General features: G+C 41.0%; 1 protein-coding gene across 1 annotated transcript; it reads left to right on the forward strand.

The window, feature by feature from the left end:
* The first annotated feature begins 14673 nt into the window (after window positions 1–14673).
* On the forward strand, window positions 14674–58581 carry LOC117810091 (protocadherin-1-like). Its single transcript, XM_034679696.1, has 2 exons — window positions 14674–15806; window positions 58278–58581. The coding sequence occupies exons 1-2, from the start codon at window positions 14738–14740 to the stop codon at window positions 58391–58393; spliced, it is 1185 nt and encodes a 394-aa protein (XP_034535587.1). The 5' UTR covers window positions 14674–14737; the 3' UTR covers window positions 58394–58581.
* Window positions 58582–72089: the final 13508 nt, after the last annotated feature.

The following is a 72089-nucleotide window of genomic DNA, read 5'->3' on the forward strand; positions in this document are numbered from 1 at the left end:
TACCAGAGCGACCGTCCATGACGCCATCTTGGATTGGTCATGTGACTTCAGTGTCAAACACTTGATTCTGATAGGTCAAAACCCCATAAGCAAGAGTGATGCCAGGGACAACCTGATCCAACATGCCAAATCAATCAGAAAGGAGTTGTAGCAGATTCCACCAAAGCCTGTTGAGAGTGTGGCTTTAAAGTGACAGAAGACCCCCCCCCCACATTTTATGTCAGAGTAATGCTCACCCTGTCAGGATTCTAATTCACATAACCACCTGTTTACTGTTCACTTTATTTGATAAAAATGAGGCAGAGATTTTGATTTGAATATTCATAATGCGCAGAGATATGCGCATTGTAAACAAATCATAATTATGTTAAGCCAGGTGCTGTTTATCTCTGTGTTTACCAAGTCAGTTTATTGTTGTTTAACATTTTTAACAAGCCCCCTGCATGAAAAATATTCATTTAGACAACATACTTATTGGATGTTAACTGTCAAATTAAGCTTCATCTGCACAAATAACAAGTATTTGAATCTGAAACTGTGTATACGTGTTTGTTTGGATAGCAGGCTCAAAGCTCCAGGCTACAGTTCCCAAACGTCCCTATCTCCTATCTGACACTCCCACACACCAATATACACGAGCACACACACCAGCATCACACCCAGCCAATTTACAGCCCTGTGGATCTCCAGATTGTGTTTGCTGCGAAGTCCAATTGGCGCCTCTCCAAAGCACTATTGAACATATTCCCTGTCTCTGTTTTCTTTATCGTCCTATCAAGATATTTCCCCTGATGGCGAGCCTGTTGCAGGTGGGAGAGAGAGGAATTGTATGTCTGGATAATGAACTCACACCTTCCCCCTTTTTCTCTGCCAAGCACTCTATAAACCCAAGCCATGCTATATCTGTTCTCCGTCCCTGTGTGTGCTCATCTACAAGCTGCTGAAGAAAAAGCCTGATTCAGGGGGACAATGCTGCTCCACCGCTGATAATCCACTAATTGAAATTTGGTTTTGCAATGAGAGAGACAGTGCAAGAGGAGGACAAACACAGACAGAAAGAGAATTAAGACTGGGTGGGTTGTTAAAATGGGCAGGCGGAATAATCAATAGCAGTTAGGGGAGTGTGTGTTGTGTCAATCTAACAGCTTGTTCTTGTTCTAGGGGGACAAACCCCAGACGTGAAAACTGCTCGGCAGAGCCGCAGCCAGATTGACGTTCTACTTTATTGAGATTTAGTGGGTCTGCATGGATTTGAATGATCCTCAGCGCAGTCTGTCACTTGTCATGATAATGAATGGAAGATGACAGGTTCACTGCTCACTGTCTCAGGCGCCAAAACTTTATGACAAGGGCAGCCAAGAGATCTAAATATGACAATATTCGCGGGCCCTGAATCATGATCAGTAGGAAAATAAGAAGGATGGTGTCTCTGTAGATGTGATGTTACCGAGCATCTGGATTGACTTTGGATTATCTTTCAATTTAGTACAAAGTTGTTGCCGAGGTATGAAGGAAGTTGGGCAGGGTGTACCAAAATGTGGTTCATTTTTTACTTGTAACTGAACACTTTCTTACTGTTTGTGTCAAATTTGACCCGCTTTGACATTTCACAGCATTATAACTCCTTATATGTCATTGTGTTAGACCAAAATTCAATGACTTTTCTCAAAGTGAGCCAAAATACACACTGAAAAAAAAAGAAATCATATACATTATTATATTTTTGTACAGGTGACAGAAATTGTGTGAGTCTGCTCGGGGTTGACTTTAACTTGCATCTATTAATATTGATTTTAGATCCTCCCATGAGTCAAATCAAGGAAAACTGTGTTTTTAAGGAATCTAGAAACAGTGAAACCATACATGCCATGTCTGTATGTATTTTATTGGACTGTCTCCTGACAGAGATCACTGCCGACCTTGACACTGTCAGCAGACAGTTCGCAACACATGTGCCCAGGTTCCCATAGAGACAGGCACCTATTGGCCCATGAAGAGACATCAGGGAGTATCGAGACTGTGGAAGAGTGAAATTGCAGAGGAAAGATCACACATAGAGCACAGAAGGGTGTGATCTGCACCTGAAGGCACAAGCACCTACAATGTGAGCTTGTTGTAATGGTTATACATGGTTATATAGTAAGCCCCAACAGTTTTAGAGTAATCTTGACATTTTTAGTTTAAGAAAAATATATTGATGGTTGTGGCATATATTGATGTTTTCCTGTCTTTGGTAAAGTAGGACATGATATTGTGTGACAGGGGATGTTTTTCCCCAGAAACAAGTGGTGTAAAATCTCCCAGAGTATACCTTACCCACTCTCTTATACACAGGAGTTATGGACTTCCCTGAGTAGAGGTATGAATGCAAACTAAAAGCCCTAACATGAAAAGTGATATTAAACAAGAACGAAAGGGATGACTGGTTCTTGGTAGGGGAAACTAAAAAAGGATAAACTCACCTGCGCGCCGGTCCGCCGGGATATACTGGTTGGCGTGGGATGTGTGGGGCAAGCCCGAACCTCTTCGTAGAGTTCAATAGTTATTTTTGGTGGCTTTGGCAAGTTTAAAAGCGTTGTTGGTTCTTCAAGGGTTTTTGGACGTCTCTCTGGTTGAATCTCGTGTTGATCTGTTAGCGTTCTCTTCGCTTCTCAGCTGCAGCTCATCACCTCAATCAGGTGATGTCATACAAACAAGACCAAGCCCCTTTCATGGGTGGCACCTCAGGCATAGGATGCGTTTAACATTGTTGGACAAAACCTGTTAGAACCGAACCCAATCCCAATTTCCCACATGAGAATCAGTCAACACAAAATAAAGAAAAGAAAAGAATAGGTTTGAGGTACCCCTTTGTCCTAACACATGATTAAAGATAAATGTTCCATTTATCAATATCAGAAGGGCTCTGAATAGACCAGTGCTTCAAAACTTAGTAAAGAACATAGTATGGATTTAGAACTGTTTGTTGTGTCATATATAGGGCAGAAATAAAAATGTTGAGTAGAGGTTTGATGTTTGGATTAGCATAAGGGTCCAAGAGTGCAGATATAGGGGAAGTAGAGGTCTGGATGAAAGGGCGGTGAGATGCAAGGATGCAGGGATGATGAGGGGAGGGACGACACTGGTCCAAGTCAGATGGATGGAGGAGAAAGTGGAGATGTGGGAGAAAAATGCAGGGGGGGTGAAAGTAGTTAAAAGTGTGAAAACAGGACGCAACATTGTAACACTGCACTTAGTTATTCAAGTTGACTTTCATGTATTTCACATATTGAAGTATTATAAATCTGAGGTTGTGTTTTAAAGGGCCTACTGGAGATTCTATTGCAGGTGTTTCCTGCAGGTTGGCTGATAACAAACACACAGCACACAACCTGGAAAGTAGCTGCTTCACCCCATCTACAGTTCAACACCAAGCTAACACACCTTTTATTTGATGTCAATAGTCTTATATGACTCCCTCCAGGAAGTAACAATGTTGCAATTCAGAAAATCACATGATTTGAACCAATCCCAGCCTACCTTTTTTCATGACTATACAATTCTGACCAATCTGCAACTTTTGCATTACTTATCCCAAAATGTAACCTATCATCCTTAATCATGTGCACTGACATGCATGTGACCAAGTTAACTCCTGATATTAGAAATGTTGAATTCCATGGATGTGCAAGGTTGTCTAACATCAGAGGGTATCATTGTATTGTGTCTTTGATGTCTTTTGAAGACTGCATGGTGGAGACTTTCTTTCTTGCTGTGAAGCAGACAGGTAAGCCGTTTTAACAAGACCTCAGGAGTCGGGCTGGGCAATAGAACTTTTTGGCCTAAGTCTTTGTGGTTTAGCACGATTTTTAAGAAAGAGAATCTAGATTTTCTCCTTTACATCCTCTGCCTGCTATACCTGGGCTCTCGTAGTTTTTATCCTCCCTCCTTGTTCACTATGTACAGTGTTATAGCCACAGTCACTGCATAACAGTATAGTTATGGTGCCCATATATACAATGGAAAAACCACATACCTCAAACTATCGACCCCAGATATGTGCTACCCAGCTGCAGTCTGTCACTTATACTAATGAATGGAAGATGACAAGTTCACTGCTCATTGTCTCAGGCCAACCTTTGCTGCAGTTACCCTACCTTGTGTGGAAAACAGTACATGGGAAAAGAAACAGTGTTGTTAGAGAGCTGGAGAGGGTGTTATTTCATTCCAGCACAACAGACATGGCCCAGTCAAGCCATGCAGTCTAACATCTGAGATTTCAGTTTTAGGCCATGTTGCCAAGACCTACTCAGGGGTGATTGTTACTCTTTAAGAGCTTTATCATCAAGTCTCAAACAACAGTGTCTTTTTGGGGACTTATACAGTTAACCCATATTAGATACAATATTCTATGTCTTCTTGTGGTGATTTATTCATGTTGAAAACATCAATCCATCCATACATCCATTATCTTGACCGCTAATCCCATTAGGGATCACGGTGGGCTGGAGCCTATCCCAGCTGGCTTCTGGGGGAAGGCAGGGTACACCCTCGACAGGTCCCCAACCTATCACAGGGCTAACACAGAGAGACAGACAACCATTCACACACACTCAGACCTATGGGCAATTTTAGAGTGACCAATTAACCTGGTAAGCATGTTTTTGGACTGTGGGAGGAAGCCGGAGTACCCGGAGAGAACCCACAGGGAGTACATGCAAACTCCACACAGAAAGGCAGCCGCCCGGCCAGGGATTCAAACCAGGAACCTTCTAGCTGTGAGGCAACAGGGCTACCCACTGCACCACCATGCAGCCCTGTTGAAAACATAGACTGTATAAATAATGGACGTAGTATCCGTGACGTCACCCATCTGTTCCTGAGCGCTGTTTTGCCAATCGTCGGCGGCAGCCATATTGGAAATGCGGGACTCAACCAGGCAGAGTGTGACGTAAGGGGCGGAGTTTGATCCTCTTAGCCAACAGCTATGTGTTCCCGTCCAGAAGTCAAGTCAGTCATGTCCTTATTTGGGCAAAAACTCGTAATCTTAATATCTTCTGAACTGTTACGTTAGAAAAAAATCCACCCCCCGTACAGTGTGTGCCGATAGAGCAATTAGCTACATAGAGCCAAGCTGTTTTTTGAACCAGGCTGTAAACATGTTTATTTCTGCTGCAAATATCGTGTTTTTTGAATTGGTGTGTATGTGGTTTCCGGTGTTTCTGCAGCCAGCCTCAAGTGGATTCTCGATGAATTGCAGTTTAAAACACTTCCGCATGAGCTTCATAGTTTGAGACCGGAGGTTGCTGCTTTGTTGAAAAGTGTTAGTTGACCACTTTGCCACTTAATGATCCTTGTGCTGATTATCTTGATCAATCTGTGGCTGTGTTACAAACTTTCCACCAACCAGGGTTTTTCTGCTGATCTCAAAGAGTGATTGTACCATAGACTGTGAAAATATAAAATCATAAATGCTACAACAGCTCCCCTGGGGTGAAGCCACACCTGTTCGAGCCCTCCTTGGTAACTGGCTGCAGTGTAGGTTTTAAACCAGCCTCCTTCATTAAAACAGATGAAACATGGTCAAACTGGCAAACTTGTCATTATTTTTTTCTGGAAAAAAAAAGGTAAATGCCTCTCTGCTTACTGTCATGATATTTAGTCCTAATTACACTGATTTATGTTCATACACTTTGTCTGAAAAGTTTGAACATCATGACTGACGGCTCTGTTGACAGACTCAGGCCTCTGAAGTGTTCTATACCACAAAAACAGAGAAAAGAAGGAACTGTGAAAGAACACTAAACACCACAGTTGTGAGTGTCTGCTTCAAATCAACAAATAAATCATTTCTTCTGCTGCAGAGTTTACCGACCTGAGGGTACAGTCCACAGAAAGTTAAATGTGTGTGTGTTTGTTAGCATTAGGGATGTGATGTCTGTCAGTTGTCTCTGCTGACCCAAGAGACGAGGTTGATGTCATGCAGCGCCTCAACGGTTTCAGTAACAAATGTCAGTAAATTCGAGTAAATCACAGATTTAACTGACTGAATGTCAGCCTGACTCTTTGTTTTTGCCATGCAGTGCACAGAGGGCACGAGAGCTGATCACAGTCAAATCAGCTGCTCTCAGTCGTCCTGATGAACTTCTGGCATGTCAGAAGCTCTAGACGGCTGACCACACCTTCTCCTTGCAAGGTGAAAGCAGGGCAGGAATTCCCACCTGCAGGGCTTCTTTTACTGACTGCGCCATCATAAAACGGCATGGCAACGTGCTGAGTGATGGGGGCTACTGAAATACACATATATACTCTCTCATCAGCCTTAACAGTATGACCACCTGTGCAATGTAATGCAACCAACATAACAGCTCTACCACAAATCATACTTTAAGGAAACCTCTACATTCACATTTTCAGTTTTTGTTGACACATCAGAAGTCTTTATTGTACTTTATGATTTTTGTTGAAGTCATATCCTGACATCAACTTCGGCCAGTGGGGGTTTTCAAGTGAAACTTTATAGACAGTTGTCAGTGAGCTGATTTGACATGTCCTCAGGTCTTGGTTGTCAGTCGAAGCGTGCAGTGTGAAGACATAAGTCATAAGCTGCAGTTATGTGTCGTAAACGATTCACTTGTACAGTGTCACCATGGCAAAAACTGAGGAGGACCCATGTGCAGAAAAATTAAGGTTTTAATAATAAAGAATAGAAGATATAAACAAAACTATTAAAATGTTTAAGAAACTTAATCCAAAAGACAAACACAGGGAAACAATGGGATAAGGCAACACTACACTGTAAACCAGAACAGTCATTCCAACTCATATTCATTAAGGGTACAGCCCTCAAAACCAGCTATTTATTTGAACCAACAATTAATGATTGAGTTATCCAAACGTATAATGTTGTTTTAATTATATGTGGATACATTTTCTTGAGTTAATATCCATGTCTAAATAACAACTTTTAAGTGTACAGAGGGACGCTGTGTATGACGTCATCAACGTCTCCACGTAAGTCTTCAAACACTTGAAAAACCACAATGGCTGTGCTTTGCAAAGAGGCGAAACTAAACTGGAGACACAAGGATTCAGAACTACAAAATAAAACAGGAAACACAATACTAGACTAAAAAACACAGTAAGAGACATGGATCACTAAACACTCAAGAGAGACGAAGGATAACTAATACAGAATAAACATGGGGAGGAACCAAGGTGGCCTGCACGGTGTTGCGGTGGGTAGAGCTGTTGCCTCGCAGTGAGAAGGTTCCTGGTTCTAGTCCCCGGTCTGTGTGGTCTGTGTGGAGTTTGTATGTTCTCTCTTCTGTGCATGTGTGGGTTCTCTCCGGTGGGGGGAAGCAGTTCCTCCCACAGTCCAAAAACATTTTTAACAGGTTAATCGGTCACTCTAAATTGCCCGTGAGTGTGTCCGTCTGTCTGTCCATGTTTGGCGATCTGTCCAGGGTGTACCCTGCCTGCCACCCGAAGTCAGCTGGGATTGGTCCCCCGTGACCCTGAAATGGGATAAGCGGTCAAGATTATGGATGGATGAAACCGAGGCATGAAACACAAGGACAAAACTAAACTAACATGACATGTACTCAGTTTCATCTAATATGTATGAATTCAAAATATAAAAAATGTAACTAATACATTTGAGTTGGAAAACTTGAAAATAAAAAAAAGAGAGAAAACAATTGAGTAAACTGAATAGTATTTCATTATTTCAGTTATGCTCAAAAATGATATTTCAGCTACTTAAAAACTCTTAAGTGATCAGTTACCACAAACATTTAGAGTCATTTTAACTTGTTCATGTTTACAGTGTAGGATAAAGAAACAGGGTGAACACAAGCAAGAGTTACAATAATCCAACCCAGGATAGATGAAACAGAGAAACTAAATACACTAATTAACACAGGTGTGGAACACAGGACACAGGTGAAACTAATCAGGTTAATCAACAAGGAGGGAAACAAACAAGAGCAGGAAGTAAAACTAAACTAGAAAAACAGGGATCAAGAACTTCAAAATAAAACAGGAAACAGAACAGACGAGGCTATGAAACATGAGAAAACACACAACACAAAACATGAATCACTGTACACAAAGGGCCTGATCTACTAAGATCCCAAATAACAAGCGCTAATTTGCGTGTGCAAATAATAATTTTGCACGCGCTATTTCTGGGTGTGTTGCGGGTGATCTACTATGACTGCGTGCGCAAATGATAACAAGTGCAAAAGTGGTGCGGACTGCCCTTTAATGAGGATTTTGTGTGTGCTATCGGCTGTCACCATGGAGAGTTTGAGAGAGCAGAGTGGTCTTAAGCAATATATGAAGTTTGAAGTCATGGAGTTGGAGATCTTTTTGGAGGAGGGAAATAAACACATCGGTGAACTCCAGTAAAAGTGAATTCTGTGAGAAAAAACAGAAGATCTGCTGATGAAATAAACGCATCTACTCTACTCCAAAACGCAATCAGTGTTTTGATGGAGTTTAGAGAGCGATTTGATGAGGCTTGTCCCTGCTTTTATTTTTTACTCTTCCTGTCAACATTACACCTTCTGAGCGCTCATTCTCTAAGTAAAGACTAACTAAGAACCCCTTGATGAGCACGGTGGGACAGGAGAGACTGAGTGGACATGTCATGTTATCTAGTGAGAATGACAGATCAAAGAAAATGGACATACAGCGCATTGTGGGCAAGTCTGCGGAGCTTAAGGCTCCTTCAAACAGTGGTGAGTAGGCCGAGTACTTCATATTGATTTTTTGTTTGTATGTGAACATGTGGGCCGCTGTGCCAATTTTACTAAACTGTATAGCTGTTGATACAGTGACCTACTGTGCTCTCATTAGTTGAAACATTTTAAGTGGGTGTCAGAATGATGCGGTCGCTATCCGTGGTGCTGAACTGCTTTGACTTTGTGTTGTTTTATTTATTTATTTGTGTTGTTCTCTTGGTTTGTTAGACTTCATGTCCGTTTGATTGACTTCAAAATGACATAACTGTGTGTAGAAACTGTAGTAATGCTTGTAAGCCCCGCTGTTGCAGGCATGTTGTAAAGTTATGATGAGCTTTGTAGTGACCGCAGTCATGTGTGCATAACGCTGTGCCAGTTTGCACCTGCCTTTCAAACGTGCTAAATATAGATGCAAAACAGGTTTGATAAATCACATTGCGTGTGCTAAATGATTACATTTGCATCTCCTCCTCCCAGTATTTTGCGCGTCCTGATCATCTACATGTATTCTGCATATTCATGAAGGCAAACGCGCTAAATGGATAGCAAGTGGTCATTTGACACTGGCACTGCTTTGCGTGCGCTATCAAGTTTGCACGTGTTTTTATACACGCAAACCTTTAGTAGATCGGGCCCAAAGAGGATATAGGGTAACTTATACACAGACAGGGAGGAAACAAGGCATGAAACACGAGGTAAAACACAAAACAAAACATCAACTCATGACATACAGAGTGAGTTCACTTTCCTCCCTGAGGTTCATAAAGTTGTACAGTGTGTGCCATCAAATCCTTGATGCTGTGCAAATAATTAAAAATGCGTGACTGAGCAATGAAAATGTATCTCCTGCGCTCCATATTTGTCCAAATGTGATCAATTTTTGGAAACATGAAAAATTCTCATGTTTTTTCTGTCAGCCTGGGTGACGTGTTCTTTTATTACGGTGAGCACGAGCCGTGTGTTTATCTTGACTTAATCCCACATACATCCTCCTGTTTCTCTGAAATACACAATATCAGGAAATGTGTATTAATCCCTGAAAACAGTCCACAAATAATTCCTGTATTTACTTCCATTTAAATATTATTTTCTAAGAACCACTAAGCTTTTCAGAAAAACGGTATATTTTCGACCTGTTTTATGTGTTTACAAGGAGCCGGTGCACTGAGGACTGAGTGAGTAAACGCTGGATTTGTAGAAAATCATATAAAATATGAAATAAGGCCGGCCTCATTGTTTCAGAGCTGTGGTAAAGCAAGTGAATATGCCATTTTTAATCTCAAAAAACCGGGCTGCATCAAACAAACGATCATGTTGTAGATCACAGTTAGTTTTTGGGCACACGGTAACACTGACAAAGAATCAACATAATGACATTTAATCTTTTACAAAGCTCAGGCTCTGTGCTTACCGAAAGTGTGCTCAAAATAATATGTTTTGTACTTTTGAAGTACACACTTGAAGGCTTTGGTTTTCTGTCATGGTGCTCTTATTTGTTACACAATGTCTGCCAGGTAGGTTTCCACATTAACAAGGCTCAAGTGTTTTGGCCTTTCACTCTCTCTGCCTTGACGAGCTGAACTTAAGTAGCTCAGTAAAGATACAGTTGTTGATTTTTTTGAAGAATTTTCTCTGAAGAAATGGCATTGGGCAGTTTACTCATAACTGTGTAGTGTTGTCATACGATTTAATACTAAAATATTTAAATATCAAGTGGCTTACAGGCTGGAGTATGTGACTTTTCCGGGGAAGTGATCTGCTGAAAAGCTTTATGTAACACAGACAGACTCAGGACGGCAAAATGAATAAGCAAACCGCTACGGGGGACGCTTTTTACATATTGAGTTTTATTTTAAATCCGGCAAAGATGCACACACAGACTGGATGAGATGAGAGGAAGATGATGATTCAGTCTGGTGCACGCTGAGCCATTGTCACTGCCACAGAGAGGAATATTACCCCACCGACAAGCTTAACTGCTGACCAAATCTATCTCTGTCTGTCGCCTACTTCTTCTGCCTCTGCTTATGTGTCCCTTGAAAATGTATTTATGATGATGTGATTCCAATAAAAAAAATATGATATTACCGAGAAACATCAGTTGGTATTGTTTGTTTATTAATAGATAAAATATGATTGAATGGAACCACCAACAAATCCAATGTAAATAACACAAAACAGAACAAAACAGTGCAGCACGGTACAGTCAAAAAACAACATGGGGATTAAAGAACAGCCCAAATATTACACAGAACCATAAAAACATACACAGCATGTCAAGTCTCAAATAGTAATGAACAGTCAGCTCCTGCTCTTTGATTTATAATAAATAAAGAAATTATGTTGACAGGATATGATGAATTAATGGGAAATGGAAGGAAGCATTGTTTTCAGGTGCCCAATCCACCTCAACTGACTCCTGTCCATGCAAAGGAGTCACGACTCTACTCTGAGCTTTCCTGGATGTCCGAGCTGTTATACACTAGTGACAAGAAAATGAAGCCCTGTGTATGTTAAGTGTAAACTTAACTTATTCATTCATTATCTCCCTGTATCTCTCTGCATTTCTATCTCCTCCTGCTTCTCTCATCACCTGATCCTGAGTTTTTACTCTTAAAAGTATCACACCAACCAGATTTGGCTGCAACTTAATCAACCAATCATCCTTCTGCTTTCAGCTTTCAGCTCTCCACTCTGCTCTCTCAATCTGTTTTTCAGCATGGATTGTTACAACGCTCCTCCAGCCCAGTCCCCTTCAGTCCACCTCATCAGAGTCCTGGTTAAGTTCCTCAGATGTCCGACCTTCATCACCTCCTGCATCCTTCCTTCACCTCCATAACCACCAGTGTCTAGACTCCATCAGGGGAGTCCTATCTGGCTCTCAAGCTCACCCCACTTTTGGATATATGATATATGCCATGATGGGATCTATCACCAAAGACGTCCTATAAACTCCTCCTTACTTACAAATCCCTGCATGCCCTTGCCCCCAATACCTGGCTGACCTCCTCCACCAACACACTCCATCCTGGAACCTACAGTCTTCAGACCTGGGTCTCCTCTCCATCCCGCGGACTAAGCTGCGGCCTTTTGGAGACAGAGCCTTCAGTGTGGCAGCCCCCACTCTGTGGAACTCTCTCCCTCCCGACATCCACAGTACCCCAACCCTGGACACTTTTAAAGAAGCAGTCAAAACGCACCTTTTCCTCAAGGCCTTTCCCCCTGTGAAGAGACCTTGGGTTTCTTAAAAGGTGCTATATAAATACCAGTTATTATTATTATTATTATTATTATTATCATTATTTTTTATTATTATTATTATTATTATTATTATTATTATTATTATTATTATCATTATTGTTATTGTTATTATTATTATTATTATTATTATTATTATTACATTTGAAATTCTGTTTGTTCAACTTGAGAAATGAATCAACTTGAGCAAACGTTCAGTCAACAGGACTATATTTTAAATTAACAGTTGTTATTTCTCATCCATCTCATGCACACTCACTCACATGCCCTGTTGTCATTGTCTGGGGCTGTCATTGGGAAATCAGCTGATCTTAACAAACAGCAGAATCTCATCTTCATCATAAGTCAGTGGTATTTCTGCTCTTTCTTAAAATGATGCTCTTTACTCTTTAGTTCCTTCATGCTGCTGTTTCACACGCCCATCCACCTCCCAATCACCGCCTAGTCTTCAGTCATCCATTAATCATCCACTGGTCTCAGTAAAGTCATCAGCCAGCAGCACCAGTGTCTGGACTCCATGGAGGGATTTATGCTGCTGTGGCTCAGGGCAGACATCTGTTGATCACAAATAATCAAGCCCAAGTGCTAAAGACGGTCACTATAAAAAACTATAGAGCTATAGTGGAGAGCATGCATTACAAGCAGAGGTTCTTCAAAATTGCACTTAAGTTTAGCACTCCAATTCATATACTCCATGTATTATGATTAAAAAATGGTCTTCAATGAGTCTACAAACCTCCCCTGACATAGAACCAAACAAAAAACAAATGTGTTAAGTTGTTTGTTCTTTAGTCTACACGGTGTAATGAAAATGAGGTTTGATTATTACTCTTAAGAATTAATGCTGTCAGTTATTTCTTAACAAGGGGGAAAGTCTGCCAGTGGTCTGAGATAATTAGTAATTAGCAGTGATATGATTTCAACGAGATCAGCATTTTCCGTCTTTCAAAGAAAATTCCTGTGAGCAGGTAGAGCAGTCTTAAACAGGTAAAATCATTACAGCTCTCTGGTGGTTCTTTTTGTGTGTGTTTCAAGTGGGGAAAGAAACATCAAACCCAGCCAAGCCCACAAGCTGCATTATACAACATTTACACTCATTTATACTCATTTGTTTTGTACAGAAGTATTGGATGGTTGCCTGAGGAGTTGATATATAGTATAATGATGAAGTTTTAAGTCAGGATAATGACTCAATCATCGACCACTTCATTCTCTGAGGGACATTATTGGAGAGCCTATCTATAATTTCCTAACTGTATGTATCCCTTGACATCAAACCGCAAGATTCATTGCTGGAAACCTGCAGAGTAGACTCACCTGCACCTGCTGCTTTTTAATGTTATGCTAAACACTGCTGGAAATTCACTCCCACACAAAACCAAACTTTGACTGAATATATGAACATAGTTTTGGTATAAAGCCCCAAACTTGAGTTGCCCAATGACTGCTGCTTTAAACTTCAAAAGTGAACAGGTTGCTGAGTTTTAGACACAGCACAAAAGCACACAGGAGACTTGCACTTTGGAGGTGTTGGTGTCCCTGCAGCATGCTTTGGACCCACAAACGTTTCCTGATTTAAAAGCAGGTCTACTCACTGACATTTGGGTTTTGTTGATTTGATATTGAAATCTGTGCTCATGTGGAGAAGAGGTGTAAAAGTGAGAGCTCATACATGAAGGTGAATAACTGTTATTACATTGCAGGTGTTATTTTTACTTTGCTGGGGACCCTCAATAACGTTTACAGCCCTCTGGAGACCAAGAGGTCCAAAACAAAACACAGTAGGTGATGAACATGTTCAAATAGGCCACTTCACTGTGACATCAAGACAGCTCTGGGGTTGATCTGAGTCCCTGCCTCGAGCTATAAGCCTTTATTTTCTCTTTTCCCCCGGAGGCGTTTTAAGGTGATCGATTTTTACATTATTTTAATCCAATAGCCTGACGTGTTATTGGAAAGGGGAGTGATGGATCTGGACGTGCAAGACCGGACATTGATCACTGAGAGAGGGGAGGCCGACTTGTTTCCCCGAGGATCGCTCTGACACACACGAATAGACACGCACACACATTTGCTCGCACAGTATTGTGCGCTTTTGGCTGTGACAGTGTGGGTGTGTAAGTGCGCGCACACGCACGACTTGTTTCGACACAGCCTCTTTGCTGAGAAGTTCATTTCCGATGAGAGAATCGGTTATCGCTGCATCACTCTGTAACAGATGCATTTCGCTTGATGATTTAGGAATGCATGCGTAAAACAGTCCGTTATGTGTGATATCCTCGTGATGAGTAATGTCTTCTCGGTACATTTGAGAAGCAAATAATTTTGATTTCCTTATGAAAACTGCTTTGATCCGCCTGAAAGGAAAGCCGACGGCGCACAGTTTGCAGCAACTCAAACGCAAGATGGATTAAGTGTGAGATCGCTCGAAAACAACGCACGCTGGAGAGGGCGAGGAAGAAAGCGGAGGTAAGCGCGCACTCGAGCTGCAAGAAGCATTTTTTTCAGTTACGCGCAGAGGCAGACAGCGCTGCTGGTCAGACAGCACACAGAGGAGAGCAGGAGGAGGACGCACAGCGCAAACACGGAGACAAAGTTCTCCTGCGTCGAGATGAAGTGCTGTGCCAACAAATATCTGCATTTCCTTTTCATGGAAGTTTTGGATAATAAAGGGAAGGGGGAGAAATATCCTGAAGGAGGAAGTGCAACCATGGATCTCGTTGTGGAACGAGCGCTTTAGTGCAGTGGAGTCAATGAGCTATCCAGTCATGATTTGGGTCGCGTTTTTACCCTTTATTGTTTCGTGCGCTTTTGGGAACAGGACCACGGAGCAGGTACCGTTCTTTCATGGGCATGTATTTGAGAACTCGTCCCCGGGATCCCGGGTCAACGGATTGAGCGTCCCGTTAAAACGGTTGAACTCTAACAGGCTGTGCGGTCCCGGGGACTCTGGATCAGCGGCAACACATTTTAAACTCCTGGGAGACGGGAGCGAGAGTTTCCGTGTCTTTGCGCACCACAACCGGGGGCATATTTTGTTGAAGACTTCTGGGGTCCTGGACCGGGAGGAGCGGGCTGGATACGCACTGGTTCTTGGATTGTGTTGCGGGCAATGTGCGGGACCTTCCCGGGACGGTGAAGAAGTGTCTCCGGTGGTCGCAGAGGTGGCGTCCTTCAAGGTGGATGTCCTGGACACCAACGACCATAAGCCCACCTTCCCCGGTGCCGATGTGAAACTGAGTCTAGATGATGCCACTGCGCTCCGCACGGCCATCTACACTGTCAGCGCGCGGGATGATGACAGTGGAAAGAACGCGGAGCTCATTTACTTCGCACTGCCAAAAAACGGGAGTTTCTACGCGGTGCCCAAAACTGGACAAATTCTCCTGGTGGACTCTATCCTTGGTCTGGACGAAACCATTAAGTTCGAAGTGTTTGCCCGGGACCGTGGGTGGCCACCTCGCACGAGCCAGGGCATAGTCATAGAGATCAATCCAAGGCAGTGGCCCGTGTCGAGCCCCCAAACAGCAAAAAGAAAACCTGCATCGCAAATTAAAGTGCTTGAGCGAAAGTCCAGGTCACTACTGGAACCAGACAGCCCTGTTTTCATTAACGTTTCCGAGGATGCAGGGATCGGTTCTGTGGTCATGAACCTGAACCCGGTAAGGTTTCAGACGGCAGCGTTTGAGCTCGTGGAGCCCGACGAGGAAAGCTCCCCGGTCAGCGTGAGCCGGGACAGCGGGGATATAGTTATATCACGGAGGCTGGACCGAGAGACTGAAGCGCTGGTGGAGATCACAGTCAAAGTTCAGGATAAGAGAGGTAAGCTACGGAACGAAAGCGCACGTGTGAGAGTGAGTGTGCCGGTATGATGGAGTGTGTGAGGAGGAGAGTGAAAGGCAGCAATGAGCATAAAGGTTTGCGCTTTTTTTCGCTCATGTGCGTGCTCAGTGAGTCAAGTTGTGTGATGTTTTGGTTGAATTTGCTCTGAATCAAACAAGTGGTATTCTCTCCAATGTTATTCTTTACATATTTGTGTTACTTGTAGATCAGTGCGTAAAGACGCACACGGAGAGAGATTGTCTTTGTAAAGAGTAGCCAATTTATCTTTAGTCCCTGGATAGAACACATGTTGTGAGTCATGTTGCCTCCCATATTCTCCCTGTACTCCCCTTTTCTTGGTCACAGTGTTCATTGAAACCTTGTTCTGTTTCAACTGGGCAGGATACTGTTTTCGCTAGTCGTGGAAAAAAAGGAGTGTTCGCAAGCAGTGATAATTTATTTGACGGTGTGTGTGTGTGTGTGTGTGTGTGTGTGTGTGTGTGTGTGTGTGTGTGTGTGTGTGTGTGTGTGTGTGTGTGTGTGTGTGTTGTGTTTTGCTAATTCATATCCCTATTGGAAAACAATTTTTGAAGCATTATGCCTGACTATCCAGAATAAGGCTTTGAAATGTGCGGAAGCCCACATAAGGTGGAAACTCTAACGCTGTTGTCTCTGTTGGGGCTCTTGACTCCTGTTGCTGTGGTAAGTGCCACCTCGAGCGAGTGCTAACCTCCGAGGTATCTTGTAAAACTTGCTAAATCAGTTTACACAACTTGAGCTCCAAGGCGGCCTTACATCCATAACAGACCATAGAGGCTCGCCCGGGGGAGTCTGGGTGTAAGCGGTATCAGAGTGCGTGTTGTTTACAATAGAGGTTAACCTGAGTGGCATTCATCAGTGTTGATGATGATTCATGTGCTGGGATAAATTAGGATAAAGGGATTGTGTCTGCTGCCGATGCCAGCAGCAACAGATGCTAGGATGTCAGGGGAGAAGCGCTGCGCGCGACGGCCACCGCACCAACAGGTTAATTATTACCTGCGGATAGAGCAGAGCGCGAGCAGAGACAGGGAGGGAGGTAGCGTGCAGACACATTTACATGAATTAGTGCACGTGTGAGGGATACAACACGGATCTAATGTACAGTAACACTAAGCACAGGAGACAGGACTAAAGTTACAGCCATAAATGTCTAAGATGAACTCAGAATCGTGATGTCTACAGGACGGAGGGACTGTCTCCCGAAAACAGGGGCTGTTCAGGAGGTGGCCAAGGGCAGTATAAGCCCTCCTCGAAACCTGATTGACCACTTGTGGTGCCCCTTTAAAATCCTGAACAGTGGTTAGCTTTTTCCTTTGCTTTCTTAAATTGTGAGTTTGGACACACATACTTCATATTTTTAAGTCTTTAAAAGATTAAGCTCAGAAGATGCTGTAACTTTTTTTATGTTAAAAAAAAAAAAGTACATGCTAAAATAAAACATCTGCATTTCTCTACACGGTTTGTAGTTTGATCAATCTAGTTAGTAGAAATAACACAGAAAGAGAGATGTGATACAAACATGTTTTTTTATTCAGGTTGGTATGTGGACATGTATTTAATGCCACCTTTGCACAGGTCAGTGCCCCAGTCAGGCCACCATTCAAAAACACTACACACCTCTGTCTGAAAGAAAGACCAGCTCTCTTCCTCCACTAATTAACTAACTTACTGACTACACACTTATAACATTGGAAGTGTGATGCAAACATACACCAAACTGGATTGTGTATGTATAAAAATAATCATTATTTAAGTTGTGTAAGGATATTCAGTAATGACTGTAATGATGACATTAAATTGTGTGTTGTGAGTGGTTATCACTGTGTAACCATCCATTTCTAGTTTAGCAGTTCTCCAAGTTTTAAATCAGTTAGTTCAGCAAGTGTCCTGCTTTAGGGTGTGTTAAAGTTGAGTGGCTGGTTATGGACATCTCTACTACTGTAAAAAAGAGAGACAGTGGATGATTTGAAGATTCAGAGACTGATAGTTCCACTAAGCTAACCACTTCATGAACATGAAGGGACATTATGATGATGAGATCTTTCTGAAAAAGCTGCATACTTGTAGTAAATGCCCCCAACTGGACGGCAAAAGGGACATGTTGCTCACTGGATGCCTAGAGAAATACTCTGATCCACAGGTTCAATTCATTCAATTTTATTCTACATATTCAACCATGATTATCTCTTGTTGTGCAGTGTGGTGTACTAATAAACAAAGCTAATATATCATTCTATTGTTAACTAAAATAAATGGAAAGAAGATTGAGCTGGATCACAGCCCTATACAGCAGAATAATTGGCAGCCGTTATTATCATCTTACTGGTTCCTACGCCGACTGGTTACTGTAATCCAGCTGTTGTTGTGTATATCTAACAGTACGAGATGTCTTCAGCTTCATTCACAAGATTCGTCACACATTCACATATTAACAGCGATTTTCGGGTCTCATCTATTGACGGTAGCTATAAGCTATAAGTGAGCAGCGCATCACAGTCACTGCCAAAAAAATGTTCCTTATGGAATTGGAGTTGGATTCATATCTCACCAGCATCTCACAAGTATGTGTGATTAAATTTGAGACTGAAGTAGAGAACTCATACTGTTATGTAAACACAACAACCGCTGAAATACGGAAACCAGTTAGCATAAGAACCATAAGTCCAGCAGGGCGATAACACGTGTCTTCACAAGTTTCTCTACATACCTCTGTTTTTATGAGCATCCTCGTGTTACTTTCTGTTAATATTATGGCTCTTAAATACACCTCAGAGGTAATTAGCCACCACAGTGCGTAGTAACCTAATGTCCACACAGCTACGTCTGCTGTCCACTGTAGTCACTTCTTGCTGTGACTATGATTTGGATTTTTTTTGTGTTTGGTTTTTGTTTACAGTTTGTTTGCATTTGATGTGTCCCTTCTTTAAATAAGGAGTTGATTTTGCTTGTGTTATAAGGACAGTAATATCATAGACTGTATAAAATATTGGAGTAGTATGTGTGACGTCATCCATCTGTTTCTGGAGCGCTGTTTTGAGGCCAATCGTCAGTGGGAGCCATATTGCTGATGTCGAGCGATTGTGACCTAAAGAGGCGGGCTTTGAGCCTCCTAGCCAACAGCTACTGTGTTCCCGCCTGTCAGTCAAGGCAGTTGTGCCTCTCATTGGAAGACTCATAATCTCAATATCTTCGAAACTGCCACGTTAGAAAAAAATCCACCCCCCATACAGTGTGTGCCGATCCAGAAATGAGCTATCCAGACTACACTTGTTTTTGTACCAGGCTGTAAACATGTTTATTTCTGCTGTAAAGATCGACTTTTTCAAATTGGTGTACATGTGGTTTCTGGTACTTCCGGAGCCAGCCTCAAGCGGATCCTTGATGAACTGCAGTTTTTAGTACCACCGCATTGGACTCATATTTTTAGACTGGAGGTTGCCACTCATTGCATCTCTACACCTGATAAAATTTAACCTGTTACAGTTTAGTTATAGTATTTTTCTCTGTCACCAAACAAAAAGCCTTAGTACCTGCTAAAAACAGTCATCACCATCCTTGTCACCATTCCCGAGAAATGAATCTGCCTATCTGTCTCTCTGTCCATCTGTCTGTGTAACTACCTTTGCTGGAAGCTTGCAGTTCCACAGCTTGTTCCATTAAGCCCAGTTAACAGCATTTGACTGGAACAGTGACCTAATCAATGTGACCTATTGGTCTTGGTAATGTGAACTGTCCTGATGCAGTAAAAGAAGCTGAGCATGCTGTTTGCACACAGCGCTAATTTACTCTTAAAGCAATGTTCACTATTTGTTACAGTCATTGCCTTCCGAAACACATCCATACTGATGTGTTTCAGTGTTTAATGGGACTGTTGCAGAATCCTCTGAGATGATGATCTGATTTGATGTAACTTTTGTTGAAAGCTGCTTTTTGCCTCCAAGGACGCACTCAGTCGGGGCATCTGGCATCAAAATTCACCCAAATTACGATATTGTAGGCAGGTCTCCAAACTTTTTTTAAAGTATAAAAAAAAAAAACCAGTCGATTAAATGTGTCAGCAGATGCTGTTTTCTTTCCCTGCACTCTGTCAAAAGTGAAACTACTTTAATCCTTTCTGACAGACCGCGGTGTGTTCTTTTTCTTACAAATTAACAGAAATCCAACACACAGGAGACAGCTCAAACAACGCTCCTGTCAAGAATGACTCTCCAGGATAGTGGTGGAGGAGGAACAAAACAAAACATTGTTTTGTGATAGTTTTTAGAAGATGTAAATGCTCTGAATGAGAGGCAGCGGAAAAAGAGTTGTGTGGATTTTGATGAAATGAAAGTTAAATGCATGGAATGTGAATAATGATGTGTAATCCAGCTTAATCCATCCAGATGTGATAAGGATGAGTTATACATTTAGTGTAAAAATGGCTTACTGTATTTGCAGATTAGAGACACATTACATATTGTCACTCATGTGGCCTAATCCCTTTATGACCTGTACTGGTTGTGTGATTGAATCTTCACTGTGTTTGGATGCATTTGTATCTGAATTGTGATGTGTTTTGCTTTAACAGCCTCAATGTTTATACCAATTTTCAAGAGGAGGATCAGCCAAACTGATACCTAAATGGATGGGTTTCTAAAAAAAACTCAAAAGCCTAACCTTTATGTGCTTGATAGGAGGGGGGAGGGGGGAAGTGGGTTGAAATATATTCCCATGACCTGACTGTTTACTGCGTCATGCTGAAAGATGCGAGTTTTCATTTCCTGGCTTAGCTGCGGGTGGAGGGGGTAGTGAGCAAGGCTCAGCTCACTGTCTCAGGCGTGAGGAGCGCAGCATCCGCTTGGTTGTCGGTGGCTCGGTTGAAGTCCTTTAATCCGTTTGGAGTGGAGAGTCCTGATGGAGCCCCGACCTCCCTCCATCTGCTCGCATTATCCCTGTAATCCCATCTCATTCTCTCTGTCTGTCTCTCTGTCGCGCTCTCCCTCCCTCTCTCTCTTGCTCTCTTACTCTCTCGTATTTTTACTCTCACTCCAGGGATTTAGTCTGAGTGGAGGCACAGTTTAACACAGAGAGAGAGAGAGAGAGAGAGAGAGAGAGAGAGAGAGAGAGAGAGAGAGAGAGAGAGAGTTCCTGACATGATTCTTCGAGGGACAGGCCTGTGTGTTTGTGAGTGTGAGGCTAGAAGTACTGTGTATCAGGATCTAAGGTCACTTCTTCTTGCCTGCCTTTGTATGCGCTTACTGCTGAGCTTCAGGAGTGTGGAGTCAAGTGTGTGTTTAGTTGTATTTTTCACCTCCCATTTAGAGCTACTTTAGTAAAATGTTGTTTCAGCTGAGGTCATGGTTGGAGGTGAATATGAAATGGTGATGGTAAAGATGAGGGTAAAAATGTCGTCCAGCAGTGAGTGATAAAAACAAGCTCTGTCGGGTTGAAAATTAGTCACATATAGGGTAGGGTTTCTTCTGGATGCACAGCTGCTTTTTTTCATCCAAACAGACCGGTACTTCTCCACACTTACTTTCCTTACTTCCCCACCATAAACTGTTTTTTGTCTGTTTATTCACATCCAGCCTAAAACATATGAACCCTTCATAGTTTAGTCATATGCTATCACCTTAAAGAGCTCTGGGTGACTCTTGACCTTCCCCAATGGTGCTTCTAGGTACTGCGGGGACTTGTTATTGGCACAGTGATCAATGATCTGATTAATATGATCAATGATTTAAATTATCTTTATTGATTATTATCACACCTTACTGGTACTCTGTAAAATCTAAGCACATCCTGACACAACTGTTTACATGTTATCTGATGAAACGTTTGCAGCATTTTTTTTATACCTCAAACAGTTCCTTAAGGTTAGTCTGTGAAGTGACTGTTGCAAACACTTTAACATCTGTGTCAACGCGCCCTTAGGCGGGGCTTGCACTGAATCTGCTTGAGGCAGTTTCTGAACTGATTTTGAGGTTCAGTTTCAGTTCTGCTGTTGTTCGCCTTGTAGTGCACAGTGGGGAATGAGGGCCAATCACAGCCCAGTCAGCTGCTATCGACTTGTCAGATAAATTCCTGGCGAAGACATATTTTGGTTGGCTAACTGCATCATCTCACACAGTAAAAGCAGGGCCACGAGGGTGTCCCCTAACTTTAGTTTTTTTTTCCTTGATTGTGCCTGGGGAAAATGGCAGTCCACATCTGAAGGCACCACAGTAACTTAAGCTAGTTTGTTTCCAACTCTCTGTTAAACGGACACATTTTATTTTCTTCGCCTTCCAAGCCGACTGCCAGTCCTCATGACTCCTCCCTTTTTAAAGGTTTCACAGGATGCATAGATCAACACATTTCTACCCTGTTAGCATTGTAGCAACAGCAGCTTGGAACAATTTGGACCTCCTTCTTCTTTGACTTCTACCTCTGTCATTGGGAGTGCAAGCTTTATTGACAGCTGTCAGTGCTCTGTTCAGATTTATCCCTGACAGTGTGAGGACTCGGGTTGGGTTTGGGGATTATACTTCACAGTGTGAGCACATCACAGCCTTGGTTCATGTGTTGGTCGTTTTCATTTGTATATGTGAGTTGACTTTCACCATGACATTTGTACATTTGTACAGTTTAAGTGTTAGTTTATTTCAGTCTATCTTTTAACATTATTGCCAAGGTTTGCTATTGTTGTTTATTTTAGGGTTTTCTTGAGCAGCTGGTATGTGATGCCTTCAAGCATGTTTTAAGGTAATTTTGAGCTTTTATAGTTGAAGGTGTACCTCAGTGTCTGTTACAAAATTCTTAATGTATAGTTAATAATAATAATAATAATAATAATAATAACAATACATTTTATTTATATAGCGCTTTTCACAGAACTCAAAGACACTTCACAAATAGCACACAATAAAAGACACAATAAAAGAAACAAGTTAGAAACACAGTGGAAATAAAAACATTAACAATTAAAAGCAGTTCTGAAGAGGTGTGTTTTGAGGTGGGATTTGAATGTTTGGAGGTCAGTGGAGTTGCGTATGTGTTTGGGGAGGGAGTTCCAGAGGGCAGGGGCAGCAATGGAGTAAGCCCTATCGCCCCAGGTTCGGTGCTTGGTCCTACAGGGTGGGGAGAGGAGGTTTTCATCAGAGGAGCGGAGAGCACGGGAGGGGTTGTGAGGGTGAAGCAGGTCAGTGAGATAGGAGGGGGCCAGGTGATGGAGGGCTTTGTAAGTCAGGAGGAGGAGTTTGAAGTGAATGCGTTGGGGGACAGGAAGCCAGTGGAGGTTTTGGAGGACAGGGGTGATGTGATCACGGGAACGGGAGTGAGTGAGTAGACGGGCAGCTGAGTTCTGGATGTACTGGAGTTTATTGAGGACTTTGGATGATGAACCATATAAGATGCTGTTACAGTAGTCAATTCTGGAGGTGATGAAAGCATGGATCAGGGTTTCAGCTGCAGCGAAGGAGAGAAGTGGGCGGAGTCAGGGGATGTTTTTCAGGTGAAAGAAGGCAGTTTTGGTGATGTTAGTGACATGTTTTTCAAAGGTGAGGTTGGTGTCAAAAATTATACCGAGGTTTCTAACATGGGTTGATGGAGTCAGAGTGGTGTTATCAAATGTGAGGGAGAAGTTTTGGGTGGTTGTGGTGAGGGATTTGGGTCCGATGATGATGATATCTGATTTGTCGCAGTTTAGTTGAAGGAAGTTTTTTTGCATCCAGGTTTTAATTTCGGTAAGACAGTTAAAGGTACTCCTCAGCTGTTTCTTCATTGTTTCCAGGAAGTACTTTGTTTGGGAGTGGAACCTGGTCTCTTGGGTGAAAGTCTGGTTTGTCCCATAGGTTATTTAAGAGGTAGACATTGGTCACATACTGCTCTCTGTGGACCGAGTGAGCTTCATCATTTGAGGTTATTGATCAGCTAATGACTTTAGTGTTAAGCTTTGATTAGCTCTTCCTGTTGGCCAACATCTTGTTCCTCTCCACCTCCACCCTCCCCTCCAAAGACAGTCACTTCTGTTTCCAGTAAACCCACATGAGGCCGGCCAGTTGCCAAACTCAATGCTCAATACTTGGATGCCAAAACCAATGAGTGATGTCACGACGGCTACATTCATTATTTAGACAGCCTATGACCACGATGGGACACAGACTTAAACACTGTGTAGCATCTTTAAGTTGTGGTGTAGTTGAGTTTGCAAACTATTTCCTTTTTGATGAAAATAAAACAAAGAAATCAGGATTTAACTGTAGTCGTCGAATATGTTTCAATGGTATCTGAGATGCTGAGAATCAATTAGACTGACCGTCCTCAGTGAGATCAGCAGTGGGAGAAAACTCACATCACATTAACAGAAATCTATTTTAAGTAGTGATTGATTGAATTATTCCAAATTGGACTTTGCTGCAGTAATTACGCACAGCCAACTCTCTTTTTAGCTTGAGTCAGAGATGTGTTACACATCATTTACACACGGTGACATGAGGGGTATTTGAAGTCCAGCTTGTGCTGCCAGACTGCAGCACAGTCCCTGCTTTGCCAACATCAGCGTGAGGAGATTTTTCCCCCATTTTTATTTTCAGGTTTTTTTTTTTGTTAGTTCATTTTTTAGCTTTGTTTCCTGCATGTCGAGTATAAAGACGTGTTTGTAATTTAATATTTGAGGAAGCATTCTCTGTGCGGTTAAACCAGAGTTCATTCAGACTTCCTGTTGTCATACGATTAAAATTTAAGGAATAATAATTGTGTTTAGTGTCTTTTATTAACAGTACGACTCATGTTGAAATCTTAAGCTTCTCCTAAGTATTTAGTTTACTTCCATTAATATATGCATACCGTTTCTCTGTATCTGAATTTGTGATATATTGTCAATCCCAAAGTCACTCAATTCAGCACCTTGGACAGCGCCTCAAGCTTCACAATGTGATGACAGGTATCCTGTTAGTCACAATAACTATGCATGTTCAGGTCAAACTTTTACAATAAAGCTGTAAAGTGAGTGATAATAAATAAAAGCATCCATTTATATTTATAAATAAAGCTTGCATTTAAACATTTTACATTTTGGGACTTGTGGATGAGCACCAATTGTCACATTAAATGGTACCTTGCAGAACAGTAGCAGACAGATCGTCTCTCATTAGGGCACCCAAAGGCTTGGTTATGTTAGGCTAAGAAATACAGCTTAGAAAAAAGTACTTCCTTGTAACAAAATTGAACTTCTATTACTCAGACACTTATTATATTATTAAAAGGCACTCAAACTTCACTATTTAACATGCAAATCCAACCCAGATCCCCTGAGGGAGACCTCTGTGTCTCCTACCCCCACACTGAGCAGACTTTGACTCTTTGTAACAGGTCAGCAGACTCTATTTAAACATCACAGCATTAGCTTATGGACAGGGAAGGATGGAAGCCAGAGGGGAACCTTCAGAGTTATATTGTGATGCTTTGGAGCCACTAAACATGTTTAACCATATGAGAATGATAGCAGGTTGGGGCTTGTGTCTGTCAGATCATTTATAATCAAGTGGTAAGACTGTTTTTGTTTGAAAAGAAAAAATGCAATCTTTTGTGTTTCTAGATTTATATTAAATCAGTTATTACGTTGAGGAAATACAGCAGAGTAATAACGGTTTTAATCAATGACCTCCAAGATTTTTAAATTATCTAGCGCATTTATAAAATTTGGTGATGAATGAGCAATTCACAGGCGTAAGTTCTACTGAGATGAGAAATGAATTCCAGGAAATCTGCCAGCAGATTGAGCAGTTTCTAGGAACTCGTGAACGAGTGTCTATTGTCTCTTTTCCTTTTTCAGTGACTTTAGACTGCTGCTGTGTGTGCATGCATGTGTGTGTGCAGCACATGTGTGTGTGCATGCATGTGTGTGTGCAGCACATGTGTGTGTGCATGCATGTGTGTGTGCAGAACATGTGTGTGTGTGTGTGTGCATGCATGTGTGTGTGGAGAACATGTGTGTTGTAGCTACCACTGGATTCTGATTAATGAAGAGTAACAGCTGGCTGTAATCAAATAACTGTCAGTTGATCTTACATGGAGCAACATGCACACACACACACACGCAGGCACACACACACACACACACACACACACACACATATTTGTCACAAATAAGCACATGAAGTACTTTAGTACTTTTATATTGAGTCATCTGAGGCTCAAAGACACACACACACACACACACACACACACACACACACACACACACACACACACACACACACACACACACACACACACACACTCAGGCACACACATCAACACCAACTGTATATCCATTTACAAAATGTAAAACTGTGCTTAATTGTGAGTTCCGAGTTGCCAAATTATCCTCCCGTATCCAGACAGATGGCAGCGAGGGAAGCCTGTTAGCTGCATATGTTCCTCATCTTTTGTTTATGAGGATGTAACACAGTTTGGATGTATGCATCCACCTAACAGCATAAATAGTTCCTATTTAGCACGTGTGTTCAAACAATGTGTGCACATGCATGGTTTGATGCATTAACCCTGCACATAAACCCGATGCAGAGAGACTTCAATGTTTTATGGCTGATTTATTTTCTATCCTACACAACATGCACACACTGATCGCAAAGTGCAGTTCATCAGGAGAGGGCACACTTTTTGTGATGCCCTTATGATGTATAGTCTTTCCCCCCTCACTCTCTTCCATGCATGAAATTCCTCTGGCTTCCTTTTTCATTGTTTTTGTATAAATGGTTCATTAAGAAACATCTAAATTCAAAAGTCTGGGCACTGCCATCACAGCAATTATTTAGCTTCTAGAGGCATTTCTCGTTTCTCTTTATGCACTTCTTTCTCTCCGCCTCTGTCAGTTGGTTCAGAGCCTGCGGAGAAACACAGAGTCAGTTCCAGTTTCCTTTGCTCACATTCAGATCCGTTACTTCAAATCTTTCGCCGACAGTTTTGCCAACTGTCGTTTGTAGAAATCCAAATTCTCTGCTTCAGATACAGTCGGATGAGCTGTGGTGGTGCTGGGTTTTACTGGCACATTTTAATGGCTGATAGAGAGTCACTGATTGATCGGCTGTGAGCACACAGAGGAGTGGAAAATGCTGTTACTCTCACTTTGGTTCCAGTAAATATGATAGACAAAATCTCAGTTGTAAAGAGTCATTAGAAAAATGGGCACCAAGGGAAATGTGAGGAGAACGTGAAGTTTAACCTGCACTCATTGAGAGATAAATGACTACAAAATGAGATTCCCCCCGGTCAAGGTGTTGAAAATATATTTTTGAGGACATGTTCAGCTATCTGAGCTGAACATGTCTCAAAGGGAAAGCTGAGGTTGGAGACATTAAAGGTGGGGACAGAGTGGTGGTTTGTGATCCAAGAAGGGAGTTTATTTTAAGTGTGTGTCCTAAAAGAGGCTGAGGAACCGTTTGATCTTAGACCTGAGTGAGTTGTGAACAGTGTTGTGAGTAATGCGTTATACTCAGCAATATATTACTCTAACTCCACTGCTATTTGTAGCAGCTAGTTGTGCACCTAGTTACATTTCAAATTAAATAATTCTGTTCAAATTACAAACATTTGAAAGAACTCATTATAGTAGTATAGTCTCTTATTACTGGTGTTAAAAGTCTTTAAGAAAATTCATTCAAAACGCTGCAGCCAGGATTTTAACCATCTCAGAGTCCTTTAACTCATCTACGAGTCCTTACATAATTTAGCATATTCTTACATCACTGACTGCCTGTCATTCTGAGTCCCCACTCAAACTCTCAGATCTCCCACTGCCCCCCTTTTAGAAGTTCCCAGAGTGTCGCTCAAGAAATCTGGTGAGGCAGCTTTTAGTTCTTATTGTGGAACAGTCTCCCTGTGGATCTTAGAGAAGCCAACTCTTGGAATTTTTGAAAGAAACACTTTTAAACTTGGCTTTTAGTTGAGGTTAACGTTGTTATATCAAAATGTTGTCACAGTGTGTGATTTTCATCATTTGTTTGTTTGTTTATTTGCTTTAAATGTCTCTTTTATTTATTTTGTGTGTATTTTGTTTTGTTGAGCACTTTCTGCTGCATCTTTACAGGAAATAAACAAATGATCATTAAACCTATTATAACACAAAGCAAACGCACAATGGCTGATAATCCTGTCTGACATACCAGCATTATTTGCCTGTCCTACAGGTAAACGACAAGAGTATTGTTGTGAGCTGTAGTCTATGTGCAGGAAGGAAAACTTTGTCTATTGACAAGACTAATACTTCTAACCTTGCAAAGCTCATGTCAACTCTGCTACTCTTAAATAACTAATGAGCAAAATATCTGTGAGATGAGATGCAGGGTATGTTAGTATTGGAGCTAAAGTTACTTTCCCAAGCAGCTACAAACTTCTAAAATCCCATAACTCAGTTAGAAATTCAGTTACATCTATACATAGATTCTGATTTTGCATCCTTTCAGCAATTAGTAGACAAATTCTCACTTCCTAGAGGGCACTTCTTCAGGTACCTTCAGGCCCGCAGCTTTGTCCGTAATGCATTTCCAAGCTTTCCTACTCTCCCTAATGATTCATCTCTGAATGTCTTCTTTGAGCCCCTTCCATCACTAAAGGGAGCAATCTCTTCTATTTATTCAAATATTTGCAACCTTAGCTCAGGCTCTCAGAGCACCCTTAAAGCTACCTGGGAATCAGAATTAGGTGAGATGGTCTCTGATGAAGCTTGAGGGGAGGCGCTGCGGAGGGTTCATGGATCATCTATTTGTGCCAAACACAGTTTTACTCAATGTAGGATTTTACACCGTGCTCACTACACTAAAGCTCGTCTGGCAAAGATATATGGAACCATTTCCTCTTTGTGTGATCGATGTCAACATACATCAGCACATTACACCCATATGTTCTGGAGCTGTCCCTCTCTAATGCGTTCTGGTCTTTGGTATTTGGAAAATTGTCTATTGCAACTGGAGTAAAACTGGTCCCTAATGCTTGTACTGTTTTGTTTGGTGTGTCTCCTCCTCTGTCTGCTCTTTCTCCAGCCAAAAAGGACATGTTAGCTTTCACGACTTTGCTGGCCAGAAGGCTGATATTGTTAAATTGGAAATCCTCTGCCCCACCTACCCATTCAAGCTGGATTAAGAGTGTACTCTATTTTCTTAAACTTGAAAAGATTAGGCTGACCCTGGGTGGCAGGGCTCACATCTTTAAAAAGATCTGGGACCCTTTCTTGTCTTATGTTGAGAGCTCGGCTTGCTGTGTGTCTTTAGACTGAGCATCAACATGGTGTGTCTTACTATGTTCAGATTATTGCTTTCATCGGTTTATTTTTGTTATATTTGCTTTTTATCTTAGGTTTTCCTTTTTTTGGAATTCTATCTAGTTAGTCTGGAGGGAGTATGTGTCGGGGTGAGGGGTTATTTGTTGTTTTGTATTTAGTATGTCATTTGTGTGTTTCTTTGTTCAAAGAAAAAAGGAAAATGTGTAAACTTTGAAGTTTGGATGTAACTGTTTTTCTATGTGAAAATCAATAAACAAAGTTTAAAAAAAAAAAAAAGAAATTCAGTTACATTTGGATATCAGAAACTAGTATGAGTACTCATTTTCAGTAACTTGCCCAACACTGGTTGTGAACAATTTAAAATAAGAACTCAATGTAAATATGTTTCATTCTATTATTGGCTCTTGTTCTGATAGGACAGTGGATATAGCAGGACACTGAGAAGAGAGGGAATGATGTGATAAAGGGCTGCAGATCGGAGTCAAACCCAGGCCGCCTGCTTTGAAGACTATAACCTCTGTACATGTGGCATGCATGTGATTTTACCACCAAGCCAAACTGGAGCCCCAATCCAGTGACAAGGCTAAGAGGAAGTGGTTTGAGTACAGGTGTGAGTCCTGACAGGCAAAAGTACTATCTCAGGTTGAAATTGAATGTATTTTATTTGATAGGGGTGATTTTATTAGATAAAGGTTTAATACAGAGAATAAATTGAAGTGTTGCACAGACACTTTTCAGCCTTTGTTGAATTATAACCTCTGCCTCTTGTTGGACCTTTGAATGTAAAGCTTTAGTTAACTTAAATGTATTAAAAGCAAATGTAATTATCATGTAGAATCATATTTTAAATTTACATCATACCAAAGGAACCTAGTGTCACAGCCCTGATGCTGTTGGTGGTCTTACTTCTCGTAAGTTTTGTTACACTGTCGTGTCTTCTCCTCCGTCTGGCTGGCTTTAAAGTAAATAAGGATGATGGAAGTGTGTTAAAAAAAGACCATTCTCTCCTTCCACCATCTGTCGTAGCCCGAAACGCTTGAAGCTGGAGCATCATTCATTGTGAAAGGACGGTGCGTTCTCCTGTTCTGTGACACGGACCAAGCTGGTAGATTTGCATCCACATCCAAACCCACTGCAGAGGTCAGGAGAGGCTGCAGACATGCTGTGATCTTTAAAATGATTGTAGACAGGTTTGTTGCCTGATTCAGCCCTGACCTGCAATCTGTCAATGTTCAGCTTAAACGTTAAAAGCTTTTCGTTACTGAATGTCAGATATGAGCAACTAGGTACAGCAGCCATTTCCATTTCTTACCTTTCTGAAAGTCACTGCTTTAAATTGTAAGACCTTCCTCTGCTTGTTGATAAGAGACACACTTAAAGGTGCCAAAGATTGTAGGGGAAGTGTACCTACCAGGGAGATTTATTGGCAATGTGACCACTTGACTTTTGCCTCTTGTACACTTCACAGCTCTTCAATAAGCGTTCCTATATTTCTGTCAGACCATAAAGTAAAACTCAAGAGAGTAAACACAGCTGTCTGCTGTCAATAAAGCTGTTGGCCTTTTCCAAGCTCGAACATCTCCCCTGAATGCAGCACTACAATTGCAGACTCCGGTTTAAGGAACTACTTCATATCTCGTCATGTTTTCTGACAGCTGGGTGAAAAGGGTTCTTCCACTGAAGTTCACTGTTACAGTAGCATGAATTTGACATACCCTCAAATACAAAAGCTCAAAAACACAAGTAATTTTTTTATCTTTGATTTGACATTTTGACCTTAGGATGGTGCTAGATGACAAGCACAGGGACGTTGTAATGGTTTGAAATGTTCTTTACAGCAGCAGAACATTGTTGGTGTTTGGCGTCTGGGCTCTGACCTCACCTCTCCTCACAGTTTTATTGAGGAGCGCTTATCTTAAACCCTCTTGTGGAGTCTGCAGTGGTTGCTAGGGGATGTTGGGCCTTGAAAGTTTGCAGGACAGCGTTGACAGTGACAGAGCAGAGGGAGGGACCAGAAATCTTGCAGTGTTTGTCATGTGATTGTGAGAATGATGCATGCACAGTGAGAAATCAATGCAGCTTGAGTTGCCTGCTTGAACAAGCTTGCAGGCGTAGTTCTATTTTTTATGATTTACCCCCCTGGGGAGCTTACTGTAGGTACCAAAATCTAACCTTGTCCATAATATAAGTTTTATAGAACTTTCTCTATCTTCTTCTATCTCCTGTCATCTGTCTGCTATTTGGGGGTTGCTGGCTGATTTGTTTGGGAAACCCTGCCATAGTGCATGCCCCCTGCACCCTGCTACATAATCAGTGCACTGAATGTGTCTGATTGTATTCATTAGTTTGTTCCAGGGAGAAAAAAAAAATCACTAATGATGTGGAGGCCTCAAAACCCTGTGTAGCAAATATGATTCTGATTGTGTGAACCAATGCACCCTACACCAGGTTCAGGAAACAGAGGGTTAGAGAAAACATTCTGTCATTACATCCTGGTTGTTTGATGATCAAGAAGTCAAGCCATACTCAGCGTCCTCTTTGAAAGTGTTCCTGGAAACCAACATGAAGACAACAGGTGAACAAGGTTAATAAGCTGGCTCCTGTACAGAGTGCTGTAGCAAAATCAAGGCAGAGAGAAGGTGAGCAAAGAAGCACTATTTGTATCCAAGCCTCCAGAGGCTGGTGTGCAAAGGCATGCAGCGCTGGCAGCCTCACTGAGGAGGAGCATGTGAGGCAGGGGTCGAAGGGATGGACGGCCTGTTAGAGGGCCACGGGTCTGCTTTTGGAGAATGAGAGCAGCATATGGTGTGTTTAGACTGTTCAATTAAAAATTATTCAACAAACAAAAACAGCAGGGCACCTCTTTGCCTCCATCATGCTGAATGTTGTTTCATGAATAATTCTTTAAGAGTCAGAAATCACCATAATGTTGAAACCATTTAGAACTGGAGTCAGTCAAACCTTTGCTTTAATCTGTTGGTACCGTACGGGGGCCTCCATTTCTCCATTATCTCTCTATCTACTGACAGAAAATTATGCAAATTCCTGATACTAATGGCCGGACTATTATTCATATCCACTGGAGGACAGATGAAGCTGGACAGAGATACCTGTGATCTTGGTTCCCAGTGGTAATGTTTCAGTCCATTTCCATAGTTACGTTTTCCCAAAAAACTCATAATGAATAATTCATGGTAGTTGGCAGCAACATTTTGTGCCAAGATCAATTTCAATTTCTGAACAATAAATTAGGTTTTTTGCTCGGTGCTTAGCTTTTTAATGGAATTTGGACTGTTTTACAATTTCACCTCTGCTCTTTCTGTGCCAGGCGTGTGCCCGCTGAGTTACAGTCCATCGTTTATATATTTAAACACCAGCATCATCATCTGTGCCACTTTTTGATAATTAACATATTTTAATATTATTGTAAGAGTCAAACTTTAGTGTTTGATTCACAGTGACCTTCAGCATTATGCTGAAATGTCACAGTTATAAATGTAAATCAGAAAGCTGTCTGTATTAGAGTTATGCTTGCAGCTATTAATACAAATCCACATCATCATGTAGCTCACAAAGCCTTTCTGTCTCTCTTTTTTTCCACCTGATTTCTCTCTCCAGATATCACCCATCCCATCATCTCATTTGAACTCACTTTTTAAATTTACATCAGTATCACTTAAAAGTTTGAAGCATTAATTAAAGAACATCTCTAATGCTCAGCGCCTGAAAAGGTGAAGCTGGTGATTTCTATAAATACTTGATAGCAATTATCTTTTTACCTCCTCTGCTTAATGCAGAGTGCAGAAAATAGCAGGTTTCTGTAATAGGCTCTGCCTTAAAGCTTGTAAAAAACACTGTAAAATGGGTGTTGGGTAGGACCCAATCTGGGCAGGCTGTATAACTTTGTTTACGGACGTAGTGCCTGTTTTATACTTCAGTGGTTTAAGAATCTGGAAGATTAATTTTAATATATCACAAGCTGTCAGGGTTTGTGGATTAATGGATGCTTATACCTAAAGTGTGGAGTGAACATTCAAAGGTGAATGAGGGCAGAACTGAATAGAAGTCAACTGTTTCTGAGTCATTTTTGGTTTGAGAGCTGAAGTGATGTGAATCTGAATAACTTGACATTTAAAATAATATAAAAACCCTGCTTTAGACAAACAAGCCTTGAAGGTGGTGAGCAAACAAGAAAAAAAAATCACTAACATGATTTGTATCTTGGAAACTATTGTTAATTGAAAGATTAAGGCTCAGTATGGGGAATAGTGACTCAGAATAAATGAACCAAAAAGAAATTAAACAACTGAAAACATCCCCATTAATTATCGTCACATGCTCTTATCAAGGCATTTGGTGTGCTGTCACTGTGATAATGGTTGTTTTTGTTTTTGCATATCTTACAGGCGTAGTGTTAGCAGCACAATTCCCAATGAACAGGCGGATTTGCCAGCGCTGGCAATGAGAATAACAAAAGGAATCAATGGGGAAGCAGACCATCAAACTCAACAACTGAAATATACAGAATATCAGATAACGCTTTGTTTGGCTTCATGGTTTTAAAGAAAAACACCTGTGGTTGCTTTGCTTTTTGATAATTCGATTTTCTTTTACCAGTCAGCCCCATCTGAGTGCTTCAAATATAGTGTGGGCTGATGATTGTTATACCTTTGATTGGTTCATTAAAACCCGCCAGACTAGATTGAAAAAATGGATTATGACAAGACTGCTTTAAGAGATCAGATATTTCCTTCAAAGATAGCATATTTTTGTTTGTTTCAAAATATGCACCTCAAGATATTCTTGTGTGACTTCACCTGAGGGATGATGAAGAGTGCTCGAGGAAACAGGTTTAATTGCACTCGAGCAAAGTAGGGCAGAGTGTGTTCACTGCTGCTTTTGTTTCCCGGGGATTTTCCTGAAAGACAGAGCGTTGTCAAAACTATCATCAGTTAACTCTAATTAGAGGAAATAAATCTGCTAGGCAGCATCCACTCAAACGTTTTGACGCGTCAAGTAAGCCTTCATTTATAAAGAAAGACATATGACAGCAGTCCTTTTCTTTCTTACTGGCTGAGCAAAAACAGTCTGAACAGCTTCTTAACAAAATCTCTCTCTACATCTGGGACTCTGGTTCGTCCAAACAAATTATGCAGAGGAGAAAATGGCTCAAGGGTTCAAAATAATCACCTTAACTAACTAAGGGTGAAAATGCCCCAGGAGGCTTTGGCAGCTGCATCACCTGTGTTTTTTTTTTTCCTTTTTTTACATGACAAAGATTTAAACCTGCTTCCAATGCAATGTACAGAGCATCTTTAAACTCAAACCAATCATACAGCTGCATCTTAAAATACATAACATAGTTACAAATAATGTTCATGCTGTGGGGATTTTTTCTACCTCTTTAGTGGTATTTTCCTTGTATGGAAGACTGCATTTCCCATGAGCACCATTACCCACTGTGGTAAAGATGTGGCTCTTTGTAAAACTTGCAATTGTGGTTGAAGTAAATTAATGAATACAGATCTTCTTTTTATTGCTTCTTTTCTCTGTTGAACACAACAGAGAGATGAGGTCATGTATTGGTTTGTAGCTATGTCAAATTATTAACTGTAACGTTATTTCTGTTTGTTTGCTTACAAAAGGTGAGCAGACGTATTGGTTTAACACTAACCTGTCACAGCCCCGGTGTCATGATGTGTGCTCTGATGTCCCAATAAATGCTGAAATAATGAAGCATTCACATGCTGGCAGAAACATCAAATCCTGTGCATTACCATGCTGTTCTTCTAGCTAGCAAAGCCTGATACAGGCATTACAATTCAGTAAGAACTGACCAATCTGATCACTGGTAATCTCATTTGACTCTGTAGGTCATGAAGAGGCATCACTGTAAGAGTGAGACTATTTCAAAACCAGTTCAAAACTCCTTACAGTGCCTTAATAAGCACATCATGTTAGATTAGTTTGAGTTCAAACATTCAAACCATAAACAAATAACTCGTACTCGTACATATTTTTTTCCTTAATGATGCAGAACTGTCAAAAATGGTAGACCAAATATGTGATCCAACATATTTGTCTGTGTTGTATTCCTGAGCCAACATTAAGAGAGGGACAATAAAAGAGCAGGATGTATTTTGTTCAGCAACCCCTACAAAAGCACACCTCAAATTTCTAGATGCCAAGACCCTGCCAGCTTTACTTCTAGATCATTGTTGACAACAGCATCAGACCATTGCCTTTATTTAAAGATGGACAATGCATCTCCATCTCTTCCCAATGCACAAAAATGAAGCCAGAATACCCCTCGCACTGTGGTGCTGTGACATATTGAGCATTTGAAGCCAGTCTTTGTAGTTTGGGGATCAGCTTTCATAGCTGTGATATTGATGCCCCGTCCACTGCAAAGATCCCTCAGGTCGTCTGCAGTGAAACATCTCCTTCTGTTCATTTGAAGCCGACACTCACAGCTATGTAAAGTTCAATGACTCGTGTTGCCGTTTTTTATGTTGCCTCTCAACATTCCTCCTCTTACTTTGATGCTCTCTGCACCACATGAGCCACATTTGAACAGAGCTGTCACTTTTCAAGTTGCATCAAATAACTAAATAAACCAAACGCCTCAGATAAAAATAGCATTCAGACATTAGCAGGCATGATGATGACTTATCACACTCACAGACACCATTTTTGAGAAAAATGATTTGAGGTGTATTTTCATTTTATAGTATCAACCCATGTCCCATCTGTTAACATGGACGAAGCAGGCGATGACTTTAACTGCAGCCAGTTATGAAAGGAAACTCAAAATCCATTGGCTTCACTTTTGGGGGCGATCATGTTGTCCATCTTTTTTATACAATCTGTTTATCCATGCTAGAGATGAACAGTGAGTCAGGATCAGGGGTGCAGCTCGCTTGGCTGGAAGTGAAGCTTCCACCAAAGTGTCTGCCCCCTGGTGGCTGGCTGTAGTATAGGTCAAAAACTCCGTCTCCCCCATTCATTTGAATGGGGCTGCAGTCACACTTTAAAAAATAAATACACGTCATATGAATGTTTGCTGTTGCTGTGGTGATATGAAGTTATTATTTGAATGATTTGTGTTCAAGGCCTCTTTTTCCTGAAAAGTTTCTTCTTTTTTGTTAGTTATTAGATGTTAAAAAACAGGGGTTTACTTCTGGGTTTGCTTTGATTGACAGCTGCTGTAGAGAGAAACTCCATAGGATCTCGTGACGCTATGTTGTAGGGCGGAGCTCGTTACCGTGGCAACACAGAAATGACCGTGGCAACTACAGAAATTCTCTACAATGGGAAAAGGCGGAACAACGCCATTTTATATACAGTCTATGGTTAGGATCTGCCCGGTAACCAACCACACTGTTTTAATATATATATATATATATTAGCCTGTAGAGCTCACACATTTGTAGAAAGAAAACTGAATCATTTCAGGAATTGGATTTAATATGTTGAGAAACTCTTTCTTCCATGCTCCTAACTCTCCAATGAACGTCGTCTGCCACGTCCTGTTACCTCTGTAGCTGCACCCTTAATGAAAGTGTATGAAGTTGTAATGTGAGGAGCCTTTTGATTTGTGAGTGGGTCGAGGCCACAGGGTAACTTCCTCATGTCTCGCCTCTCTGCCTGCTTCTGCTGCAGCGGGATCAATTAATGTCTGCAGTTTTGTGTGTGTGTGTGTGTGTGTGTGTGTCTGTAATCGTGAGTGTGTGTGTGGGAGGGTCAAGACACGCGTGTTTGGATCAAACGAATACGCTGAAGTGTGTGTGTGTGTGTGTATGTGTATGTTTGTGCTGCTTCCCTCGCAGCACCTCCTCTAATATGCTGAGCACACAGGAGAGCTCTATTAACTCATCTGCCTCTTTTACTTTCTCTCTTCTTTCTCTGTCACCTCCACTTTGACACTTTTAACGAGCTCTTCCTTCTCTCTCCTATGATGCAGAACATGAATTGTTTCCTTTATGACTTTTATCCCTCAATGGTTTGTTTTTTGTACCAACCAATTTTTAATTTTCCTTACCTCTCCTGTCTCCTTATTTTTAGGTGTACCTTTTCTTTCTGTCTTACTGTTTTTTCATCCATCCCTTACTGCCATCCATCTCTCCCACCATCCACACCCACTGAGTATTTTTTATCACATTCCCATTTTTCACTCCCTGATCTTTTCCCCTCCCTGTTCTTCCCACCCCATTACATTTCTCCACTGTAGCTGATATATGCCTGCGTTATTCACCTTTTTTTCCACTTATTCTCTCAGCGTCACTTTTTTTCTTGTCAGGGGAGACTCATTTCTTTCTCTCTCTCCCTCAGTCTCTCTGTGGCTCATGCTATCAATGTGAGTGATTGTGCAATCCTGCGGCATGTTAAAGACATGAGGAGACTGTCAAACAGATCAATAGACGTCCTCTGAATATAGCTTCTAATGCTTTTACACACACCATCACTCGCACACAAACACAAACACACACAAGTATACAAAAGTGCAGAATACTCATATAGTATATTGAAAAACTAGGAAAACATGGAATGCAATATGTCATGTATAAACCAAAGAAAGAGATGGAGGGTGTATTTTTGAGATATAAAACTAGACTTACTCTTCATGACATTTGTATGGGTCACCAGACTGGAGCTTTGATTGGTCAGCCTCACTGTTATTGATTTTCCGTCTGAACCAAACCGAGACAGTTCATCTGATTACAGACAGACAAGTTGGGAATCAAAAATTGGAAGCCGCTCTTTCTCTCCCACTCACTCACACAACACACACACACACACACACACACACACACACACACACACACACACACACACACACACACACACACACACACACACACACACACACAATTATGTCTTACAAGTGCCTGATCTCTTATCTGTCTGCTACAGAATAGCGGCCACTGCAGATTGTGGAGTTGGCATCATGTACGACGATGTTTGTCAGATCATCCGTCAGTATGAAACAGCTCCAGTGTGCAGCGTAGAGTGCAGCAGCAAATCAGTTAAATTAGACCTCTGTAAGCGCTGCTTCTGCAAGAGCACCCTTGATTTGCATTTTGTAAATGTAGCTGACATTCTCATGCAGTGGGGGTTTCCTGCGGAGCTTACTCTGACACTGCAGTAACAATACAAGCAAACACTGGGATGTATGCAAAGGTCAGAGCTGAGGTGGTCTCAGTATTACAATATGGCAGAGAGGATGTGTGTGGTGTAAAGAAGGGGCTCATGTCTGCACAACATATCATGATTTAAGTGAGCAGAACCATTAAACACATTAAACACATTACAAAAATCTGAATTAATATCCATAAAGGAGTTTGTTTTGATGAAATGAGGCTTTCTAATTCAGCATGTTTACATTTTATGTACTGGATGGGTGTTATGTCCATGCTTTCACACCATTTTGATGAAGTCACATGAAACTCCAGATAGCCATCAAAATCATGGTGTCAATCTTGGATTTCTTTTAGATTCAGGTGTGATATGTTGCATGTGGTTTTGTGTAAAAAATGATGAATTACAGAGGGACAGAAACTAGCAAATTTGCACCCCTGCTATTTATCTATTACACCTTTTGTTGCTATGGCAAAATGAACAATAATACTTAATTTTTTGATAAGTAATATTCAATGAAGTGGAGGCACACACAATGATTTTATGACATTTATATTCATATTTTTGGTTGATCTTGAAAAATATTTGCTAGTTGATTTGCCATTATGTGTTTTCAATGTAGTACGGTCATGCATCTTGTGTTATGATTGTACATGTAGCCTAGTGTTTCTGGAAACTTTGCTGTCTGTCTTGCCCTAGGTACTCTTAGAAAGAGATTTTTGGTCTCAATATTTTTTTCCAGATTAACTGATGGAAGGTTAAAATACAAATCAAAGGTAATTTCATATCATGCTGGTCTGTGGTGTTGCTTCTGTGTTGCTGCTTTGCGCAGTCCTCCTTTTATGGCTGGTCCAATTTAATCATATTTTTCTCATGACGTTGGTTTTGACATTTTTTTCCCATAACTTGTGCTTTCTTTCATAGAGTCCATTGTTGTATTTCGATGCTGCATTATAGTTTTTTGTTATCACTCACTGGGACACCAATATCATGTTGTTTCTGGGTAAGTAGGTGGAACCTTGTCCCAGCTCTGTTGCAGAATCATAGTGTGAATGAGGCTTTTGAAACCATAAACTAAACTAGTGGAGTCTCTCCCTTCTGTCCAAGAGACAGAATGCCGATTTAGGGCACTTCCACACAGGCTTGACTCCTGAAACCAGAGCGTCTAACCACTTCTTTACCAAAGTGTGTGGTAGTTAGATTAACAAACTTGCTGAGATTGTGGTGCTTTGAAAACACATGCTCTTGATCCCAATGCCTCGGTCTTGTCCTGATCTTGGTTAGAGAGATCTGGACTAAAACACTATTTGATCTTTACTTGGTGCTTGTCTTTTTGATAACTGTTCACTGAAGGGTCTCTCTTTTCCTTTCTGTAAAGAACAGGCCAGGTTTACCTTAAAGCTACATAATTTCAACATATTAATGTGTGAAACATGAAACATTATTAAAATCACATCCAGATGTCCTCATCTCGTCTCCACACCTGCAGCGGTATTTTCATAGTGGGTCAAGTGGGGCAGGAGCAGCATGGATAAAGGAAGGGAGGTGACAAGGAATAAGAAAATAAAACATGTATTTAAAGTCAGCTTGTGGTGTAACTCTGTCGAGATAAAGTGGTTTATTTGTCATGTACTTGCAGGTTTTGCTTTTCTTGTCAGCTCACATTTTGTATCTTTGGTCACTCACTGTGAACCTGTATGCACAATAGTGGGAGGACAGAAAGGATGAAAATATCTCTATCAGCTCAGTGTCAGTGTCCCTTTCTCATGAAAAGAAATCATAGGACATGAATATGTCACTTGCAGGTTAAGAGGGGTTGTAAACCCCAAATATCAGGCATGAAATAATGAAGTGGGTAATTGCTTTTGCTGTCATTGTTTTGTTGTTTGATTCTTTAAATGTCAAGATTGTGTCACATGTAAGTACAGAGCAATATAATTAAATTCCCTAAGTGGGGACTTCATTCTTTTCCGTGACTAAATACAAATTGTCATGGTGTAACTAGAATCCAGAGCAGTCCTGATTGTTGTGATGTCGTCTCCCAAACTCACTCCGACTCCCTCTGCAGCTAATCTGTGCCTGTGCTCCGCCACTAATCCTGTGTGGCTCGTCGTTTAAAATCACTGAACTGTTTCTAGGCCAAAAGGACAATCACCTCTGGGTATTTTCTCCACCACAAAACTGGCACAGTGCCACGCTGGAAAGTAATTGAAAAGGAGTGCAAAGAGAAGGAAAGAGCCCAGCCTTTCAGTATTCTAGGGATTGTGTTCATTTTTGGATGTCAAATGCAAACACTCATTGCCAATGCAGGAAGAAGAACTTCCTTTGTTTACCAGAGATGCAACAACACAGTTTGTCCATGGTTCAATACCTACCTTTGTTGTTGGGTCACGCTTTTGGGTTCATTAGATTTTCTTTGTTCTGTTTTTTTCAATAACAGCCTTGGTTGAAGTGCTGGAAACTGCTGCACAGCCCAGTGCTATCTGAACACTATCTGGTATAATCAGATATAATTTAACTCAAGTCAGGGAGATAACTTGCTCATACTGCTTCTACTTCTACATTTTGATCTAGTTTTTTCTATTTCAAGTCAACAAAACAGTCCTTTGAAAAAACACATTTACTGTATTTTCTTCTTCAGCAGTAGTAAACAGGCTCTCTAACCTGCACAACATTGAGAAAAAAGGAAAGGTAATATTATAAATGGCACAAGGACAATAAATTGAAGGTAACTGAAAGGTGAGCTACTGTAAAGCACTTAGCCAGCAGGAAGCCTGAGGACTACCCAGAGGCTTCAGCTGTTAAATATGTCCTTAGAAATAAACTTTGAAAGGCTTTTAAAGGGTGTCTATAACATTTAGAGGTTGCTGCTTCTTTGAGAACAATGTCTTTTGTTAGCATGGATTTTAAAGTTGTTACAAAGAACTCAACAGGCAACACAGAGTGACCGAAGGTATCTGTACCAAATATGAGACCAAGATTGTTCTTTTTAGAGGCTGTACTCTGCAGCTTCAGTCATTTATGACTTCAATTATTTATGTATTACTGAAAGCTCATCAGACCTTATGCTAACTGTGAACCAACAACTCCCTTCATCTGCCTCAGTAAAGTCTGTCAATTTACAATAGCAAGCACTTCTTTGCTTCATATGGACATTAGTTATTGTTACTAAAGCTGTTAAAGGGCTTTGTTTTGAGAACATGTGCATGTGTTGTCCTTGAGCATTCACTTACTTATTTTTCTTCAGAGGACTGTCTTCGAGAAACAACGTCAATTCAAGTATAAGACTTTCAATGTGAAAGAGATGGGCTCCTGTTAAGTCAGAGGTTCCTGTAAAGCTGCTCTGCCAGCTCCACACAAACAAGAGTGTGAGCAAACAAACTCGGGCATACACAGCACAATAAATAAACTCAGGTTTAGGGAACACTTGTCATCCTAAATTGCACAGTCAGGGTAATCTAATTGCAGACGCAGTAAATGCCTGGAGGTGTCAGAGAAGAAGCAGACCCACTTTAGCACATAAACAATTCATTGTGTGTGTATTTTCAGAAGCCTGCGATGTGTTGAGTGTGTGTTTGTGTGTGTGACTGCGTGCATGTGCGTGTGATAACAAGGGCCCATGCCGTGAGCAGTAATCTGCTAACACAGTGGATTGAGTTGGCTCTGCAGGATTAGCAGTGGTGTGTAACACAACACACTCTTAATTACTGCTATACAGTCGTGTTCAATGTAGAGGAAGAGGCACAGCGAGCGAAGGAGAGAGTGCACGCTGCTTTTAATTGCTGTAATACATTGGTGTACAGGCACAGGAAAATTGAAAAGATTAAAGAGGAGTGGAGGGTGCGCTTTATTGTCTGGGTGGTTGGATATCATCTCAGTGTAGGAGCAGAGTCTCACCCTTTCACACACACACGCAGTCACGCGTGCAGACTCACACAAACATAAGTCAGCAAACTATCAGGCAGACAGCTGTTCTCCACAGGAGCCTCCACGGGATGAGACGGCTCTGTCATTGTCATCAGCATCCTCCTATCGGTGTGTGTGCATGTGAGAGTGTGTGGGAGTGTGTATCAGAGGCAGACAGAGAGAGGTTGCCGGTTGGGGTAGATCGATATCGCTGACTGAGAGATCACAGCAATGCTTAGTGCCCATCAATGACTTCTTCCCTGTGTGTGTGTGTGTGTGTGTGTGTGTGTGTGTTTGTGTTTGGATGTTACATAGAATCTCGTGACAGACAAGTATAGAAGATGGGAGGAGAAAAGATGTGATAAAAGCAGAACACAGATGAGTTCTTGAATCCTCTTTTCTGCTCAAACTTCTTCATCCCTCTCTGTCTCAGTTTCCTTCTGCCTATCTGTGTGTGTGTTTCTGTCAGTGTGTCTCTCTCTGTGTCTCCGTCTCTTCCTCGTTCTCTGCCTACTAGTGAGTGTCTGATCCAGCTCATGATGACACAGTTGTGAGACTATCTAACATAATATGTGGGAGGCAGAGGATGTGACAGAGAGGTTTTCCATTATTCATTTCATCTTTTGCTCTGGTGTCCGTCTTTGTGGTCAATTTAGTTGTTTTGAATATGTCTTCTCCTCTTCCTTTCTCTGTCTTTTTCTGTATTCAGTGTTTGATCTCCAGCTTTGCAAATTGTTTACATGTTTCTTCACTGAACTGGTCGACCGGGATAATCTTGTTCTATCTCCCCATGTGTCTGTAAATCAGATATCAGCCGTACACTACCAGTCAAAAGTTTGGAAACACCTTCTCATAGACCACCTCACTAGATACTGATATAGGTAAAGACATAGGGTTGGGGGTTGGGTTGGGTGGGCGGGTTTTACTCGGGGGGGGGCAGATTGTGGTGCGGTAGTTCACTACGGCTCTCCCCCCTCTCTCCTGCCTCCCTTCCACCCCCCCTATTTTAATGCACCTCACTAGATACTGATATAGGTAAAGACATAGGGTTGGGGGGGCGGGTTTTATACGGGGGGGGGGGGGGATTGTGATGCAGTAGTGCACTACGGCTCTCCCCCCTCTCTCCCGCCTCCCTTCCTGCCGCGGCCTGGTCCATCAGTCACGGGGCGTGGGTAGGGGGGCGTGGCTGAGGGGAGTGGTCGGGCCGGCTGGGGGGGGCGGGGGGGATTGGCCCTGCCGCCTCCGCCCTCCCCCCGCTCCGGCGCGCCGGTTGGCGGGCTCTGGTCCTGGTCCTGCCCGGCTGCCTGGCTGTCTGCTCCTGGTGCTGGGCCCCCTCGGCCCTGGTGGCTCCTTTGGCTTTGTCTTGGGGGGCTGTGGGGGCGGTGTTGTGGGGGTGTTCCTTGGGGGGTCTGCGGGATCTCTCCCCCCTCGCCCCCCTTTCCTTCATGACAGCTTTGCACACTCTTGGTATTCTCTCAGTCTGCTTCATGAAGTGGTCTCCTGGAATGGTTTCTAATTAACATGAGCCTTGTCAAGAGTTCATTTGTAGAATGACTTGCCTTCTTAATGTGTTTGAGACCATCAGTTGTGTTGTTCAGAAGTAGGGTTAGTACATAATGAATAGCCCTATTTGACTACTGTTGTAATCTATAATATGGCAGAATCGTATTATTTCATAGTTTTGATGTCTTCAGTATTAATCTACAATGTGGAAAATAATTGAAATAAATAAAAACCATTGAATGAGAAGGTGTGTCCAAACTTTTGACTGGTAGTGTAACTGTTTATATGAAATTAATAAATTGTGTACAGTTATGTTAAGTGTTAAGTTGTACTAGGGTTCAGCCAAATGCTACCATTAGCATGATGTGTGATTACAACTGTAAAATAAGCGTATTGACATCACATACAACTTTAAAAAAAAAAAAAAAACACCTCTCTGCCCAACACCACACAATATTTCAGCAGTTTCCCTGTCACAGCCAACTTTTTAATGTTGAAGGCATTGCTGTTTTCCTGGAATTAAAATGCCCCCCCCATAATCTTGATTATATGGTATTTTTTGAGTATGAACTATACATATGTTATTAAACCAGGAAAACGTTTCTGAGATTACATACTGTATTTCTGTTCCAACAGTCTCAGTATTTGCCGCTGCTCTTTCCTTTGCCCCTGACAGCATTGGATCAATAATTAAATATAACCACTCTTCTGTCATTTTTATGAACCTTTGGTGATTCTCAACACACCAAGAATCAAAAACAGATACTGCATTGTTTTTAATCATGTGGTATTCAAAGCTATCCAAGTTAAAAAATTGTGACATCACTTGTTCACACTCACCTGGAAAAGGAACCTGATGGCAGTGTGAAAGTGGAAAAGTCAGGTGGTTTGGACAGACATCCAGCACACTCTTGTTAAGAATTAAAGGTTAGCAAAAACTGAAACACATTATATGTAGCACTGCTTGAAAAAGCATGCCTAACATTTTTGCTCTGAAGATACTCAGTCATGATTCCCCAAACTGAAAATCTTGTAAATGTCATGGTCATGGTTGAACAAACAAAGCGCACCATGGGCTCTAACCGTTGTTGGCTGCCTAAGTTTCTTGTGCTTTCATTGTGGTAACAATTTATGTTGGTCCTCCATTTCTGACGTCATCTAAGTTCATGCTTCATGTCTACTACTATTGTTGCCTTAGCTGTGTTTGCTGTGCTTCCTTCTTCAGTTAGTTTGCTCTCCAACTGGCTGTCGTTCTGTTCCATGTGATGAGCTCGACCGTCCTCTGGGTTCACTTCACACGATAGGATATCTGATCACAAAATTTAACATGTTTTTTAAATATTTTTTAAGTTGTATTTTGGGGCATTTTTGCCTTTATTTGATAAGACAGCTAAAGATAGAAAGGATATGTGAGGTGTAGAGAATGGGGGTAGACATGCAGCAAATGATCGAGGCTGGGAGTTGAACTTGCATCCGCTGCAACGAGGACCATATGCTTTGTACAAAGGGTGCTAGCTTAAATTGATAGACCAACAGCACCCCAAATTTAACTGGTTTAATATTTACGATTTCCAGTTGGGGTAAATCTGACCCATCCGATAATCGGGCCCTTGCTGAATTTTATTAGGAAATCAGACTCAACCTGGACCTGATCATCTTGTAGTATGTTCTCCACTTTAGTCTGAAACAATTCATTCTGCTGTAGCTATTTTGCTAGGATTGCTTAAAAACGGTGGATGCCCTGACCATGTCTCAGCCAACCAGTTTTACACCTGTGTTATCAGATATCAGAATCAGAATCAGAATCAGCTTTATTCGCCAAGTATGATTGAACACACAAGGAATTTGACTTTAGTAAACTGTGCTCTCTTTGTACAAGGCATAGGAATAAGAATAAGAATAAGAACTACAATAAAAAATAAAATAAAAATATAATAACGATAACCTTAGCTACATATCACACTACATTGTATTTCCCTTTTTAGAGTAGCCACTTTAACTCAACCTTGCCTCATTTTTTGATCTTTCAGTAACACTTAGAGCCAGAGATCAAGAGCATCTCCACTTCACATCAAGTTAGACGCCCGCCCGCCTCCACCTCCTCACTGAACACAACATGTCCTCTGTCTCTTTGCTGCGTTTTATTCTGGGTTACAGGCTGCAGCTGTTAGACAGGAAAGTGCTTTTTTTTCCTTTCTTATACAATAAATTTCTCCCTACACGCTTGTTGAACATTGGCTGGAACTCTCATAAAGACTACAGCTGATGCAGTGGATGTGCTTTAAACAAGACGAGAGCACAATTAAAAACATAAATGGGTAAGAAATGAAAGTGCTTGCTTTTAACAGTCAAGGTGTAAAAGGCTGAATTGTTCTTTAAGGAGCCGTCAACCTTGAAAGCATTTCTTATATTTTCACTGGAGAATCGGAGAGCCTGAAGTTGAACAAAACTCCTCCTGAGACCCTAACAACTCCTGACAGAGTTTAGAGTCTTAAAACTTTCATATTGTGTATAAAGTCTGTTTGTGTTGACAGTATTGACCACCTGTGGCTCCAGTCCAGAAGTGTTCATCCACATCTGTCTTGGAGCTCTTTGTCCCTCTGTTTTACATTCTGCTCTGTGGTTTCTTATTTCCCCGACTTCTTCCTCCTGCCAATTTACGTCATCAGACTGTATCCTCTCATCATCGATCTCCTGTCCATCCTCCTGTCAGTGTTAAAAGACCCGGCCTGCTCCACTCTCTTTTTCACTCTCTCCGTCTCCTCTCAACTCCTCTGCTCATTCCTTTTTCCTCAAATCTGCTTCACTCCAAACTGGTCTCAATCAAATCCATCACAGGCCCAGTGTGAATCACTTCCATGCGCATCGCTAAACAATTCAAATGAAATGCTCGTCCTATAATGTGAATAAATGTCTGCTATGTAACAATGCACTGTGTGAATTTCTCTCTGACCAGTCTGTCTCCATCTATCTTTGCTCCGGGCCTGATTAGGTTGTTTCCCACTCTGCAGCGTGTAGCGCTCTGCAGCTAATTGGCAGGTTCAATCAGAGAGACAAATGAAGAGAGGAGACTTTGACCTTTCAGAGGTAGTCACCGCTCTCCTGTCTCTTCCTGCCCTTCTTTCCCTCTCATTTTCTGCTACATCTCCCCTCTGCTCTTCTCGTCTTACTGCTTTACTTCTTTTTTTTCTTCCTCCTTCTGGTTCCCTCTGTCTTCCAACCTCCTCTACATCTCTCGGCTCCGTTTTATCTTCTGTCTCTCTTTCTTCTCTCCTCCCTCTGTGGGGAGTGAGTTGTCAGTCATTACAATTTATTTTGACGACTTATTCTCCAGCTTGTCAGGAGAAAATTACAGCGTACACACTCGCACTCACACACTAGTCCTTGTGTGTGTGTGTGTGCTTGTATTGTATGTGTCTATTATCACTGCCACCCACAGCTAATAGCCCACCCCTCCCCACACCCAGCCACTCGTGGGGGGAGGAAAGCAATGGTCCAGAGCCGAACAATGGCCGCCTGCATGCTGTGGTGGAATCATTTATCTGTTTGAGGCCCGAGTGTTTCCCACTTGCTTTCCGTCTGACCTGTCGACCGTGACTGATGGTGCAGCCGCTCCACGTTGGGATCTACATTACGCTGTGACCTCTCCGTGTCAAGCCCACACTCGGTAATGGCTGCTGTGCTGTCATTCATCACCACGTCGAGGGGAGCGATGTGAATGATAGGGTGGAGGCATGAACGCAGTTATGCATGACTGAACATGCACATGTGTGCCACACATTTACGAGCACATAAGCATGAAATAAATTACCACGGATGGTGATCTGGACATCACACATGTAGAATACACCCACTCAAACATCCCTACATTATACAGTCTCCTCTCTGACATAAGGCTCTTAAATGGTCAGAATATGCCACTGCAGGCTTTCATTTACTATGAAGAGGAGATGCAATAACAGCTGCGTTTCTCACATAAAGTAAAAATTTGAGATCCTAACGTGTGTGTTTTGTGGCTGTGTGAAATGCAGCCTGCAGCTCGCTCATGAATGCTTTTCTATTTCATACCCTGAGTCTGATCATTTTTTTTTTACAGGGAAAATAATCTTCTGAACAGATCGCAATCCTTTTTTTTTTTTTTTTAAGCGTTTTTCACTTTATGTTGGAATAAACAAGTGATGAAAAGATTTTTCAGCATAGGGGCCAAAGCACACCAGCAAAATTTTGAGCCAAAATCAATATTTCAGTGGAATTATGCAAGAAACTCCACTGGTCGGGCTCACACACATAAAGTCAGTTCAAACGTTTCTTTTGGGTAAAGTTCATGGAGCTTTGACATGTGTATTTGCAGCTCTGACCACTTGCAAACTGTCATGACAGCTCTGACCTTTGGAGGAACATGGAGAACCAGAGAGTGTTTTTTCCCCAACTACTCACTCTGCTTAATGTGAAATCCATTTAAATTCAAGATGTGCAAAGAAAGAGCAAGTGTGGGATTGTTCTTTAAGGAGCCATCATCCTGTAAAGATTTTTAAAATTCATTTTTGAATGAGGAGTTGGAGAGTCCTTTGTTAGCTGAAATGATTTTCCAGGAGCTCTAAGTCCAGACAGTGACACATTCCTTATCTTATCTCCTCATCAGTCAAATCTTGAGCTCTTTGTCCTCATGTTTTATACTCTGCACCGTGACGTCTCTGGCTTTATTTTCTCCTTATTTTCTTCTTCCAAACATCTGGCGACTGGGTTGGGTTGTAATATTTGTGACATATAGTCCTCTGTCAGTTCACTCTGCCTCCCAAGATTTCACACACGTCCCTCACAGCATGAAGACTTCCCTGTCAAAAGACGAGTGATGGCGGGCAGGGGGAGGATAAATCTTGGGTGGCAGGACATTACATCAAAAGCATGCGAAAGCCCCAGTGTGATGTTGACAACATGATGGCGGACATAGCAACAGAGACAGAGATAATGACTGTTATTGATGTCAATGCTACATGTAAACAGATGTGTGTGCAGGTATCTTCACTGAGACAATCCACTGGGTTGGCACCAATTTTCCCCCCGCCCACTTGCTCGTAGTGAATTTTCTGGAATTTTACCTGCTGCGTACTCACATCGTCCCACCCTGACTTCACTCAGACATTTTACCAGAGGACTGGCTGATACATTGTGAGTTTTCCATTATGTGAGGCACAGCTTACTTGATTGACAAGCAGGGAACACTGCGGTTTTTGGCTAGGAGGCTCAAAGCCTGCCTCTTTACCTCACACTAACTCAACAGAAGTTAGGTTGAGTTCAGCATTTCCAATATGGCTCCCGCCGACGATTGGCTTCAAATCAGCGCTTCAGAAACAGATGGGTGACGTCACGGATACTACATCCATTATCTACACAGTCTATGCTGCGTACTCACATTGCCTCACCCTGACTTCACTCAGACATTTTACCAGAGGACTGGCTGAAACATCCTGGTTGGAGTTAAGGGGACATTTGGTTGTTTGTGTTACAATCCATGTTTACATTTTTGGGGAATTTTTCAGAGATTTTTTGTCAGTGTGAATACAGTTTCAGTGAACTACAAGGCTGCACAAAAGTTGTTATGAGTTATTTTTCTCCCAGACCATATAGCTGTGTTTATCTAAGTGTGGCCTGTTGTAATTGATCTCATGAATTCTTAAACATACTAAAACAGAAGGGATGGTCCTCACTCTAAATCCTAAAGGAAAAAATGAACTGTGTTCCCCTGATGAAAAGTGACATAAGTCTTATTTTCAAGAATCTTGACAGGTACATTTTTCTTACTGGCATACTTGTTTACTCATTACAAGCACACCAGTGTTATTTTGGCTGGTAATATCTCAAAATAAGACATTTTTCTTAACCTGTGGGCTCAGTGTGTTTTATATGTAGTGTGATTAGACATTCCTAAAAATGAATAAGAGAAAAAACATTTGCTTAGTTTGAACGTTTTGGAGAAGATCCATAGGGAGTCTCACCAAGGACTCCCTAGACTCGCCAGTGGGACCTGTTGGACCTGTTGGACTGGAGGACTTCAAGGTGAAAACAGTCATCACACATGTTTGTAAATATGATTTAGTTTTATCCCACCTTCCTTCAAGGATGATGTGCTTTCACAATCACTTCTCTGACTGGCAGACAGAGCCTTATCCTGACATCCTAGCCAGGCACCACACACACTGACCAACCTGTGCTTCACTCACACTGTGTCTGTTTGTATTGATGCCATAATAAGCTTTCTCACTGTGACCCTGAGCCGACCCTGCGGTGCTTAGTGAGTGTTGGGAAGTACCTCACAAGCGTAAATACGAGTTTCACTCCTGGCAGTCTCAACTTAGCTCTTTTTTGTGGTTTCGGGGGAAAAAAAAGTCCTTGATCTATCCTCCCAGACACAGCCACTTCAGACACTTAATGGTCTCGTATGAGGGGATAAATCCATGCTTGCCTTTACATGTGTGTGTGTGAGTGTGTGTGTGAGGCGACTTCAAAGACTTTGTCGCAGAGGGATGAGGAGTCAATGCGGTCAGCGAACATCGAACAGTTTGCCCTGTAGATTGCCTTGTTAAACAGCACTTGTCTACCTGTCAAAGTCCCTGCAGACCTTTTATCCGTCTCCTCCAATAATATCAGCCACCAGTAGAACAGTGTATCAAGAGAACAGTCGCCTCTGAACATCAAAGCTTAGCGCTCTTTTTTTGGAACAACGCCACGTTGCTTAAAAGCCCCAGGTGCCAGCGGTTGTGTTGCTTTTTGCGTTACTTTTTTTCTTGTATTGTTTGAAGTGCGTTCAGTTAGTCCCTAAGCATTTTGCATCTTTTGTCTGATTGCACTGAGTCTCTGGCTGCTTCTTCCGTCTCTGGCCCTTTCTCATGGGTTGTTTTTCTTCCTTCATGAGAGATGTTGTGTGAAAAGCAATCAGAGGAGACAAACTCGACTGTGGATCTCACTGAAGCTCCAGTTGTTCTCTCTGGCTCAAAAATCCATTTTGTTTTTACACTTTCTTCCTACTACCAGTCATATCAGTCACATTTACATATTCCCACAGCTCTCTGAAGTGTAGGTGGTGTGTGTTTGTGTGTGTGTGTGTGTGTGTGTGTATTATGTACATGTATCTGTGATATTCTACTCCTACAAATACGCTGCCAGAGCAATAGCTCAGCATCTCTTGGAAAATCATCCTCGATATGATAATCAACTGCAAGGCGAGATCAAACGATAAAATGGCCCTCACTTTATTACTGACATTGACTTGTTGATCTCTTGCTGCAATCTAATTGAAATAAAGTGTGTGTGTTTGATGTGAGATCAAATTAAATGGTCTCGTTCTTGACTTGTCTTTTATTGTCTGCTTTCTAATTTATTTTCTCGACACGATGCCGTCTTTTCTCTCATGTTTCATTTTCCTAATTTGGGGTCATTCTTTTCTTCTCTTTGTAAAGTCTTCTTGTTGTTGTGTTGCCCATTTTCATCCTTTGAGGAGATAATCATGGGTCTATCTGAGCGTGCAAGCCTCTGATAATAACTTGCCACAACCATATTAGGACATTTTCTTGTTCTTTCATTTTACTGATGACTTAATAAGCTCTTTCGTGGATAGAGATTTCATGTATCTGCCTGCAGTATGACTTGCTTACAAGGTGTAGCTGTCTGCAGAGACATGTCATTTTCCTTACCACCTAAACAGATCGGAGCTCAGATCAGAGGAAAAGATGAGTTAAAAGAAGGTATTTTTAGACACATGAAGACAGAAGAAGAAGTGACATTTTAAACATATTATTCATCAAAAGTTGCTTAGGTGTTTTATAGAAAGAAAGTATTCTAATGTTCTCTATTATGCAGCACTGTTTATTACTCATCCTCCATAGAGTTGCAGTATGGGCTGTGCAGAGACATCATTATCTTTGTGTCTGTCTGTTTAACCAAAGAAATATCTGTACTGGAATAGAAAAGTGTGTATAGCTTAAACAAAGCTTTTGTTAGCTTTCTTGCAACAGATGTAATCAAATCACAAATGAACAATATTAGGGGAAGTCATGTTATTTCTGGCAATGTACTCATTGTGTCTTCAAAGCATGAAAATAATTACCTATTGGCATTTAAATAATTATGGAACATATTTCTACCTTGCCCATTATTTTTATTTTTATTTTAAGTTCTGGCGCTTAATCAAATTGTAAATGAAGCATCTGATGGCTTTACATTTTAAATAGATGACAACTGACTGAGATACAGGTATAACCAGTTGCCACACCAGACTTTTATCTGCTACTACCTGCCTGTGATGGAATTCAGCAACAAACTGGACGGCTTACGTTGAAATAGTTTATGTAGAACTCGATCGAGGAGAAATAACATAACAGTTCATAGGCAGGAGAGTGCAGTGCAATGCCAAGTCAATTCTGCCAGACAAAACCCTTGGCATGGTATTTATTCCCTCTGGAGACGACACTAAAGTTAGATAACCATGTTTGGACAATAGGAACACAACAAGTAGGAAGAAGACCTGTGCTCTAGTTCTGGAGACAGGAAGTCGGCCACAACACATAGATAAAGACGGGAGCAGGGGGAGAGACCTTGACTACTACCCTGACACTATCTTGCCCATCACAGACGACATAGAAATCAAGTTACTCTAAACTTGACATTTAGACTGAAAGAATACAATAGTTAAACATTCTTACATACACATATATAAGGCTATGCAAATTCCACGACACTTAGTTTGCAGGAGTTTTAAAGAAATCTGCCTGCCTGACACTAAGGATGGGCAATGATTTTTGAATATTCGTTCACTTTGTAAAAATAGAAGAGCTATTTTGGATATTTTCTCATTTTAAATGTGACATTTTACAGCATTTTTAATACAGTGTTCCCGCCAGACGGTGGCTATAGAGCGTCTTATCTTATTTATTTTATTTTATTTTTTACCCTTGTCATTGCTATTATTACTGTTATTATATTTTTTAACTATGTTAGTACATTGTTGTATTCCCCTGTCCCGTGTTGTAAGCTGCTGTAACAAAAGAAATTTCCACCAACGGGGGACAAATAAAGTATATCTTATCTTATCTTATCTTATCTTATCTTATAGCAAAAGAAGAAGAAAACATCAGCGACAGTCGCAGGGATTCTCTGCGTTTTTGAATCTCACACTACAACACACGTATTTCCAGAGACTGAGCATGGCTGTAAAATGTAAACACACACGCCACACTGCGTCACAGAAACACAGACAGACGCTGACAGTGCCCTGCTACTAGCAGCACCTTGTCCTGCTGCTGCTTAACGTGACTTCCACACAAAAGGGCTGTTAATGGGACAGTTGTGTGTGTGTGTGTGTGTGTGGGGGGGGGGGGGTAATTCGTATTTTGGCTTGAAATGATCATCCTTACCCGACACATGGCTTCACTGCCTAACTGTTAAAGTCTCCTCCACCATTGTTGAGACAGTGATAGACGGCATTACTGCAGGTGTGAAGCCAGCTACCTGCGTGTAGAGACGAGGTCCACAATATCTGGCAAATAACTTCAATAATGTAGACAGAAGAAAACAACTTTTGACTTGGGCTTCTTTATGTAGAGAAAATTAATTCACCCTGCTGAAACAGTTTCTTATATTGATTTTGATGCAGGTTTGAAGTGAATGAATCCAGCAGGGAGGGGCAGAGGAAGTTGACTGGAGCTGTGGGCTTCAGGCGGCACATACTGCGTCAATGAAGCACTTAACATATACTTTAAATTACTTTTTTAAATGTCCTAATAATAACGAGCATACTCGAATATAATAACATATCAACATCCATCACATTCCTCATGGCTTTCCGAATTCATCTCCAAATGAAGGCTCATTTCTACAAACAAATAATACACTCTAATTCACATTCTCGTGACCATTAACATTGTCCACCTATCTCTGACAGTCAAAGATATTACCCCTCTTAATTATAAAAAGCTAATCTCAGAGGTACATTTTTATTGTGTGGAGCTGACGTCCTTGTTAGGGTTAATCTTAAACTCATTTAGGTTGATGTTTTCTGCTTTATGCTTCAGTATGTTGCAGATCTATGAAATGTAGATTTAACCTGTGCAGCTGTTTGCCTAGTGTGTTTATCTGTCGGACTGTTAGTCAATTTGCAGTGACTAATTTGTGTACCTAAACACAGCTGCGGGTTGCTGTTCATCCTTGTTACAGTTTGTTTGAAATGCTTGATGAGAAGTTGTGTTCAAATTGTGTTCCGTGTGTTTGCTGGAATCTGTCAAAAGCCCCTGTTTAGACAACAAAACAGATCATTTATTACTAGAGCACACATAAAAGAGTTTTCTGATCTGACACCTCTGTCAGCATGCAGGACGTCATGGTTGTCTCTGCCTCCTAAAAACTGTTTCAAATCACTGCTGGAAAAGATATCAGTTTCATGAAGGGAGAATTCTGTGGTTGAGGTTTGGACACAAATACAACACTGTTTGGATGAAACAACAAGCTGCAATTTGGTTTAGAATAAGAACTTTGTAAAGGTTGTAATCTTTATAAACTTTATGAAGGTGGTGGAGCAAGTCAGCATAGAGGATTGCCACACCCAAGGGAAGGGAATTCAGGGGAAATGCAGAGACAATGGTCTAAATGCCTTAAACCCAAGGCCCAACATATAGTATACAACATCTAGTATTATGAATTTGGTTTTGACTTGACGTTCTCAATTAAAATCTCAAGTTGCATTCATAATCTAGCTGTTTGTTTCACCGAGGGAGAAGGTGGATGCAGTACACAATTTGTCCAAGATTGTTATCTTTGTCCAGGTGAATCTGATTTCAAATGAAGTGCATCCAGTCCTTGGTGCTTAAAACCCCAAGTCAGTCCCTCCAGGAAGTTGCGATTTCGCGATCGCAACTATCAACGCAAATTCAACCAATCAGCGTGATTTTTCGCGGCCTTTTATACAATCACCGCAACTTTCACGCAAATTTGACCAATTACCTTAACCTCAGCCCCTGTACGTCATCGGTTTTGTCATCAATTTCACTTCCTTAAATGTAAGTCCTCACTTGATCGGCACTTTTGAACAGCAAAACATGCACAGAGAACGGGTGAAGAGAGGGGACAGCAGGCGGGACAAGTGACCATGACAACGTTATTATTTATAGATTGAGGGGCTCAGTGCTCGCATGGTCACCTACCTGCAGCAGGTGTGCTTTATGAACCAGCTCTCCCTCCTCCATGCATCTGTCTCATCTTCATTGATGATTTTACCCCCGGTGTGTGTTAGTGACACAGACACATCCACGGGGCGTCTGTTTACTATTTAAGGTACTACTATTTGAGGTTTGACATTGTTGCCGCCATTACCGTAAAAAGCTTTGCGTCTACAGCTTGATTTAATCCAGTTTGGTGAAACATCAGACACATTTAGTAAGTTTTGATTAACTCCTTGTAGTCAAAGATGCAGATTCATTTCAGAGTGCCGTGAACTGCCTGTCAAGTGCCCGTCACTACGAGGTGCATTCAGGGACCGTCGTAAATGTGAAATACAGCCCTTTCATGGCATTTTTCTGTGAATCAAGAGAATCAAAATACAGTCACAGTGGTCACATCAAGAATGTTTTCTAAAAGCAACTGTAATTTAGCATATTTACTTGCCCCTGAGATGTTATTGGGGGAAAAACGCAACTTTCACTGCAATTTTTCAAAAAGCTGCCGCAAATTCAGGCTTTTTGGGCCGCAACAATCACAAAAAAATCCCACGAAATCCTGGAGGGACTGCCAAGTGCTGCCTTTAGAAGAAGGGGGCATTATGGTGGGGACAAGCGGCAACCTCTGGTCTCAAACTATGAAACCCATGCAGAAGTGTTATAAACTACAATTCATCAAGAATCAACTTGAGGCCAGCTGCAGAAACACCGGAAACCACATACACACCAATTCAAAAAAGCAATGCAGAAATAATGAACATGCTTACAGCCTGGTTCAAAAAACGTGAATGTTTTTCTAACACGATGGTTCAGGAGATATTAAGATTATGAGTTTTTTCCCAAATAAGGACATGACTGACTTGACTAACAGGTGGGAACACATAGCTGTTGGCTAGGAGGCTCAAACCCCGCCTCTTTACCTCACACTTTGACTGGTTGAGTTCAGCATTACCAATGTGGCTCCTGCCGATGATTGGCTTCAAAACAGTGCTCAGAACCAGATGGGTGATGTCACAGATACTACGTCCATTAATACAGCCTATGGGTGGGGACTGCTACCTGGTTTCTTATTAGACAGGGAGTTTTGAACTTCTGTTGTGTTTTTTTTTTATGAAGACTTTAGTAGGTCTCTCTTTAAAGAGGAGGTGTTATGCTCATTTTAAGGGTTCATACAGTCTGTAGTCTCTGGTACCTCTCTGGTATCTTTACAGGATTTACAGCTCAGAAAACTTTCCATTTATCTACCCACCCCCCTGCCATGAGCCCGATTTCTGTTGATTAGCCTGCTCTCTGGAATCATCCTCCATTGCTGCCAAGCTACAAAGTCGACGTCATTGAGTTAACAGTGATTCTCTAGAATCAGGATAAGATATTACACAGAGCAGGGCATTTTGGTTTGGGAAGTTTTACAATTATTAAAGTCTTTTAAGGAGATTCATCAATCAGTGATGTCACAAATTGAGCAAATGTTTGCATCCCTCTGGCTTAATCCTTGTGTGACTTTTCGAGGAGGCTATTCAGAGCAGCCTGCAGTCTAAGACTCAATATTTGTTTTACATTATGAAAAAGCATTAGACCACCTTTTTAATCATTAAGCCATTCGTGGGTCTATGATAAATCACATGGTTTGGTGTCTTTTAAGGTGTTTCTTGTACTGAATTTGCCATGTTAGAGTTGGGTGTAACACAGTTCACCAGAAGGCAAGCAGAAAGGTCTGGACCAAGCCTGGGCTCTATCTAGACCAAGCGGCAACCTCCAGTCTAAAAATATGAGTCAATGCGGAAGTGTTAAAAGCTGCAGTTCATCGAGGATCCGCTTGAGGCTGGTTCCGGAAGTACCGGAAGTCACATACACATGAATGGGAAAAAGACGATCTTTGCAGCAGAAATAAACATGTTTACAGCCTGGTACAAAAGATGAGTGTAGTCTGAATAGCTAATTTCTCGATGTCCTCTCACTGTGAGGGGGGTGAATTTTTATCTAATTTGGCAATTTTGAAGATATTGAGATAACTAGTCTTCCAATGAGAGGCACAGCTGCCTGTGGGAACACTGCAGCTGTTGGCTAGGAGGCTCAAAGCCCGCCCCTTTACGTCACACTGGCTCGACAGAAGCAATATGGCTGCTGCTGCCGATTGGCTTCAAATCAGCGTTCAGAAACAGATGGGTGACGTCACGGATACTATGTCCATATTTTTTACAGTCTATGATCTAGACTCAAGCTGTTTGAACATGGACAGCAATGTTCTGTCTAAGCATCAGAAGTTTAAGTGCCCTTACACTCCACTGAATCTCCAGCAACCTCAGACTCTGCCATTTTCATCATCAACCCATTGAGATCAAGACCTCATTTACAAGGTCGACCTGGCCAAGAGGTCAAAATAAATAGCACAACTCAACAGCATGGAGCATATATACAGACAGAATGTAGAAGCAATCAATAATTTGAAAGTGCATTTACCTCGTACCTTGCTATTAATGGACACATGGAGGCATGATAGCTGTGACCGACTCAGGGCTTTATCCCATGTAAATTAACAGATGGAGTTTGAGATGCACTTGCTGAAATGACAGATTTTATGTTGACTTGTTTTTCATGTGTAAAGATAGTCTTAGATACAACCCTGACAACAAGCAAAGTTTTGAACTGTCATTAGCTTGACTTCACTATGCTGCCATACAAGTTGTATGTGCTGCTTCTGTCTTTAGGCCGGGTGCAGCGACTCCCTGATGTTGATATATCTGTAAAAAGGGCTGTGATAAAAATGCACTTTCAAGTTTTCTTGTGTTATCCCTGAGTGAAGACAGATATTAATACAAAAGAGACTTGATTATTTTTCTTATTTGAACCTGGTAGTTCAGTGAGTCAAAACTTTTATAACTGTGGGAGACATGATAACTTGCAATTGAGTGCTGGAATTATTGGGAAAATGTCTCCCTCGCTGCCATGGTTATGTTGCAGCAAGTCAAAGTGTGAATGACACCACAAGGCATGTTTAAATGTTAAAGCTGCTTTTGGTGAAGCCTCTCTAATGGTCTCCACATTGTGCAGAATAATTAGAGTCTTTTTAAATGTCATAAAGCCATCAGCATGACGCTGTAATTAAAAAAGAAAAACCTTTATGAGCGTCATAATGAATTGGCTAGGTCGTTATCATCATCACTATACAGGCTTTGTTCCTGGGTGTGTGTGGCTGTGTGTGTGAACATGCTGTCATTAATGTAATGAATCACATTGGACCGTCTGTCCTTGGACAAAGTATAATGAAGATTTGATACATCACTTTATGAATATTTGGTGACATGATATGAGTTCATGTCATCCACCACAGTTTTAATCCTTCATTCCCCTTTAAAGTGCCCATAATGTTTGTTACAATCTCTGTAAAATTAATCTTTATGTCCATTTTATATCCTTTTTTTCCATCTTATTCTGCAGTACAGTCACTCTTCAGCCAAGGGACCTCCATATCAAGTCCTAGTAGAGGAGGAGGAGGAGGATGTGACCTGCAACTCTATCAAAATTGTAGTTTGCTTTGTTGCTCTTTCCGGTAACAGTGTTACATTGTCCTGACATGGCTATTTCATGATAGAGGTATTTCAACAACATAACAACATAGGACCTTTATTCTAAGAAATAAGTCAGACTTTAAATGTATTTATCATTGATTAAACTAAGCTTATTCAGCCACTCTATTGAACACGAGTCACAGTCCACTTCTTTTAATCACTTTGGACTTAAGACAACCGAGTCATCAGATGTAACACACTTTCAAACTAGCATATCCAAAGAACAGTGACGCAAATCCTGGCAGCGCTGCTACCTGTCAAGAGAAAGCAACACAAGCTTACCTGATCACTGTGCGACAATTCACTTTGTCTGCAAACACCGACTCCTGTTTTGACGTGAGGAGGAGGCCACATGGTCATGGGATAATGGAAATAAATCCATCATTTGTGCAATAAAACCAAAACGTGTATGTACAAAAAACTAAATGTGTTTTTAAACCAGTGTGTATGATATGGCACTGTCCCTATCTTTGCAGAGCTTGTCACCAATGACGGTATTGAAACTGGTACACCCACCCCACAGTCCTTGTGTAGAAAACATACAAGATCAACATTGTTGTATCCACAAGGGACTTGGCCAACAAATTGCTGATGCAGGAAAAGCACCCTAGTCTTGCAAGGTATGATCTAGCCTTTCACATGTTTGCACAGATTGCATTGTCCATCCTTGATGGGCCTGCTGATGATCTGAAAAACATTGAAATGATATCCTGCTGTGGTGCCAAAGTGCTACAGCCATCTGCCTACGATTCAGAGCTTTACTTCATACAAGTACAACAATAGAATAAGCTGATCCAAAATCTAACAGACTCACATAACTCCCGCACTGTTTCAGAAATGATGCAGAAGTGAGCTTATCCCCTGATCATGTTTGATTCGTAGGGTCAGTTTTTCAGCAAAAAACGTCTCCACCATCTCCTGTTGTACAAAAGTGAAACCAAAATGAAAAGACTGACCTAGCCAACACATTTAAACCCCAGGCCTTCAATGCCGACTTGGTTAATGTTTCTGTTTGTTGAGGTTACTGCACATACACTCCTGCAGTGTTTGACCCATCCATCATTCTGACCACCTCTCAAAGTGGACTTCACTTGTTTTTCTATATCGCTACGAGCATGGAGACGTAAAAAGAACTTCTCCATTGTTCAGTGGATTCAAAGGTATTACAACACCTGGACACTGAAGGTGTGAAGGTGTCTATCTTCATGACTTGTTTTGTTTTCTTTCCCCACTAAATGACATTTAATGAACTGTGCTATACACATAAGCATTTTTTATGACTCTCAGATGTCAGCAGATGGAAATTAATGATGTCTGAAAAACTGCTGCTGGTTATGACCAATCATAAATATCTAAGTGTAAGCTGGTGTTACTTTTGCTTTGACAACTCTTCTGACATGTTCATGACTGTCCTCTGAGACACCCCAACATTCTTGTACCTCAATCTGCTCTACGAGAACAACCTCCATACATACTGTACCCTATCAGGATGAGGTGCATACACCGTGATAAATCATGGACTATTTCAGCCACAAACACTGGCAGCAAATTCCCTTACATGTAGTGGACATAATGTAGAAAATCCAGTAAAGCCCTGTCTTGTAGTCACTTTGTCTTGTTGACTGTCCCTCCAGGGCAGTACAATCCAAAAGGCTTGATAAAGATTTCAGTGGTTAATTTAGGTCCACGTATGAGTCCTTTTCATCAGTGCTCTCATTCTGTCACAAGGAAAGGTTTTAATCTTTACATTTCATGCTCTTTGAATTTTCTGAAGCTTTTCCAAACTATCAAGGTTCTTTTTGTACAAAGAAATACCTTATTTTAACCATCAGCTGCCCAAGGGAATGTCTTGCAGCAACCCCAGGAGAGACTACGTATGTTTTATAAGAACTTTTCATCTTGTATTGTCTTGTTGCTCTCCCCTGAGGTGTAAGGCTGGCCTTGACAAGTTTGGAGCAATCATTCTATCATTGTTGCTGGAATTAAATCTCAGTTTTCTACAGCACTTCTATTTATGATTCTTATTTTTTTGATATAAAAATTGATATAACATGAGATGCCTTTACTTCCAAGCTTGTGCCCCTGCATTCCAATGACTTACAGAGGGCAAATCATGTCCTCCAACACAAAGTTTTTCTTTTATATTTGAACAAAGATTTCAATCCTTTGCTTGAAGAAACCTCGGGATGACTTGCATTCGATAGATGGTTTCAGAAAGCGATCGATGTGAAAGAGGTAGAAACCTTTTCACTTAATATTGTTTGTCTTTGCAAAGTGAGCAATCAGCCCGAGAAGTGTTTGTTAATCTTCAGAAAGACAAATCAAATTTGGAGGTGTTTCATTGGAATTTAACAGCTCTGTTTCTGCAATTTTTACAAATATTTTTGCAAACCAGCCATCTGACCAATGTACATCAATCAAACGATCTAACAAAAAGCCAGAATCATGCAGAGCTGACTAGGAAACAATGACTCTGTTAAGAAACTCATCACTTTCCTTCGAGCGTGAGTTTTGCTTTTTTGTTGGTTATGTTCAAAAAGAGCATTAAAAAACGAGTTATTCATATCCCTGCACACACGATCAAGACAGTATCTAGTTTGATGATTATCTCTGAATGGGTTTGTTTTGATATCTCACCTTCTCAGTCAATATCAATACCATTATTTAATAGTCAGAAACCTGGATAAGGAAGGCTTTAGATGCAGGAGCATGTGGCATCAATTTGACTTTCTCCACATTTGGCCCTATACAAATAGAAAACAAATAAAAGTAACTAAGTATATATGAAAATAGATAAACATATTAATAAATAAGGTGTTCACATACCTTTTCATACTATTACATTTCTATATTGAAGCACAGCAGGTAGTATATCAAGATTTTTTCTAAACCATGATCAGGGTTTATTAGAAAAACAGGGCATGATGTTTGAATGCGCAAAAAAACCCAGAATACTTACAAAAACAACAAAACCAAAATACCTGATCAAACCAAGGGCTCATTTGAGCACTCTTAACATCTTTATAATGTGCAGAATTACAGTTGATAAGCTTGGTCAGTTTAAGCTCTTTGGCTTTGTCTTAGGTAACTGTTTAGAAATAAAATCTGAACTCTTAACTGCACCACAGCTTGGAGGTGAAATAACGTTCATATGGCATTCTTCAAACCTCTCAATGTGTGTGTGTGTGTGTGTGTGTGTGTGTGTGTGTGTGTGTGTGTGTGTGTGTGTGTGTGTGTGTGTGTGTGCTGTCTGCTGCAAGTGCGCTGCACTCTTTTTTGAGTAATTGGCCTCTAAGCGATAAAGAAGCTCTATAATTATAACCCTGTTTTGAGTGAATACTAATTTCAGATTGGCTGCAGGGCTCTTTCTTACCTGTAAATGCCTTATAATGAAGTCAAGAACAAAAGGGTTTCAAGTTTAATGAGTGTTCTTTAAAGTGAAAACAACTAAAAGGGATTGAATATCCCCTCTGAAAGCTCAGTGGGTAAATTTAGGCTGCAGGTCTGTCTCAGTGCTGGACACACTGCATTGCAGATGTTTGGTCGCTGCAGGAGATGGACAATAGACTCAGGTTGTAGGGAGATTGAACCAGAGAGGCTGCACATTCATTTTGTACTGACATGTATACATACTGGAGTGTAATACCTGGGAGCTTTTTATTCTTCTTTTTGGGTGTACAATTCTAGGATACTTGAAATCAGATACAATTAAAATATGAATTTGGCTATATGTTTGTTGGAAAGTATGGGAGGTATCCATTCAATCCAAAGTACAACTTTTTAAGTTGCATGAAAAACCCCTCCATCCATCACCCAAACTGAACTAGATCCCTACACTAATTGAGGTGATGAATTCAGACTGTATAGAACATTATTTTATAAACCAGTGCTGCACTGGCACAGCTACGTACTAATGAGAACAGGAATAATCTAGTAAATGTGTGTTTTCAAATAGTGTGATTTGGGGGAGAGCTCTATAAGGGTGTGACTGCACCAAAACATCACTCAGGACACTTTAGACATATTAGTCACAAAATCACATTAGGCTGATTGAACCGATTTTAGTGATATGTCATGAATAAAAAAATATGCCCTGTCATATCAGGCTAACAAGACATCATTATTAGGGCAAAGACCAAAAATCAAGGGAAACACATATTTTATAATAAAATTACCTAAATAAAGCACCCTGTTGTTTCTCCTAGCCTCTAGAAACATAAGTGGCAAACCATCCTGTAATCCTCTGTGCACCTAAACATTTTAGGATATTTAACGTATTTAATTTATTAATTTTAATCAGTCAGAAAAAGATCAACTCAAAATAAATTTGTTCTCTCATTCACATAATTCACATAATCTGTACTCCTCCTAATGTTCTCAATCTGCCAACTTCAAGAGCCAGAAGAGAGATCGCTCCTCTTAACTAGCAAACTTAACATCTCTGGCTCCTTGTTTACTTTGCCATCATTTAAGACTCAGCAGCATAACTATGCTTGATTTGGATACATTTTTTTAATTGTGTTTTCAGATTTCCTGCTCTGTATGCCTGTTGTTTGTATAATCTGTCTTTATCTCCCTGTATTATCATCTTCCTTTCATTTTGTCACACCTTGCTAGTTTTTGTCTCTCTGAAGGGTAATTTTGCTGTTGTTTTTGGCATGCAGTTGACATCAGTTGGATGGAAATTACAGTTGTACCTGTGAAGACAATGAGTTTGTCTTCTCCTTTGTTATGAGAATTACACCAAGGCCCTCAGCTACACATGAAAATGGTGGTTCAAAGACAATGCATTGCAACTGTGTGCTCATTCTGGTTTTTATTGAGCTTGTTTGCACCGGCACACCCTGCCAAACAGTTGCGGAAATTCTGATGGTTGTTAGTCTTACACTTGTAACTTTGCATATTTCTGCCTGTGAATATGTGTTAACCTCATAAAAAATGAAGCAAATACAGACACACAAAAAACTGCAGCCACAAGTGTTTACTTGAGGCTTGCCCATCGCAAAACTTTGGATAGATGTGAAATCACATTTTTCAGTGACCATTAGTAACTGCTGGCTGCAAACACAGTCAGTCAGTTCAGTCGTCTTTGTGAGGGGTGATTAAAAAATTGACTAGGGGTGGCAGTAGTTCATTTTATGAGACCTTGGTTTGGGAACCAAAGCAACGCCTGTCCAAGTCAGAGCATCAACCGAAGTAAAGAAGTTGGTACTGGTTGCTGGAAAGGTGACAGTTTACTTTTGCAGCACTTCTGAGGTGCTCCTGTGCAAGACACTATACCCCCAAGTGGTCAAGGCGCTCATTCGTATGCAGCCCCCTCATGCTGAAATGTCTCCAATAATGTGTGTCTACAGGATTGAGTTTGTGCATGTGTGTATCTCTGGTATATGTGTGTATCATGTTTAATAACAGAGTGACGAAATTAATTTACCCTCAGAGTTTAACAGACTCTGTTTATCAAAAGCTCTGAACTTTCCATACCTGGTTTAAAAGCTGGTTTAGTGTTTATTATGGATGTCTTTATCTGTTGCATGGTGTGTTGAGCTCAGGGTTATTGTTGGCTTTACTGCAGAGAGGTTATAGTGGAGGGTAATGATGAGAGTACCTGTTTATTTTTATTCAAAAGGATGGTGTCAGTCACTCACAAGAGGTTGGTTGCTCTCTGCTTGGTATCTTAACAGGTATTCAAACAGTGTCACAAAGCCAGCACTCCAAACAACACGGTACGGTTGTTCACCTTAGTGAAATAAAAAAACAAGCTGCAGATGTTGTGGTTGGAAAAATGCTCATGTTGGGGGCTGCTTGTGCTGCTGCTCGCTAATGCTAGTATCACAGCACAGTTTCTTTCTTATGAGGTGGAATATTCATACTTTGGTATATTTTCGGGATGCACCGAAAATTCGGCCACTGAAAATTTTCGACCAGAAATGGCTCAAAAGTGCATTTTTGATTTTCGATGAAGCAAGCAAAATCTGTGGCCAGTACGCGCTTATCTGGATAAGGGCCAACATGTCTGCATCCGTTCTTCCTTTAATTGCAGCACTAAAGCGTCTTCTAAGCAAAGAGGTTGAGACGGACCACGGAGTGAAAACAATGAAAAGTCCACTCTTAGAGTCTGTGAGCACACGTTCACTGAGATCTATTCAGATCCTCTGCACTGCATCACGACTGTACTTGATCCACGTTATAAAGATCATTACTTGGATGTGGGAATAAAGCAGCGTGCACCAGTAATGATCAAGGCCGAGATGTATGCAGAGAACCTGCTTGCCTTGATTTTACGGAGGTTAGTACACAGTAGGGATGCAGCCGGGAGCGCAACCGGGTCATAATCAGTCCGTAGGCGGAGAAAAAAAGCACTCATGGAAACCTGAGCCTCCAGCTGAGCGTCTCCGCTGTGCACAACACCTTCAGTCAGCTGATTCACATTGAAACATGCTTTAAACGTAACAATCAATTAATCAATAGTCGATTAATTCTTGACATCCCTAGTACACAGTCATAAACATAAATGCAATGGTACTAACTATTGGCATAATCATTTATTTCGGTTTTCAGTTTTTGACCTTGGTTTCCTCATTTTTGGTTTTCGGTTTCAGTCAAGAATTTTCATTTCATCTTTTGTATTACATCTGCATGAAATGAATTCTGAAGTGAGGCTGCAAATCACTTCACAGTTGTTGGAAATTGTGTTTTTTGTGAGTGTACTAATGCTACCTGATCAGCCACCTCAGCTAAGATTACTGTTCTGAAAGGGAAAAGTCCAACATCCTATTATTGCAAGACTAAAGACACAGAGAACAGTTAGTAGGAACAAAACAGTGAACTTCGAAACTGGGTCAGCCACAGATCATATGCCATTTTAACACGTTCTTTATTTCATGGTTATGAGAGAACAAGTACGGTACCCCTTCAAAAGATCAAGATATTGTATCACAAAGCTGCACAACACAACTTTCTTGGGGTTAGATGAACGTGCCCCATGAGCATTACGAAAATAAGTGTCCTGAATCACAATAAATAGGAAAACATAGTTTTATGAACCCCAATTCTTCACATCAAAATGCAACATAGAGATTTGTCTAATCAGATTAAACCTCAGTTAGCTGCTAGCTGAAAAGTTTGTGGTTGATATTGTGAACTTTTTTGTTTGTTTCATTAGTGAACATTTTTGTTTCCTTTATTTCCATCTCCTCCTCTGTGGCTTCAAGGAGAAACGGAAACTGTGTGAAATGGAAATGTACATGTGCATACAACACGCATGTTTGTGTGAAGAAGACAAATCAATTTGTGATTTATGGAACTAGATTATCTGTGTGATACCTCTGTGTGTGTGTGTGTGTGTGTGTGTGTGTGTATTGGTGTGTGTGTGTGATGGATCAACCTCGTTAAACTTGGATTGTACTCCTGCCTGGTGGGGGACATGATCAGAGAGCAGATGTGAAACTTGTTATTATTGTGTGCAATGGTGTGCAGGTTTTTGTGCTCTTGTGTACATAAGAAGTATAACCCTGGTGGCGTACGTTGTCAGAAAAACAGATGTGTGAACAACATGCAAAGGATCTGAGGAGGTGATATAATCATTTTATATATCATTGCATCGACTTCTAGCTAATGAATGTAATTAAATTAAATCAGAAATTAGAGAATAATGAACAAAAACGTCTCTGGAATCATCTGATTCAGTCTCAGAGCGATGTGAAAGAAAAAGACATAACCTCCTCTTTCTTTTTTCACTGTGCAAAGCGCCTGTTCATGTCTCCTCCATGAATTGGTTCACATATTTGAGATCTTTCAGCACTGACTCGGTTATTTGATGTACACGCTGAGAGTGTTTGCTTTGCTGCTCAAGGATTTGTTCAGATTCTTTACATTACTTTTTCCTTTAACTCTGCCGATGACTAAGAGGTGAGGGCTGATTGCATTCTCATCTCCTGCTTGAGAGTGGCTGCATTTTTCAGGTTTATTATTTTCTCATTTGAACTGTAATTTTCTGTGCTCTTTTTCAATCAGACATGGACTGCTTTGGTTGTACCGTATGTTTCAAGTACTACTCTTGGTATGTGTGATTTCATTAAAGGACATTACCAAATGTAAAGCAGGACTGGCTCAAGGTATAGGTGACACTAGCAGATGCTTCAGGCTTCAACCTCCAATGTGAACATGATGCTGAATGGAAACCTACGGCTGGATGGTCAGTGTCACCATTAAGCTGTCTCTCTGCTTACATTCACATCTCTCTCTCCACTCGCTAAACCCTTCACTTTGTACAGTCTGACACAGATACCAGCGGGTTGGGAAAGACTTGACATAACGTTTAGGTTCAAGGTGAAAACACAACCTCTGAATGACTGTTCATTTATGACCATGGAAAGGGCTTCTGTTCAGCGAGAGAGAGAGAGAGAGAGAGACAGATAGATAGACAGGTGAGACAGAGTAGTAGATAATGGAGAGAAAGCAGATGATGGTAACAGAGAGAGAGAGAGAGAGAGAGAGAGAGAGAGAGAGAGAGAGAGAGGTGAACAGTGCAGCACTGTACTCTGTCTGAAATATGAATGGGTAATGGAAGAAAAAAACATTTCAACATAAAAGTATAATTAAACTTAATACATTCATGAATACAGCAGTTCTGAGATACACATTTTAACCTGCTTATATTGTAATTTTCCAGTCATTAAAAAGCTGTTCTTTAGAAATAATGAATGTGCCCAGAAGGTATAAAATGCCATAAACATAAAGGTTATTCATGAAAGAAGTAACTACCAAGTTCAAAGATGTGCTCCTATAAGTGTCCCTAATGTCCTTGAATCCTGTCATATTGTTATTAGATAAATTCAAAAAACAATATAAGTGGGTCTGTAGTAGATTCTTGTGTTGCAGAATGGCGAGCAATACAGAATAACAGCTCTATTTTACCATAATAGGGTTTTATTTTTCTGATATGATATGATTCACACTTAAAGTGAATGCACCTGAAACACTTGATCTTTCACTCAGAGTTATGCATATTAAAATATCACATTCGAGCCAGCCTTGGTAAGAAGAAAAAGGTGCTGTCATAAGTTTAAAGAAAGAGATAGAGACTGTTAACAAGTTGAGTCCCAGCAGATCGGTGCATGGTGGAAGTTACATCTGCAGAGTTGATTTCTCTGAATAGGAAGGGCTGGAAATTTGAGCTCTCAGCTCTCTCAGCGCTCTCAGCATGGGGTAAGAAGAGGCAATTAAGGCTCATATAAATGCAGCTCCAGGTTACTTGAAAGCTGTCGGAGGTATTTTATTTTTGTATCTCCTTAGCTGGTTTAGTGCAAGTTTTAGGATGTCTGAATCCTTCGGCTTAAAAATGAGGACTGAACTGCTTGAATGCTGCATGCAGTCACCAGAAACCATTGAGCTAGTCTGGATTAAGATTATCTTGACCCTATAACTCTGCTCTCACAACTTTATTATAAAATTGTTGGACATATGAAGAAAAGCAAGTACATTTATAACAAGATCGGGTTAACTAATGCTGAAATCTACAAACACATGCATATAGCATGCAAACGTTACAGAGTATAGTCCTGCTCTGCCCTCTGAACTATGCTGAGAAGTAAACTAAAAATCAATTTGAGAAATATTATATACCTGATGAAAATGCGCCTCTCCTTTCCCCTGTGTAATTTGATGGATAGCCCTCGATTGTACTGAATACATTGATGGATTTTTTAACTGCAGTCCAAGCCTTGGCACAACGTTTTCATTAAATTCCCTTTATTGAATAGTTGCACAATTTTCTGCTCTCTCCAATGCGGAGCATCAGAAGGGAAATGGTCTGTAGAAGAGCAACAAAGACCACATAATGATTTAAAAAAGAACTCTACCATTTGTAGGCAGAAGAAAATTAGAGGCAGAAAGTACTGAGCAGAAAGAGGTAGAACTAAAGGAGAAGAGGTTTGCTGAGCACAGGACATATGCCAGAGTGGATAAGGAGAGGGAGGCATTGAAAGGCGGGGAGAGGGCAACAGTGAGGAACAAAGATGGAACAAAGAGTAATGGATGAACACTGGTGTGTTGCATCAATTTGGCTGCACTCTAAGTTCTAAGTACAGCACAGGTAAAGTAAAAGTCTACCTTTATTATTGGAGCTACATAAAAGATCAAAAAGAAAATATTTGTATCATGCAGAGATCTCATTTTTCTTTTATCTGTTGCAAAATGAATACCCATTATTTTCAACAAAAGTTTCTGACATCATGGGTTCCTACTTTGTCAAATGTTAATGAAAAAAGACAGGGGAACCAACATTAAGAAAATCATGGAAATGCAAGTAAAAGGCTCCTTAGAGTGTGCAGTCCCAGGAGTAAATGGACACAGCTAAAATAATGAATAATAGTAAAATACCTTTGATGAACGCGCACTGAAGAGAACCGAGTAAATCACAGCAAAACACTGCAAATTTTGTTTTTGTTCGCATTTATGGAGGACAGGAATTGTGTTAGAAAGAAAAGCATCAGCACTGTAATCATATGTGGACCTTTAAGGCTTTTCAGCACTGACCCAGTTAACAGGTTGCTTAATTGCATGTTGAAACATGATTGGAGCCTGTTTGCAATGTTCTTATTGAAACAGATGTCCTTAACACGGTTAGACTGTCACAGTTATAAAGAGCTTTAAAGATTATGGGCCATAAACTAGGTTACTCAATGGCTTTGGAGTCGATACTCTATTGACTCTTCAAAGGTATACGTTCGGCAGGCTGCAAGCATGTGGAAAATAAAACCAATATGCATAACAAGGCGGGGTAAAAAACATTTAATGGCAGGACTCTAATTACCTAATGACTTACTTTTATAAGTAACATTATACCCAACACTTGCCGCCATACATAACATCCAATCATGAAAGAGGAAGAAGGTATCCTTGCAGCTAGTCAAATTCAGGCATACCTCTGTGACTGTCCACTTACTGATGGAAAGCAAACCCTCTTGTGAGCAAGCAGGAGGGCGCTAAGCTTGTGGGAAAACTTGCATTAGGTTAGTTTGCTTGTGCTCAGAGAGGCTGGAAGCACTTGCAAAAATGTCCGCTTCATTAGCATGCATGGGTTCTTGTGTATCTTGTTTGCGCTTGTGGATGTTGGCATTACGATACTGGCATACATAAGCTCATATGTTGCCATTTCATCTCTAATTCACACATAGAGATATCACAATTATGTTTTCAGTTGTACAGTTTCCCAAACTTTTGGTCAAGAGTTTTCTAGAGCGAATGATGACTGGTTGAGATTTGATCCAAATTCCAATGCTCAAAGAAACAGGTTAGACAAAATGAAGAGAAATAAGAGAAGACTTGTCAGTGGCACTTAATAGCCAGCTGTAGGAACAAAAAGTGAGGGGCGGCTGAACATAAGGCATCATGCAGAGTTTTCTGTGCATATATAGCTGTGGTAATGTAACGGTGCGACATGTCCCCACTCCCCACTTGTCAAACATGGCAGCTTATAATTTAATGTGGGCTGAAACATCAGCCAAGCAGTTGTATTGAAATACTTTTGACTGAAAAAGAGCGTAACGGTGAGAGAGGTGGGACAGCTTTAAAGCTTGTATTACAAAAAGATTGGGAGTGTTTCTTTGATCTAACACCAACGTAAAAAGAAGCAACAAAACAGAACGTTGAAATCATAAAGTAGGGTCTCAAAGTTTTATTTGATTACCTTCATCAAAAGAGTTTGAATGACTTTTACAGTAGCCAAATACAACCTGCTGGTTTTCTGATGTATAGTTTGTGTAATACTTCACTCATAGAGCCTGATCTACTAAGATCCCAAATAACGAGCGCTAATTTGCGTGTGCAAATAATAATTTTGCACGTGTTATTTCTGGGCGTGTTGCGGGTGATCTACTAAGACTGTGTGCGCAAATGATAACGAGTGCAAAAGTGGTGCGGGCCGCCCTATTTTACGAGGATTTTGCGTGTGCTATCGGCTGTCACCATGTAGAGTTAAAATGTATAAATGAAGTTTGAAGCCATGGAGTTGGAGGTCTTTGTGGAGGAGGGAAATAAACCAGCAGAGACATCTCAGCGTTAGAAACGCGATTTGGGAGGCCATCTGTGAAAAGGTGAATGATGTGAGAAAAAACAGAAGATCTGCCGATGAAATAAACGCATCTACTCTACTCCAAAACTCAATCAGTGTTTTGATGGAGTTTGGAGAGCGATTTGATGAGGCTTAGTCTGCCACTCTTGCTCTAGAAAAGTTAGGCGTCACTTGGATGAAGACAGTCGCCTCACTGTCCCAGGGAGCAACTTTCGGGTGAACGTTTTTAATGCCTGATATCATCATCCAGCAACTGTCCCAAAGATTCACCAGCTTAGATGGAACTGTCAACATGTTTGAGGGAATTCACCCCAACACACTGCTGCAAGCACGAGATGAGGAGTTACGCAGAGCTGCCTGGCGCAGCTCAGTGAGCGCTCATTCTCCAAGTTAAAACTAACTAAAAACCCCTTGATGAGCACGATGAGACAGGAGAGACTGAGTGGACATGTCATGTTATTTATTGAGAATGACAGATCAAAGAAAATGGACATACAGTGCATCGTGGACAAGTCCGCGGAGCTTAAGGCTCGTCCAAACAGCGGTGAGTAGGCCGAGTACTTCATATTGATTTTGTGTTTGTATGTGAACATGTGGGCCGCTGTGCCAATTTTACTAAACTTTATATCTGTTGATACAGTGACCTACTGTGCTCTCATTACACGAAAAAGTTAAAGTGGGTGTCAGAATGATGCGGTCGCTATCCGTGGTGCTGAACTGCTTTGAATTTGTGTTGTTTTATTATTATTATTATTTTGTTCTCTTGGTTTGATTGACTAAAACATGTAGGAATGCTTGTAAGCCCCGCTGTTGTGGGCATGTTGTAAAGCGGTGTTATGATGAGCTTTACAGTGACCGCAGCCATGTGTGTGTAACGCTGTGCCAGTTTGCACCTGCCTTTCAAACGTGCTAAATATAGACGCAAAAACAGCGCACGCTATCTGCTTCAGGTTTGAAAAATCACATTGCGTGTGCTAAATGATTTCATTTGCATCTCCTCCTCCCAGTATTTTGCGCGTTCTGATGATCTACATGTATTCTGCATATTCATGAAGGCAAACACGCTAAATGTTTTGCGAGTGCTATTTTGCTCATTTGACAGACGCAATCCTCGGTGCGCACGGTTAGTACGTCAGCTTAAGTTTGCACGTGTTTTTATACACGCAAACCTTTAGTAGATCAGGCCCATAGTGGCTGCGTTGATAAATGAAGTGGTGGCTATTGTTTATTTGTTGGTGTCTATGAAAGTACTGGACATTTTTGTATTATGCAAATTATTATTTTAATTTTAATGCAGGGTTTGAAAAGGGAGGGGGCTTTTGTTCTATGCAAGTTGAATACACTTTGTACATAATCAAATATATGTTGCTGTGCATATGTGCAAGTCTGAGGATGATAGTGTAGTGGAGAGAAATACACAAACGAGGAGAGTTTTTGGCATAATTTTAACCAGGCATTGACAAATTATACCAGAGCGCTGCTCACACACACACACACACACACACACACACACACACACACTGACACAGAGACACACACTGAGACACACAAACGTGTATGTACACACTGTGAGAGACAGTTCCATCTACAGTTTCTTCCAGCTCATTC

This window comes from Notolabrus celidotus, chromosome 3, assembly GCF_009762535.1.
Source record: "Notolabrus celidotus isolate fNotCel1 chromosome 3, fNotCel1.pri, whole genome shotgun sequence".
In the NCBI taxonomy this organism is placed as follows: Eukaryota; Metazoa; Chordata; class Actinopteri; order Labriformes; family Labridae; genus Notolabrus; species Notolabrus celidotus.

Bases quoted from the DNA above. Each gene is read 5' to 3' on its own strand.
- LOC117810091 (XM_034679696.1), top strand. From the start codon at position 14,738: ATGAGCTATCCAGTCATGATTTGGGTCGCGTTTTTACCCTTTATTGTT. The intron at 15,807-58,277 runs GTAAGCTACGGA...CTTATTCTGCAG, and splicing joins CAAAGTTCAGGATAAGAGAG to TACAGTCACTCTTCAGCCAA.